Below are 72,089 nucleotides of genomic sequence, written 5' to 3' on the forward strand. Positions count from 1 at the left end.
TGTTGTGATGTGTTGCAAAGTAGAGGAGAGCTGATTGTGTTAGTTACTCACATGATCCATCTTAGCATGGATGCAAAAGGAATTCAAAGAACTAGAGATTTTAAACAAAGGTGTGTGTGGAGAGAGAGAGAGAGAGAGAGAGAGAGAGAGAGAGAGAGAGAGAGAGAGAGAGAGAGAGAGAGAGAGAGAGAGAGAGAGAGAGAGAGAGAGAGAGTGAGTGAGTGAGTGAGTGAGTGAATCAACATCCACTCACACATGGTCTCATTGGTTGCGGATATTATAAATATTCTAGCCTCATGCTTTCATAATTAATAATAAGTGGATGTTGGTAAGCACTAATTTTACTATTTGAGATAGTACATTTTTCCATTTACAAGCAATTAGAACTAATCAACACATAAGATAGCCCTTAATTAGCAACTTTATGTGAAAATCTATAAGCAAGTTAATTAATGGCATCTTAATCAAAGTGCCACTCTCATGTCCACCCACATACAAAACCAATGATCATTCACTCTCTTGTCCACTAACATACTAAACCAATGATCACTAACCGACATTTACTTTTTTCCACCTTAATACTTTGAAGCTACTATTGAAATTTGCAATTCATGACATAAAAATGTATATTTCCAAAAACTCTTATGTTGAATAATCGTTGATGTAAAGTTGAATGGACGTTTAGAACCATGAGGCACACTAAGAATGTCTCCAAAGTTCTAGCTACTTATTGAAGTTTGCATCATAAACCATGCGATTGAAAATGTTGTGTTCCAAATACTCTCATTTCGATCGAATATTGAAATTGAAATCGAAGGGTCTCCATAGACATATGCACAACAAGGATTCTCCTCCATATTTCCAACTACTAGAGAAAGACACATTCATAAACTCATGATACAAAAACCTATGTTTCCAAAAGCTCTCATTTTGACTGAGTATGGGAGAAAAAGCTCTCATTTTGACTGAGTATGGGAGAATGAATTGAGGATACATGACAAGCCATTAGGAACCACAAAGGCACGATGAGAATTTCACTGTTATTCAGTTGGTCTCTATAACCTTCAATTTGATCGAGGAGTGGAGTTGAAATTGAGGAGACATTAGAAGCCATTAGGAATGACAAGGCACAATGAGAATTTCTCTATTATTCCATCTCTCTCCATGTTCTTTCAGTAGTAATGTATGGTAACTCCAAGGTGCACATATGAGCTAATAATAAGATTCTGATGATTATACCAAACTTAATCCAATTAACAGAGGAGTAAAAGTTAAAAGCAGGGGTAAAGCGGCAGGCAAAGGCTTATGGAGGTAGAGAGAGAGAGAGCACGAAGGAATCGACAGCATTCCCTTGGACGCATACAGGGTCTCCCCTTGTCTTACCTGCCTGCAGATCTGCCTCTGGGCTTCTCCTTAAGCTTCCATGGCAGTAGTGGAAAGCGCCAATTTTCCCCTCGATGGAGATAACAAGGACTCCCAGCTGCAGCATCAGGACCATCACTACCTCCACCATCACCATCAACATCACCATCACCACCATCATCAGCAGAGCAAGAACCTCCTCCTCCAGCATCTGTTCCAACAGCAGCAGCAGCCGACGCCGCCCCCCGACCACGCCTCCCCTGCTGCACCCTCCCTCCCCTCCTCCCGGGACGAGCAGAAGAAGCAATTCAGCCGCGACATGCGAGAATTGGAGGACCTCCTCTCCAAGCTCAACCCCCTCGCGCAGGAATTCGTGCCCCCGTCGCTCAAGGATTCCGCAGACATAGCAACCGCTGTAGCCGCCGCTGCCAAAAATGGGGATCGCAAGGTTAGAGTCCCTTCCTTTGTCCACAGATCGGAACCCCTACTCCTCTGATCTCGCATTCAGCATTTATAGTTGTCTCCGTAATGCTTTGGCAGAAGAAAAATGGCCATAATGCTGCCAAGCGGCGTACAAACACCAGGACAAGTAGAGGTTTGCGTGAGGACAGCGTTCGCAGGACTGTCTATGTTTCTGACATTGATCAGCAGGTCAGGTTGATGGTGCTCACTCCGAAAACACATGGCCATTGCTCTGATCAATTTCAATATCAAGTTTCATTTTGCTCATTCTCTCATGTCTCAATCAACCCCATCACATGTAAGCTCACACGACTTTCTTACCTCGAACCATAGGTCACAGAGGAGCAACTTGCAGCTCTTTTTATAAGCTGTGGTCAGGTACTGCAGTGGTCTATACACAAATTACCCAGGCTGTATTAAAAAAAAAAAAAAAAACTTCATTTTGGGGTGCGAAAAAGTTGGCCAGAATTGCAACCTGTTCCTTTGATTTATTGTCAGGTGGTGGATTGTCGCGTGTGTGGAGATCCAAACTCTGTTCTTAGGTTTGCCTTTGTGGAGTTTACTGATGAAGGTGAGTTACGAAATTGTTTTGGATACCTGGGTCCTGTAAAGTATACCCTTTTGCATTGGTTTGCGTGTTAAATGTTCTTATGTACCCAATGTGCTTGGACAGAGGGAGCACGAGCAGCATTAAGCCTTGCAGGAACCATGCTGGGCTATTACCCTGTTAGAGTGTTGCCATCAAAAACTGCAATTGTTCCTGTTAATCCTACTTTTCTTCCTCAGGCAAGGGACATCGAATAATTGTGTTGAAATTATGAAGTCCATTTGTGCAAAGGTTGAACTGGGCAATAATGTCATGTCCGTTACAATAATTGTGTTGAAACTATTGCATTCATTTATGCAAAGATTGAACAGGGCAATAATGTCATGTCCCTTACACTGGCAGTCAGAGGATGAACGTGAAATGTGTGCACGGACGGTATACTGCACAAACATTGACAAAAAGGTGAAAGTAATAACTTGTGTTACTCAGTAACAGCTGAATAGGTCCATGGAGTCATGATCGATTATCACCACAATTTGACAACTCTTTCTGCATGCAGGTGTCTCAGGCTGATGTCAAGCTATTCTTTGAGTCGCTATGTGGTGAGGTACAATGATTATGGGGATGCATATACTGGCATATCAATGTACTGATAATTGGCTGTTAAAAGGATGGGCAGCTAACACTATATGTAATGGATGGAAGGTAGCACGCTTGCGTTTGCTTGGGGATTATCATCATGCTACTCGGATTGCATTTGTGGAGTTTGTCATGGTGAGTTACATTCTGTCCATAACTAGAAGATGATATATCTTTTGTTGCTGGTTTACAATGGGAAATATAAGGTTTTTTTGAACCGCAATGTGCTACTCTGTTTGGAACAAGAAGACAACGCTCATTTTGGGCTGTCTCCATTTACCATTGTTATCAAATTTTTTTTTTTTGGGGGGGGGGGGGGGGTGCATTGGGTAAGATTGACCTCTCTTGTCACAAATACATGAGGGCAATACAAAACATAAACAGCCTGAAAAATGCACATATATATATATATATGGTTAGTCCATCCAACATGCAAGCTTGTGTGAGTGACATTGTTAACCCTTAAGGCGAGCCTAGTGTCCAGATCTAGTATCCATGATTACCAAAACCATGGTTGAAGCTTGTGTTTTTCATCACTAAGGTACTCCTAGAGAAAAGCTACTAGAGCAGTTGTCGTTGAATCCTTGTCACATGTGAGGATAATCTACGTATCTTTTGTCATTGATTATGATTGAAAATAGTTACTTGGGAGCACATTTGGGCCATTTGAGTGTTTTTTGAAATGAAATATGCTACTCTTTCTTGGATGTTTCAGTAGCTTTTGGAACATGGAGAAAACACTCATTTTGTTGGGCTGTTTTGATTTGCTATTCTATCAATATTGGGATGTGGAGTGGGGGTTGGGTTGTTCGGGTAAAAGATTGACCATTGTTTTCTCACAAATGCTCAAGTGTAACACAAAAACAACCTGCAATGTGTATGTATGCTCTTCCATAGCTTGTCAAGGTCGAGGTCTCCCCTTGAGTAATATTTGATGTATTTGAAAAAGAGTGAAGCATACATAAGGCTGTTCATCCAACATGGAAGTCCTATGTAAATCTTGAGCTTGCCAATGTAAGATACAATCCTCATTGTGTCACCATCGTCGGCATCTAAAGCTTGGTAACCTTCTGCTGGAGTCTCCTTGTCTTCATTATTTAAGCCAGGCTCTTTAGCTAGCTGCAAGGAAATAAAGTTTTCAAATTGCCCTTGGGTCTATTAGGAATGGTGCTTGCTTACCTTGTAATTGATCCCAATTTGTGAATAGTTTATGCATCTTTGGAGTGTGATGTGTGTTTGCCACCACATCATCGATGACATTGATTGTTAGTGGTCATTGGTGACTTGAACTTGAATGTCAGAGACCTTGCTTCGCTCTTTCTTTAGACAAAGCTTTGCTTTGTAGCCTTTTTTGTCCACATTTAAAACACTTGCATCCATATTGGGGTCCCTAAATTTTAGGAGCCTTGGATTGGCCTAAAAATGCTAATGACTATTGACTATTTTCAACCAAAAAGGAAAGCCATAAAGAAGAGATAAGTGTTGGGACTATTGAGATACGATGGGGTTTGCAAAAGGAAATATAGTGTATGACCATGACTAAAACATAGTGAACTTAATCACTAATGCAAAAACCCAAAATGAAGATAATTGAATAATGAATGAATGTGTATAGAATGCTCCAGTGTAGAGCTGTCAAATAGTCAATGACTTTTGTTGGAGTGGAATAAGGGAGATGGTGATGTGTGTCATCCATTGAAAACAGATCTTGAGCATAGTAACCACCAGTTGTAGTAGAGGCTGATAAAGAAAAGTGTTGAAAGTGCAAGAGCGACTTGCTATAAATGATGGTGATGGCTGTAAGCTATAGCAAAACGTAGCCTATAGGAGTCACCCGGTTAAAGGGTGATAGTTGGAGATGACCGTAGTAGTAGGTTGAATGGAGAGGACAATAATTGGTACAGAACACAGCATGAAGTTGCGAGGATGAAAACGACATTTGTGGATGGCCACTGCAAGAGTTGGAGGTGATGGTAGCAATAAACTAGGATGAAATGCAGGTTGGAGGAGTTGCCAACCTAATGGGCATTGGCTAAGGAGGATTACTACGGCAGCAGATGGAGGAGTTAGGTACGGAGGTACCTGATGGATGGAGGTTGGGATGAACTGGGGTAAATTGCATAGCAAGGGATGCAAGTGACTAGCACATCCTCTATTCAGAGATGATGAATCAACCAAAAAGTGGGAAGTTTACTTATGGGATAGTGAAACATATTGATTGTATCTAAGTTTTGCGGTTGTTTAATGAGCTAATGAAGGTTTAATGTGTAATGCACATTTTTAAACCTTATTAGGGACATTTGTCATGCAAGCTTCCAAGTGTTCCACGACTTGTCTCAGTTCATGACATATGGATAGGCATTTGTATTTTGCTACTTTACTTTCTCTCTTTGAAAAGTCTACCTTTCTTCTATAAAAAGAGTTTATTTCCTCTCATTCTACATTGATTTCCTTGTAGTAAACTCATGTATGGTAGTTGAAGATAGCCCCAAAGTTGATCATGATGAGAGATTGAGGCAAGTCAAAGTGTTTGTGGCTTGATCAAGGTGAAGACTATTGGAGGCATATCGAGATGAAGCTAGATAAGATGTTCAAGTGACTTCGTGGATTTTTGAAGTGCTAGTTCATACTTGGGCTCTTAAAGTCGATGCATGTATAAATCTCTATTTAACTACTTTAATTTAGATTTGAGGATCTCTTTCAGCTTTCTTGGGTTCTTCTGTCTTCTGTTGAGTTGTGCATTAGGACTGTGAGTCTTACAAGAAATCAATTGTATTATTGCATCATAAGTATATGCATATGTGCATGTGCACATCAGTTGTATGATACTTGAAAGAGTAAGAAATAGTTCTCCTCACTTTCAGGTTGATTGTAATTATGCTTATCCCTAAGGGTTGAGTAGAAATACATTTCTTTTAGCTTTCTTGGGTTCTTTGGTCCTTTGTTGAGTTGTGCATTAGGATTGTGAGTCTTACAAGAAGTGCATCATAAGTATATGCATATCTGCATATGTACATCAGTTGCATGATACTTGTGAGAGTAAGAAATAGTTCTTCTCACTCTCTGGTTGATTGTAATTGAGCTCATCCCTAAGGGTTGAGCAGAAATATATTTATTTTGGGGGTGTAGTTTGCCTATCTTCCACCTTCATCTTTTCTCAATCATTTTTATATATCCATGGTTGTAACTTTTTGCATAATTGTCATATTCAGCTTCAAGTATTCGTTCTTTCCATTTTCTTAAAATGTTAAGCAAGTGAATATTACAATTGTTAAGCATACTAGGGTGTTTACATAACTATGGCAATAGCATTTTTTCTCTTCCATGAGTAGATGACCTCATACGAGGACCAATTGGGGACAAGTTAGGGTATGGTTGTCCCATCCAATGGTGTTTGATTAGTACTCGCCCTACTAATTAGACTATAATAAATCTTGGGTGCATGTCCGATGCTTTGTTCGATCCAAAAAAGTTATACATATAATTTAAGGTCTTTACCCAATTTCTGGACTTAAGACACAATGTTCTTCAACAACATTTAGAGACTTTACTTCAAACATAAGTGCAAAAGAGAGTTGAAACGAGAGTTAAGTACAAAACCAATTACACTATATTATGAGGCAAACAGTGATCTCATACAAAAAGGCGTACAAAAGTTGATAGAGATAAAAGTTGATGCGACCATGGGACCCATCTCATCAATTGTGATGCCCAACTTGATTGCCAATTCTAGAGAAATGAAGTTGGCACAAGCACTTGCATCAAAGAAAACTAAAGCATGCTGATCTTCACTTTGGCCCATGCACAACATAGCTTTGAAGCATCTCTATTTGATTGCTTACCAACAAGATTAGATTACCAATCCAGCTATAGTATTATACTTCTTGCCTTTCCCATCCTTGTGTTACTTGCATGATTTTTAGACTTATGTCGTGGGTATTCACATGCTACATGCCCCTCTTGTTCACAAACAGAGCATTTGTTTGTATCATACAATGCCTTCCTTTTAGTAGCTTTCTTGGCACTTGCAAATGACCTTTTGCCTTGTCTACCTTTTTGAAAGAATGACTTAGACGGATTTTGAGCCTGTTGACTCTTCTTTGAGGATTTAAACTTGCCACCCAAAAATTTAATCTTTCTGCCCTAATTTTCAGCACTATTTTTTGAAGCATCTTTGCTGCCCTTAAATTCAGTGACATGGCCTTTCATTAATGCATAATATGTGTTTGCATTTTTAGTCAATTGTGCCATGCTGGTCACTTTTGTTGTGCAAAAGTCACGAAATCTGTAGGGGTAGAACACAACAATATGTCTCTATTTGCTCGGCCATTGTGACCTCATGAAAAGATCTAACTGACAACAGAGCTGCCTGGAATTTGTTTGTATAATCTTCCAAATTAGAGCAATGAATTGCATCCAATTTGTGCCAAGCTATTTTCATATCCACTTCAAAAGTGTTTGTGAGCCATTGGGAATAGGAAACTTATCCAAAATGCACCCGAGTTGCTTGTGCCTTGTCTTGCATCAAAAGGGTTGTCCACCATTGAAGTGCATTTCCTTTTAGGAAAATGGCTGCCTTGTGCAGTCCGAATGAAAGGAAAAATTGCCCCCATTGTAGGTTTTATCAAATTGTTGGAATGAAGGTCAATGCCTTTAATCATCTTGCAGGCCATTAAAGGTTTCGAATTTGATTGTTGCCCCACCTGCTTTTTTGGTGGTTGCAAAAATGGTGGCCTTGGTGATGCCATTGCTGCGTTTGCATTTGACATATGCCCAAGGGGTCCTCCCAATTGACTTAACATTCTAGTTTGCATTCTTAACTACATGCCAATATTATTATAGTGTGCATTTGAGGTTGCAATGCCCCATGATAATTCCCATGAACACCTAGCATAGGTGGTTGAAACCTAGCCATCTTGACCTCACTAAAAGATCTAACTGACAACAATTACCAAGAATTTGTTTGGATACTTTTTCAAATCAGCACAGTGAATTGCATTCAATTTGTGCCAATCTATTGTCACATCCACTTCAAAAGTGTTTGCGAGCCATTGGGAATAGAAAACATATCCAAAAGGCAGCCAAGTTGCTTGTGCCTTGTCTTACATCAAAAGAGTTGTCCACCATTGAGGTCAAAGCCTTCAATCCATCTTGCAAACCATTAAAGGTTTCAAACTTAATTGTTGCCTCACCTGCTTCGTTGGTGGATGCAAAAATGGTGGCCTTGGTGATGCCATTGCTGTCATGAGGACATGTATTTTTGAAATCTCACTTAACATGTGGATTAATTTTTAATCACATGATTAAGTAAATGTTGCATATGTGAGGTGCAACTAGGGTTAGAGTAAATTTACAAGTCCGGGACCCGAGAAAATCACGGGATGTCAAAGGCAAAAGTTGCTATTATCTATGTTATACAACTACTTGGTGGTATCTGGTGTCAATTGTTGGCCTAGGTCATTCATTTGACCATAAGTGTCAGTTGGTGACACTAGAGAAGTGATGCACCTAACACCAATCTGATGATGGTCAAAGATAGCACAGAGACACTCGGGAATGGAAGTTGCCTAGCCAATTTAATTATTGGCTAGTTAGATTATTTTCAGGGTACCGAAATTATTAGATTAATTTTCAGTATTTAAAGATTGAAGATTAATATATAATTATTAATAATATTGGAAAAACCATTTGGAAAGGCTGTCACTTGTCAAAATTGCCCATGCAAGACTGAAAAACGTTTTTAGAGTTTGGAGGACCTTCTGAGGCAGCTAGGGGCGGGAGAAGACCAATCAATAGCGAAAGGGGCACCAATTTTGGAGCCAACAGGGTGTCCAATGTCCAAGATTATATGGTAAAGTGTACTTTTCAGTTTCGTGAATTTGTTAATTGCTGTAAATAGTGCTTAATCAGGTTATTTACCACCCTATCCGAGGAGGAAGGCTGGTTACAATTGCTGCGTTTGCATTGGACATATACCTAACAATGCTTGACCAAACATTCTAGTTTTGCATTCTTGGCTACATGCCAATGTTATCATACATGCGAGTGTGTATTTCGGATTACAATGCCCCATGATAATTTCCATGAGTACCCAACATAGTGTTGAGCTAAAAATTTATTAGCTTTTATTAAATAGCCCCAAAAGTCAAATTAATTAAGGTATTTAACATTTTCTTTAAAAGAAACGCAGTCCTAGAGAGTTTTAGTGTCTCACATACAAACCTTAATTTGGGAGGCCCTAAACTTTCTATAAATAGACAAGTTACCCTCCCACTTAGTTAATCTCGTTTTCACAAATTGCAAGTGCTAGAGCTTTGTTGCCCATGCCTTGTTCACGGAGGACATCTTAGCCAAAATTAGCTCACGTTGTTTGCCACCATTTGGCGTTTGTTTCCAGCAATTTGTGTGCAGTTTGCTCTTTATCTAGCTGCTGCATGCTGTCCATCCTCGTCGAGACCTTGCGTTTATTGCCTAGCAATCCATAAAAAGGCTGTGTTTGCTGTCCAAGAGCCATTGCCCATTGTTGATGTCATCATCCAAGCTGCGTTTTGTTAGTGCAATTGCCACCTATTATCTCGTCATCACCTGGAGTTTGTGTTTTGCCCTTGGCTACTATTGCCTTGATTGCTTGATACCTTCTATGGCTGTGTTTTCTGATTTTCTCTCTTCTTGGCTTGTCAACTACCTACTATTGTGTTTGCTACTACCAGACACTGATGGAGGTTGCCTTGTTGTGATTTGGGATCCATCAAAGTACGACATACTGTCTAGCTCTCGTACTCTTTGTCCCAATCTTCAATACACGGGAGTTTCGAGGGTTAGTATTACTTAACTGCATAGTATGTTTGTTGTATGAGCATTGTATTTATTGAGATTCATTCAGTTTCTTATTCACTGTGTTCATTGTCTCTAAGTTACCCTAACCCTAACCGTGCTATTCTATTAGTTTGTGCTATTGTCATACGATTGTGTTTGAGTTTTTGTGTTAGGATATTTTTCCACATGGTATTAGAGCTAGGTTCTCTTTGAAGAAACCTAGACCTTGATTTGAAAGCTCTTCTTAGAAGCTAGGAGCCACAATAGGTTAGATGACTTCAAACACGTCTATAGCGACTGAGTCCCCAAAAGAGCCTATGTCGAGAACTGAGTTAGAGTGGTATCCACTCCCCACTCTGGAAGGTTCTGACATGGTCAGAGATCCTTTTGACTATATTGGTGACATCATCGATGAGGAGCTGCAATTGATCTTGGCTCATAGAGCTAGTAAAGTTGAAGAGTTATGTTGATGAGCCTTCAAACAAAAGCTCCATGAAGAAGGTATATTTGGTTCTTTCTCATTAGATGTAGTGCATAAGTTTGATGGTCTTGTAGGGCTGTCGAGACCTCCACTAGGGATAGGGCCCTCTCTTGGAGAGTGAGATTTGGAGTATATTTTATATGTTCAACCTATTTTTCCTACTTTAATTCAAGGTACATAAGTTTCTACTTTTGTTCCTTTGTCTATTGCTCTTTCTTCACCGCCTTTGCAACATGTTGGTAAAGATCAAATTGAAGGCAGAGTACTAAATGCAGAACATGGTACATTCTCCATGGATGATCCATTCATGTATGTGAATACAAGAAGGGGTGATTCTAAGAAAAAGTCTTATAACTTTATGTCTTGCCTTCCTTCTTTTCATTACGGTTCTAATAGTCAGAATGAGTTTGGTGCATCATCTTCTTTGTATTCATAATCTTCACCTTCATTTCAATTTCATTCACCTAATCAAAGTCATCACAATTTACAAACCCACCCATCCCACCCACTTCTTCTGTTGCATCACCATTACAATTCATAACTTTCACCTTTGCATATCAAACACGACAAGTTTTTGCACATACCACGTGAGGGGGTTCATCACACAAGCATAGCCTTTAGGACCTCTTCATCTCTAGTTCCAGGTGGTACTCTTGCACCTTTGGGGAAGGCTCAACCTTCATCTTTCTCATCTTTAAGTTACACCTAGCATAGGACTTCTCCCTTTGCTTATCCAAGTATAGATCAATTGGTGTCATAGTTTGCCTCCATGGCTTTACCTAGTGGACCTATTGGTCACTTTGTTGTGTCCCAGTTGACATTTGGACAAGGGTTCAGTGCTCTAATGCCTCCACCTCCATTGGCACCTTATGGAAGCATTCATGTTCTAGTGTCTCCACCATCGACACCATATTGTCAAGGAGAGGATTGGAGAGAGAAAGAGGAGAGAGAAGACTGCAGGAGAGAAGAGATGTAGAAAATAGAGAGTGACGAGGAGAGAGAAAGACTAGGAAAGGGGGAGAGAGACAAAAAGAGAGAGAAGGTAGCCATGAAAGCTGAGAGAGAGAAGATGAAGGAGACTTGTATTATGATAATGATGATCCCAAAAATCAAGTCCCTTGCACCTTTTACACCGGCCAGTGTAGTTGGTATTTTATCCCCATTATTTTATCTCCCCTCTTTTATATTCTATCCCCACCCAAAGGTTTTTGCCCTAGAAAACAAGTTGGGCACTTGTTACAAAAACACAGGGTAGGAGCAGACTAGAGTACTACTCTACTGCAGACATTACAAGGGTTATCCGATGGAATGAGGGGTAATTGTTGATGTATAAAGTATCATTCATCAAGTATGATATATGGTATGATTGGGAAATGATAAAATTTAAATCTTGACCCATATTCTCTAAGAAAATGAAGGCCATAGGCAGTGGACAGCATGCTGTCTACCACAGGGCCTTGCTGTAGTAAATCTGAGATATCTTTCTGTAGAGAACTCCGATTAAGGTGTTTGATACATAGAAGTGGAGTTCTTAACGAGTACTCTCAGTCCATGTATGGCACTCAATGCTGTCCATAATTCAGAATAAAATCTGGTTCAAAATAAAAGGCTGCCTGCAAGCTGTTTGGACTGGAAGAGGTTACAATAGCTAAACTTTAGCCAAGTTAGCTTCCAAAAGATGGGGGAACTCTTCCATTACTGAAGCTGGCCTCCAAGAAGCTTCCTCAAGTGGTAAGCCTTACCACTTTATCAAATATTCAATGATGGACTGAGAACGAAACTTCTTCTCTCTTTAGCCAACGACCACCTCTGGAATGTATTGAATGATGCCTTTTTCATCCATGGGAGGAAGCTCCTCTATGTAATCCACTGATGATCCAATAAAGGGCTTGAGCTCACTCACATGAAAAGCATTGTGAATCCTAGTAGGAGGCAATTCTAATTAGTATGCTAACTCATCCACTCTCCTCATGATCTTGCAAGGCCCATAGAATCTGAGCTAGTTTGTTGTTAGAACCGTCTTTAAGAGTGGCATACCTAGACTTAGGTACTTTCAATAATATTCCCTGTAGATGAATGAGCTGTCTAGCACTAACAAACTCCATGTACAGCAATGAGAAATCAATGGTAATTGTGCCCAAAGTTTCAGCTTGTCACAACCCAAGACTACATCTATAGGCCCCATCTCTAATGCAATTAAATCCATTTGCTGTCCAAAATTTTCAGCCAGCTGTATATGCACGGCAGGGCACATTTGAGTGCTTATTTCCTCATCTTCGTTTGGCAACTTGCACCTTAAGAGGTCACTATAATTCTATGGGGAAACACTTCAGCTATCCATGATTGCTCTATTGATGAAGCTATGTGAATTGCCATTGTCTATCAATATAAACACATCCTTGCCATGAACTTTGCCTTGAATACACAGTGTAGTAGGACTTCTTAATCTTGTCCAAGTATCCAACGAGATAGAACAAATAGTGGCAACATGTAAGTCACTCTTTCCCAAGGAGAGAGAGAGAGAGAGAGAGAGAGAGAGAGAGAGAGAAGAGATGCAAAAGAGAGAAAGAGGAGAGAGAAGATTGCAGAAGAGAGAGAAGAGATATAAAAGAGAAAGAGAGTGACGAGGAGAGAGAAAGACTAGAAAAGGAGAGAAGGTAGTCATGAAAGTTGAGAGAGAGAGAGAGAGAAGTTGGAGACTTGTATTATGATAATGATGATCCCAAAAATCAAGTTCCTTACACCTGTTATACCGGCCAGTGTAGTTGGTATTTTGTGGTGTTGCTGGTGCTGCGGCTGCTCAATCCCTACACCTGCAACCACTTCTGACTCCGATTTCAGCATTGCACGGCCAAAGTTGGCCAATCGAGCAAAGAACTCCTAATCTAGAAGGACATTGCTCAGCTTGACGTCTCCATGGATGTTCAGAGGATTTGATTTGTGGAGAAACGCCAACGCTTTTGTAGTGTGGACAATAATGTTGAACCTCTTTTCCCAGTCTAAGCTAATAGTGTACTCATCGTCGAATAAAGCTTCCTGTAGGTTGTGGTTGTGCATGTACTCGTAGACAAGGAACTTCTTTTTACCATTAGCACAGAAGTCGAGGAGGCCAACAATGTGAGGTGAGGAAATGTTGCCGATGATGGAGAGCTTGTTTTGGAGCTCCCTCTCTCCTTGCAGAGAAGTGGTATCTAGCCTTCTGACAGCAATTTCTTGGCTGTCCGGAAGAATACCCTTGAAGATAGCTCCAAAGCCTCCTTGTTTGAGCTTGCAATCATTGCTTAAGGAGTGCACTGCAACGTTGAGCCTCCGGTGGTGGAACTTGCGAATCTAAACTCCATAGTTGCTCCCAAGGCCAGGCCCATAATTTTTTGGCGCATTTTGCGCTAATCACATCCGGGAAAACCAGCACCTTCAACAGCTCAGACTCATCCTCAATGGCCTACTTCATCATCTCACAGTAGTTTCCAGCAAGATTCAGGGTCTCTTTCATCTTCTTTGGCATTTTCTTGAGTTCTTGAAACCCTAACAGGTGTAGTTGAGGATAGCCATGGATTCTTGCTCAAAGTTTCTCAAAACTTGAGGGCTTTTGCCTCTTTTGGTCCCAAGATCACTTGTCTACAAGTACATTTGAAGTTTGAGGCATCAAGGAGTATGGACTGGAAGATTGAAGCAAGATTGAGAGCATTCCATTTGGGGCAGCCATATCCATATTATGGAAGCTGCATGATTCTGCAAGGTCTACTCAAGCTTTGGTCCCGTGATTTCAAATTGGTGGTCTATACCAATATTAGAGCTTCTTTACAAGACTTGGGAGGCATTGGATACTCGGAAGGCATTATGGAATGCCATTTTGGAGGATTCTATTTCCAAGCTCTCTTATGCAAGATGTGAGCTATCTTGGAGCTCCATTACTTCCTTCCATTTGAAGAATCCTTCATTTTCAAGCTCAAAGGGACCATTCTTTGCTGAGCATTACAATCGTGGAGTATGGTGGAGCAATCTTGGAGGCTATGGTTACTGATTGGCAGCCCATCTTCATCAAGCATTAAGAGGTATTTAGTTCTTGATCTCTCTCTTTCATTTCATCCTATTGATGAGCCTAAACCACTTGTTGGAGAGATGCAAGAGCTAAATAATGCATTAGATGAAGGTTTCATTGCTTGAATGCTGCCCATTCTACTTTGATCTTGTCATTATGCCTTCTTACATTGGAAAGAGTTGGTTCATGCTGAAAATTCATTGGTGATTAATACTCTTTCTGACTTTAACCACTTGGACTGTTGTCGATTGATTAAGCATAAAAGAACTATTAAAAATCCATTGTAACAAGGGTAAGCTAGTAGTGAGTCATTGCGTGGCAAGCCCATTCCCTATTCCCTTTAATTGATTCCATTTTCAAATCTCAACATCTCATGAAAAGCCAAAATCTCAATTCCTCAATGCATCTCATGCTAGTTGTTTAAATAGAAATGTCTACCATATAATATGTTGATGACTGATGTAATCAAGGTTGATGCCAAGCGAGATGGCAAGTCAACAGTGGGGTGACCCCCCCTTGCCATTAAAGACCTTGAAGGGGCGCACAACTCGGCCCGAGGGGGACTTTGTTCATCTCTCAGTGATCTGGAGCTCGAAACTTGTTTGCAGGTGCAGGTATCCCTTTGGACAGTAAGAAAGTGGTATGCCATTGATGTATTCACTTATGTATTCATGTATGGGATACACTCATATGTATGGGATGCACTTTCGGCTGAAGATGTATGAGATGTATTCATGAGAATGTATTTGCAGTCATTGGCAGTGGGATGCCTATGCTTGGTTTGCATATGAGATGCCTATCCTTGGTCATTTTGGGATTGAGATGCTTATGCTTATGCTTAGCAGAGGTACGTTGATGGAAATAGTGATTTTGGCTATGTTGGCAATGTATCATGCCCTTATGACAAAGGTTTTAGTCATATAGTAAAGGATTGATCACTTCCTAGCTTTCCCTTGACTCCTACTGTTGAGCTGGAGTGTTTACTAGAATGCGAGCTTGGAATGAGCAGAGATAGAGCAAAGAGCTGAGAGCATCCAGTAAGAGTGTACCAGTGTGTTGCATGGTGCACAAAGAATTAAAATGTATTTATATATTAGGGTACAAGTAAAGGGTGTGTTCATACCCATAAGTTTATAAATGTCAGATAAATGGGAGTTTACACCTGAAGGGGCTTTACATCCAATAACCTCCCACTTAAAGGCTTGAAGTGGTACCTGTAAGCTATCCAACTCCCACTAGTTGAATGCAATGCTCATGCTAAGCCTTTGAAAGATTTTAGTGAGAATATTTGCAGGGTTATCTTGGGTTTTGACCTTAGTCCGTGTGACAAGGCCATCATCCAAGGCGTATCGAATAAAATGATACCGAACATCTATGTGTTTGGTGCGGGTACGAAACATGGCATTTTTAGCTAGACATGCTGCACTCTGGCTATCACAACCAAGCACTGGAGTACAGGAAGAAAGACCAAAATCCTTGACCAAATGGCCAAGCCAAATAGCTTCCTTAGAAGCTTGTGTGGCTGAAATATATTCAGCGTCTGTAGTACTCAGTGCTACAATTTTCTGCAACCTTGAACACCAAGAAACAACTCCACCAGCCAAAGTAAAGATGTACCCACTGGTAGACTTTCTAGTGTCAAGATCTCTTGCCATGTCCGAATCACAAAACCCCTGTAGCTCTAGTGGACCCTTTCCATAGCATATACATTTGTCTTGTGCACCTTTTAAGTATCTAAAGATACATTTCACTGCTTCCCAATGTGGTTTGCCAGGGTTAGACATGAATTTACTAACAACTCCCACTGCATGGGCAATGTCTGGACGAGTTGCAACCATGTGGCATACATCAAAGAACCACAAGCTGATGCATAAGGTATGCCTTTCATCGCAGTAGCAGCTGCATCATCTTTTGGGCAATAAATTTTGCTAAGCTTTGTATATGGGGGTAAAGGCACACCAAGAGACTTAGCATTAGCCTTACTAAATCTGTCAAGTACTTTGTTGATATACTTGTCTTGTGAGAGAAACAAGTGCTGTTCTCTATCTCTTTTAATGCGCATGTCCAAAATGTGTTCAGTTGCTCCCAAATCTTTCATTGAGAAGGCTGAACTTAGCTGCCTTTTAAGAGTATGAAAAGTACTCTTATGCTTTCATGCAATCAGCATGTCATCCACATATAAAACCAACACAATAAGGCTTCCATCATCAGCCTTCTTAGTGTATAAGCAGTGATTTGCATGGCTCTGTTTGAATCCATGGCTGAGCATAAAGGTATGAAATTTTTTATACTACTGGCTAGGGGCCTGTTTCAGCCCATATAAGTTGCGTTTCAGCTTACAAACTAAATGCTCTTTCTTTGGAATAGCAAAACCTTCGGGTTGTTTCATGTCCAGCTCTTCATCTAGGTCACCATGAAGAAAAGGAGTCTTCACATCCATTTGATCCAACTCTAAATCCAAGGATGCAATACATGGAGCGCAGCCATCTTCACTACTGGTGAAAAAACCTCCTGGAAGTCTATGCCTTCCTTCTATGTATAGCCCTTAGCAACCAAACATGCCTTGTATTTGGGCTTCCCATCAATACATTGCACCTTATAAACCCATTTGTTAGGAATAGCCTTCCTATCCTTGGCCAAAGGTACAAGCTCCCATGTGTTGTTCTCATATAGAGATTTTATCTCTTCCTGCATAGCAAGGTCCCATGTTTTCACATGACTGTGCCTCTTTAAATATCAAAGACTCACCTTCATTAGTCAGTAAAATGCAATCCAAAGATGACTGAAACCTTTGTGGTTGCCTTTTGATCCGTGTAGACCTTCTTACCCAATGATCTGTATTGATAGGCAATGGGCCTACATCTTTAGGTATGTGCACACCATCACTTGGTGGCTGATTTTCAGCATTTTCTTGCTGTTGTAACCTGGTTTCAGCATGTTTTTCTTGCTGTCCTATTCCATTATGTGCATTAATTTGTTGTCCATTATCTTCTGGCTGTAGCACAATAGACTACTGCTCATTTTCAGCATCAAAAGGGACAAAATCTTCAGCTAATGGTTGTTGACTGGCTGGCTGTTCATTCTGAAACTTGACCTTCTTATCAAGGTCACCATGTGTAGTATTTTTCAGTAACTTTGCCTCATTAAATACTACGTCTCGGTTTACTATCTTCCTATCTTGAGGAAGCCAAGCTCTATATCCCATCTCTATTTCATCTCCATATCCCATGAAGATACCCTTGATGGACTTCATGTCTAGTTTAGTCCTCTGATATACAGGAATATGCACAAAAGTATCACAACCAAAGACACGCAAATGGTCATATAAAGTAGGTTTGCCAGACCAAACTTCTTCAAGAATACCATTTTCCAATGCACGATTGGGAGAGCGATTGCACACATGAATTGCAGTTTTAAGAGCCTCTCCCCAAAACTACTGCGGGAGATTAGTTGTGGACAGCATTCATCTGACTCTCTTACAAAGTGTGTAATTATATATTTCAGCTATGCCATTTGATGCAAGGCTGTAAGGGGTTGTCAACTCCCTCTTAATGCCATGCATCTGACTAAATCTTTTAAACTCATTAGTGATATACTCACCCCCATTATCCGTTCTTATAGCTTTTAACTTAAATCCTTTTTGTGTGGTAACAAAGGTATGAAACCTTTTAAAAGCATCAAATGCTTCCTTTTTGCTCTTTAATACATACACCCATGACTTTCTACTGAAATCATCAATAAAAGTGGCAAAGTACCGTATATCCCCATGTGAATTAAAAGGCATAGTGCACACATCTGAATGTACTAAGTCAAGAGCATTGGACTTCTTAATAACACCAGAGTAATAAGGAGGCTTCACATGTTTTCTATATATGTAATCATTACAAAAGTCAAGACCAGAGTCTTTTACATCAAATCTCCCCGAAGAGGAGAGAACCTAAAGGCCTTTCTGGCTCATATGACCAAGTCATTTGTGCCAAAGTTCCATCTGTGAATGAACTTTAGCCACAGCCAAAAACTTGCCAAGTAATGCTTTACAATGCAAATAATACAAAGTCCTCTTTTTGCTGCCTTTAACAATCAGCATAGAGCTCTTATGCACCTTCCAAGATCCACCACCAAAGGTAGTAAAATACCCTTTTACATCAAGCTGCCCAACTGATAGTAGACTTTTCTTTATGCCAAGTACATATCTGACATCATACAAAATCAGCTCTTGACCATTTTCAAGGGCCAAGTGAATGGTACCTACACCCTCTATTTCACATGCATAATTGTTGCCCACTTGCCTAGGTAACCTGAAGTGTATTCAGAAAATGATTCCAAAGAGGGAGTGACATGAAAAGAGGCACCACTGTCCACTGTCCATGTTTGAGACAGCCCATCATGAGCTGAAAGTAAGGCATCAATCACCTCCTTTTTAGTGATGTGCATATCACTTGCTGTTGCCATAATATCTGCATCATTACATGAGGCTGCAACAAGTATATCTCTAGTGTCAGAGAGCTCAATAACCACACTAGATGCAACATTTGCTTTTGCAACTTCTTTTGAAGGAGAGCTGTCATCATCTTTCTTGTCATCTTTCTTTTTCTTTCCTTGCTGTTTCTTTCTTTCTTACTCTTTCTTGTAGTAGCGACAATCAGGCTTTTTTTGCCCTTTACGTCCACATTGGTAGCAAGTGACATCCTGTTATTTGCCCTTGCTTTTACTCCTGCTTTTGCCTTTATTTCTTGCATTATCCCTCTTTTTTGACCTGCCTCTAAGATGATAAGCTGAACCACTGCTTTCTCCACTGGACTTTCTTCTAATCTCCTCATTTAGAATAGAGCCCCTAACACCATCGAAGGTTAAAGCAAGGTTGTTGCTCAATGAAACAACCAAAGACTCCCAGCTATCAGGCAAAGTCATCACCAGAAAATGACCATTAATTTATCATTGAAGGGTTGCAAACCAGAGTCTTGTAATAACTGGCTCAAAATCCTTGTGAAAGCACTCAATGCTCCAATGCTGGCTTAGACCCATCCATGTTAACAAGCTTGCGCATAAGATGAACTTGATTTATTAGAGTTGTATTTTCAGAAATATCCATCAACTTTTTCCATATGGCATAAGCTGTATCAAGACGCTTAATGTCTATAACTACATCATCAGATACAATCATTTTAATGTATGCAATGGCCTTCTTGTTGAGTCTAGCCCAATCCTCATTTGTCATAGCTGCAAGCTTGACTTCCAAGAGAGCATCATCACAATCCTTTAGAAAAAAAATGCCTTGTATCCTATCCTTTCACAAGTCAAAACAGTGCTATCAAATCTCTTGATTTCAAGAAGGGATTTAGTGTCATTGCTGCTTGAAGCATTTGCAGCCATTGTTCAGCAATGTACCCAAAAAAATACTGCAATTTATAATAGCAAACAATGAGCTGAATGTTTAGTTAATATCAGCCCAAATTTTCAGTCAACGAGAGCAAGGTTTAATTCAAGTACATGTACAGCAGTAGAACTGATGACTTTCAGCAGTATAACTGAAATTTCAGCACATACTCAAAGCATACATCACTTCCAGGTGACTCCCACTTCAGTAGTATCACCAAAAGTACATCTGCAATAATCCCAGAACTGCAAATGATCACTAAGACTGCTGCAAAATGATTGTTCAGCAATACATCAACTCAATGGAAGCTGCCCAACATATGTACTGCATACACATGTAACCAAGTACTTCTGATACATAGAAGAAACCAGGATTCTTTGCAATTTCTTCAATATTTCACAAGTGGGAATGAATCTCATTGCTTACAACACCAAGATTGCATCAGCAATGTTTCCAATGTACATTTTAGACATCATTTTTGCCAAAATTCTCAAATTTCAGCAAAACCCCCAAAATTTTACTGACAAATCTGAATCAATTGCATCATTACATAAACCCGAGACCATAGGGCAAAATTGGCAAAGTTTGCCAAGATTTTGCAAAAGCCTAAAAAATTCTCAGGTCAATTGTGCATCAATGTCAACAAATTTGACTCTGCTAAGCAAAGTTTCATTGATATGAGAAAAGCCCCAAAATTTTTCGAACCAATGTGTATAATTCTGCAATTTTTTGGTCAAATTGTCCTGTTATGTATAACTAACATTAGATTTGGGAAAGCCCCCAAATTTTCGGGCATAAAAATGCACTGGTTTGAAGACCGTGCTTGCAACGCGAACCAAGGCTTAGAATAATCCGCTTCACAATCAACCTTTTTTTTTTGGTTGAGTTTGGGCTAGTGGCACCACGTCGATCTCTATGGCATGTTTGCTTGGTTGCCGCATTGGTCTCGTTTGACGCCATCAGATTTGGTCGCCTGCTAGTTGGTACCTGTTGGTCCCGCTAGTCTTCTGTTCGATTGATCGCTGGCGCCGTTGGTCTTCTGCTCGTTGGACGCTAGTCTCGCTGGTCAACTGCTCCTTGGTCGCTTTCCAACTCCGTTTGATGCAGCTGGTGTCCGGTGGTACGCTTGATGCCCGTTGGTTGCCTTTTTCTTCAGCTCGACTTGTGTGACTTGTGTTGGTTGCTTCTTCCTCCGCTCTTTCCTTTAGCTCAACCTCCTCCTGCACACGTCAAGTGTTGTCTGTTGATTGGATCCTTTCCCGTGACCTGTGACACTCTTGGGAAGTGCAAATGCTGTAACCAACTGCTTTGATACCAGTTTGTTGAGCTGGAGTGCTTACTAGAATGCGAGCTTGGAATGAGCAGAGAGCTGAGAGCATCGAGTAAGAGTGTACCAATGTGTTTCATGGTACACAAAGAATAAAAATGTATTTATATGTTAGGGTACAAGTAAAGGGTGTGTTCACACCCGTAAGTTTAAACACGTGGGATAAATGGGAGTTTACACCCGAAGGGGCTTTACACCCAACACCTATAGGGTGCTGCGAGCTTTCTGCTCGCAATTACGGAGGTGTGCTTGATCCCAAGAGTAAAAGTGAAGGTCTCACAAGGTGCTTACAGGTCTTACCAAGACACTTGCTCAGTTTGGAAGTTTCATTTGGAATCCACAGGGTATTTACAGGCCTAAACAAGCCTCTTACAGCTGCAAACAGAGCGCTGGATTGCACAGTTCAGCCACACATTTCTTATTACAGAATTTTCTGTATAAGACCTGTTATTGCATGCTTATGCTCATTGCGTAGAGGGGATCGAGATCTTCAATTTGAGTCTGAAAGTTTTGCAATCGGAGTTGTCTAGCTCAAGATATTACCGTTTTTGTGACAGGGGGTTAGTTGGACTGCACTTTTGCAATGGCAGGGAATAAGGGAAAAGCAAAGGCAAATGAGGTTGTACACCAACAAATCAGGGATACTAGGGACTTAGAATCCGGAAAAAGAATCCTGGAGTCGATTATGAAGAGTATTTGCAAGACATGGGAAGACTTAGCGCTCTAAATCGCACCTTATGTTTGCACAAAACAAGGCATGTTGAAAGATATGAAGCCATGATGGAAAAACATGAAGATTGATGGCGCGTATAGCAATAAGCATAGTCAACCATGCAGAAATGATGAATGAAATGCACCAAATGCGAGCCACCATGGATATACTTGTTGGCCAATTCACTAAGTGGATGGAATTTCAGATGAAAGGAAAAGATCAAGAGGATAGATCACATGTACATTGTAGGAACCGGTTAGGCACAGAGATCGAGAGAGACTGTTGCTGCGCGCAGTGAGAGACAGAGAGAGTGAGAGAGAGCAGAGTAGAGAGTGAGCTTGTTTATGGTACAATGACGAGTGTGTACCTTTAGGTTTTTTAGATAGATATAGATGTGTAAGTACAAGTGCTAAGGGTGTGTTCACACCTGAGCATATTTAAAAGGCACGAGGCCTTTATTCGCAACAACCTCCCACACCTAAAGGCAATGTGCCTTAAGAGGAGAAAAGAATCAACTAAGTCTAGGTATATACAAAGTTGAAATACATATATCTATCTAACTCCCATCATCTATCGGCAATGAGCAAACCGCTCTGCTGGAAGACCCTTCGTGAGAAGGTTTGCAAGGTTATCATTTGTATGCACTTTGACAAGCTTAATGCTCTTGCTGTCAAGTACATCTCTAATGAAGTGGTACTTCACCTGTACGTGCTGTCTTTGCATGAAAGACATGATTCTGTGCTAGCATGATAGCATTCTGACTATCACAATGGAGAACGGGTAACTCTGTGATGCCAAGCTCTCCCACTAGACGGGAAAGCCATAAAGCCTCCTTGCATGCCTCAGTGGCAGTCACATACTCTGCCTCTGTAGTAGACAATGCAACACACTTTTGTAGCTTGGAGATCCAAGAGACTGCTCCTCATGTGAATGTAAACACATATTCAGAAGTGGACTTTTTGCAATCCGCATGACCAGCATAGTCTGCATCTGTAAAGCCAACAATAGATGCTTTCTGCTTTCCAAAGCAGATGCACAACTCCTTTGTGCCTTTGAGGTATCTCATAATACCTTTCACTGTATCCCAATGCTTCTTGCCAGGGGTTGTCATGTATCTGCTATCCACTCCCACTGCAAAGGCAATATTAGGACGTGTAGCAACCATAGCATACATCAAACTGCCAATAGCTGAAGCATATGGTATCTTGGCCATTTCAGCCTTCTCATCATCAGATGTAGGGCTGTCATCTGCACTAAGTTTCACATATGGGGGCAATGGAACCCCAATTGTTTTCCCCCCCTCCATATTGAAACACTGCAAAAATTTGGAGATATACTCTTGCTGAGATAGATAGAGTAAGCCTTTTGATCTATCTCTGAGTATTTACATGCCAAGAATGTGATTTGCATCACCAAGATCCTTCATGTTAAAGCTGCCATGAAGACTTTACTTCAATGAATCCAAGGCATGAGTATCCCTGCCAACAATCAACATGTTATCAACATACAAAACCAAGATAATCAGGCTGCCATTTGCTGCCTTCTTGGTGTACAAGTAGTGATCCACTTGACTTCTATGAAAGCCTTGGGATTGCATGAATGTATCAAACTTATGATACCATTCTCTTGGTACTTCTTTCAGCCCATACAAACTCCTTTTGAGTTTACATACCATTTTTTCCTTCCCTTGTTCAACAAACCCTTCAGGTTGTTGCATATATATGTCTTTATGCAAATCACCATGTAAAAACACAGTCTTTACATCCATCTGTATGAGCTCCATATCCTTAATTGCAACCAAGCCCAAAATGGTTCTCAATGTAGTCATCTTGACTATAGGAGAGAAAATCTCATCAAAGTCAATTCCATGCTTCTGCTTGTATCCCTTTGCAACCAATCTTGCTTTGTACTTTGGTGAGGAACTAGAAGTGACCTTCATCTTGTAAACCCATTTGCATGGAAGGGTTTTCTGCCCTTTAGGCAACTGCACCAAGTCCCAAGTGCCATTTTTTTCAAGAGATTCCATCTCTAACAACATGGCTTTATACCATTTCTTGCTATCCTGTCTGTCCATTGCTTCCTTGAAGCAAGATGGTTCACCATAGTCTTTCAACGTGACATAATCAGCCACATTAATTGCACCAGGAACAAACTTGTCAGGTTGTCTAGTAGCCCTAGACGATCTCCTAACCCGATGGTCATTGTTTGCTGACTGTTCCTGCAAATTTCCATTTTCAGCATGCTGTCCTGGCATTTCAGCCTGCAAATCAGCATTAACAGCTTGCTGTCCTGGCTGTTCTTGCATATGTAATGGCTCATTTTCATGGGCAATAGCTGGCTGATCATTTCCAGCATCATTTCTTGTATTTACAGGTTTATTTATAGTAGGTATTTGCTGCTGTACAACGGGCACATTTTGTTGTCCAAAAGGTATTTTTTCCCGGAATACAACCCTACGGATCTCCTCAGTCTTTTCGGGCCGTTTTGCACACGATCTTCCCGGAAGATAACGTCATTGTTGCGTACTACTTTCCTTTTCTCGGGATCCCACAATCTATATCCCATTTCACTCTCGTTACCATATCCTAGGAAAATGCATTTACAAGACTTTGGCTCAAGTTTGCTATGTTTTTCTTTACGAATGTGCACAAAAGCCTCACAGCCAAACACTTTCAGATGAGCATATGAAGGTGGCTTGCTCGACCATGCTTCTTGGGGAACTCCCCTCTCCAAAGACCTGTTTGGTGACCGATTAATTAAGTGAACGGCTATCATAACAGCCTTTGCCCAAAAGCCATGGGGTAATGCAACATGAGACAGCATTGTACGGACCTTATCCTGTATGGTCCGATTCATACACTTTGCAACTCCATTTTGGGGCGGATTATGAGGGGCAATGAGCTTCCTCTTTATCCCTTTGCTGTCACAAAATGCCTGAAAGGCCTTGGACACATATTCCCCACCATTGTCAGAGCGAAGACACTTAAGTGGCTTATTTGTGTGATTTTCAGCCAATGCCAAGAATTTTTTAAACTTGTCAAGCACTTCATCCTTGCTACGAATAGGGTAAACCCATACTTTCCGTGTAGCATCATCAACAAAGGTGACAATATTTATTTTCCCCAAAAGATAATCCTGGCATTTGACATATATCCGAATGTACTAACTCTAGAGGAGAAGATTTCAAAGAAAGAGACTTTTTGTGAGATGTCTGTGCATGTTTGCCATAAATACAATGATCACAATGCTCAAAATCAGCATAATGAAGACAAGGCAAGTAACCCAAATGAGAAAGCACTTTCATTCCTATTTGACTTATGTGTCCCAACCGGCCATGCCACAAAGAAACGCTTGGTTGCTCGGTCACGGCAACAACATGGTCACGCATACTAGATACATGAAGTGGATACAAAGTATCACTCTTGCAACCTCTGGCAATAACCCTAGATCCCTTACAGATTTTCCATTTTCCATCACCAAAGGTGATATGAAAACCATCATCATCTAGTTGCCCTGTGCTAATCAAGCTCTTCTTGAGCTGAGGTACATGCCGTACATGCTGAAGTGTAAAGACAAAGCCATGCTGAAACTGTAACTGCACACTGTCAATACCTACAATCTCACATGCATAGTTGTCCCCAAGATGGACAACACCATATCGACCCCCTGTATAGGCGGAGAACCACTCACCATGAGGGGTGACATGAAAGGAAGCACCTGAATCGACAATCCAGGTATGCATGTTATTATCTATATCTGCAAGTAAAGCATGTGCACCAAAGTGTGAAGAGACAAAGAGTACATCACTCCCACTGTCACTGTCATGAGTGACTACATTCACCTCTTCAATTTTTACACTGCTCTTCTTAGGTTGACTGTCCTTCTTCTCTTTCTTGCTATCATCTGTCTTCTTGCCTTTTCCTTTCTCTTTCTTCCATTTGTAGTAGTCACATTTAAAGTGACCCTTCTTGCCACAATGATGGCATTCAACATCTTTGCCATGTGATTTACCACGTCCCTTGCCATCATATTTGCCCTTTTGTTGTGATCTGCCCCTAGTATGCAAAGCATTGGAAGACTTATTGGATGCATTGTTCTGCCGATTCATCTCTTCCATAAGTAGAGCACTCTCTACATCAGCATACAAAAGGATTACATTAGAATTGCTCATAGCAGTCCTGAATGTATCCCAACTCTCTGATAGAGTGCAAAGTAAGAAAGTAGCCTTAAATTCCTCATCAATCATGAAATTCAAGAACCAACTGGCTGAAAATGGAGTTAAACTCACTCAAGTGAGTAGACATTGCTATACCCTCTTTCATACGCAAATCCATAAGCTTTTTCAGCCAATACACTTTGCTTGCAGCACTCTTTTGTGCATACAGTTCTTTTAGTCTAGTCCATATAGCATATGCAAAATCCAAACCTTCAATGTTGAAGAGCAAGGCATCAGAAATCGATAGCTCTATGGTTGAGCGTGCAAGCTCATTTAACTCATCCCAATGGTTTTGTTCCGTGTCCGCGGGCTTTGCCCCTTTGGTTTTGATCGGCTTTGCCTGCTTCTTTTGTAACAGGATATTGTAGCACTGCTTTTGCCAAACTGCAAAGCTATTTGCGCCTTCAAGCTTCTTTATGTGCATCAGATTACTGTTGTCATTGCTGCCAGCCATGATTTTCAGCCCAAATATGACAAAAAAACCAGCAAATGCAGGCCCAAACTGTCACCCAAGTGACCAAGGTACAAAGAAGTACCAATCAGCAATAAATGACCATGCAGAAGCACAGATTTCAGATCTGTAATTAAATTTTCAGAATCACCAAACCGTGTGCTACAGCATTATCCAACAGATTATAGCTGTTCCAATGGCATATGCATCACATTACATGAGGAATCCCAAAATTTCAGCTGCAATTTTTGTTGTACATGTACCCACGGGCATAAAATTTGAGACGAACGGTCAAAAGCCCCAAAATTTTGTGCTCAAAGCATCAAACACAAATCTGCATTTTCTCTGTCATGCATAGAATAGGCCAATTTTGCCAAAATAGGAAATTTCAGCAAAACCCCCAAATTTTACCAAGTGTTGATGTCCAAATTGCGTGGAATTCAACCTGCATGTACATATAATGACCAAATGCTGCACAGATTTTACCCAAATTGTAAAAGCCCCAAATTGCACGGGGTCCAATGCGCCTCAATGTCGAGAAATTGGGTTAATTTCAGCCCAATTTGTGCATGTACATGAAAAGCCCCAAATCTCAGGGACAAAATGTCACAAATTCCTGCAATTTTCGAGACAGATTTGCTTGCCCTGCATTAAATTCCCCAAATCTAGGAAAAGCCCCAAATTTTTGGGCCAAGATTGCATGAAAATTGGAAGTTGTGCCTCCACGCGTGAACGCCCGTCAGTGGGTAAAAGAAATTTAAAAAAAAATTGATTTTTATAGAAGATTTTGACGGGTTTGTTGACCTGCTAGGCGTCACGTGATCTGCTCCCTCTTCAGCTGCTATCCGTCGCGCACCTGGTCCACGTCAACTGTAGTCGCTTGCTCCAGTCGACTGCTACTCCCGCTACCCACATGCCACATCTGTTGGAGTCGCCCATCAGACGGTCGCCAGTCTGCCATGCTGCGATACTGCAGGCTTGCACTTGTCGATTGTACTGTCTCTCTAGCACACGAGTCTACTTGTGACTCTCCTGCTCGCCTTTGAGCTGTCTCATCACCATGCTGGTCTTCTGCCTCAGCCTGACAATTGTCTGCAGCACCTTACGCTCTGATACTAGTTTGTAGGGACCGGTTAGGCACGGAGATCGAGAGAGACTGTTGCTTATTCCTTGCCATTGCAAAGTGCAGTCCAACCCGACCTCCCGTCACAAAAATGGTAATATCTTGAGCTAGACAACTTCGATTGTAGAACTTTCTAACTCAAATCGAAGGTCTCGATCCCCTCTACGCAATGAGCATAAGCATGCAATAACAAGTCTTATACAGAAAATTCTGTAATAAGAAATATGTGGCTGAACTATGCAGTCCAGCACTCTGTTTGCAACTTCTAAATTGAGCAAGAGTCTTGCTAAGACATGTAAGCACCTTGTGAGACTTGCACTTTCTCTTGGGACCAAGTACACTTCTGTAATTGCAAGCAGAAAGCTCACAGCATCTTGTAGGAGTCAAGGCAAGGCTAGGAAGTGATCAGTCCTCTACTGTATGACTGAAACTTTTGTCAAAAGGGCATGATACATTGCCAACATAGCCAAAATCACTGTTTGCATCAGCATACCTCTGCTAACCATAAAAATAAGCATCTCAATGCCAAAACGACCAAGTATAGGCATCTCATGAGTATATCTCATACATCTTAAGCCAAGAGTGCATCCCATACATATGAGTGTATCCCATACACGAATACCATCTTCTTCTTCTCTTCTTGGTCATCTTGTATGTGGATGACCTCATTATCATAGGGAGTGACACATAGGAGGTTGATCAGACATAGACAATATTGGGCCAAGAGTTTGACATGACGGATCTTGGGATCCTATACTTCTTCCTTGGGTTGGAGATCTATTAGATGGCACATGGCTTTTTTATTTCCTAGCACAAGTACATTTTTGAGCTTCTTTTGGATTTTGGTATGGCCGACTGTCGGCCTATTTCTTACCCCATAGATCCAGAGTCCTGGTTATTGGCAGCAGGTGATTCCCTTCTCGATGCTACTTGCTACAGGTGCCTTGTTGGCTCTTTGATTCGATTGATCCACTCTCTGCCAGACATCTCTTTTGTGGTGGCTTTTTGTCTTCTTTCATGAAGATTCCTACATAGGCTCATTGGAGAGCTGCTTTGCACGTTTGCGCTATCTACAAGGGACATGATTCTATGGGATCATGTATGGAGAGGAGGCCACTCTTTTTGGATGGAGTGACTTTGATTGGGCAGGTGATGCGGATTCAAGATGGTGCACTAGCTATTTTAGTCATGTTAGTCTGTCATCTCCTAGTTATGGGCTCCTGTCAGAGTTTGACGAAGATGTGGGAGCTTTGGCAGGTTTTTTTAATGTGCATTTCTGGTTCATTTTCTGCATTTTCCAGCTTGTCATCATCTACCTGACATTATCCAGTCAGTTGGCATATTTCCCAACATTTTCTGCTATGTCAGCAGCCTGCGACTGCATTAAATGCAGTCAGCTGGCCAATTTTGGCCACGTGGACAGGTCAGCCAGTTTCGGTATATTTCTGCTATTTATAGCAGTCATTGGTTGAGGCGGCATTCACTCATCTTTTGTAGGTTGTGCACTCTTTGACCTTAACACTCTTCGTCTTTGGTGCCGCCATCTTCATCTGCTTGATCTGGTGCCCTCTGATTTGGTGCCCTCATTGATGCTGTGGGTTGTGTGCAGGGACCGATCAGTCCTCCTTTGTATTCAGCATTCATTCTCAATCAGTGCAGATTTTCTTCCTTCTTCTTCTTCTTCTTGCTCTCTCTCTCTTCCCTTCCCATTGTGTTCGTGTTCCTCCTTCTGTTTTGCACTCTCACAGATATGCTATATCCGTCGAGGGGAGAGCAATGGAAATGATGAAGAATAGGTAGCTAGACTGTGTGGCCTCAAAATGCAGCATTGTGGAGTGTCTAGAGCTGTTACCAATGTGATGAAGACCTTTAGGATGAAATCGCTTACTAGTATTGCATCACGATCAGCTGGACAACACCATGAACTAAGATATCTGCTAGGGTAGGGTTTTGGACAGCAGTGGTAGAGGGCTGAGGTTGAAGGTGTGATGCGGGAATGATGAAGAATGAATGAGAGAGTAAGTGTGGAGTAATAAATGCCCATGCCCTATTTATAGGCACAAGTCATTGAACTGTCTAGGGTGATACAAATAAAGCCTTTTTAGGGCTGTAAATGGAAACCAAAATAGGAATTAATAAGGCAATGCACTTAATGCTTTTGGTTGCTCAACGTTACATGCTTGGGTCTCATAGGCTATCTCGGCCTTTTGCAAACATCAATCTGTGTGTGTGTGTGTGTGTGTGTGTGTGTGTGTGTGTGTGTGTGTGTGTGTGATACTTGGCATGGATTGTTGTATATTGATTTGTCTCTTAGGATGATTTGGCCTCTAGTAGATGTTAATACACATCTCTCTCTCTCTCTCTCTCTTTCTCTTGTGCGCGCGCACTCAACATATAAAACACTAAGAACACGAGCACATCAAATGCACATAGATGCATAGGACACGTGAACACACATACATGCACACAAAATTCAGATGTACTGTTAATACATGTTTTTTGTGACACCAATATAACACTTTCATTATGTCTCTATATGCATATGTGATTGTTGCTTGTTTGATTTTGTGCAGGCTGAAAGTGCTTTGGCAGCTTTGAATTGCAGTGGTGCAATCTTGGGTTCACTTCCTATCAGGTTAAGTATTTGAAGCAGATAGATGCTAAACATGAGTATATGAAAATGGGTAACCTGCAGCAGAGTTGTAATATGTATACTGAATTCTGCATGGATTATTCTGTCAATGTTCTTCAAACGATCCTGTGTTATTGGTGTCATTGTACAGTTTCACCAACTCCACCTAAGAAACATTGATCTGCTAATGCATATTCTTTTTCTACATTGTCACATACAACCCCACAAAAAGAAATGCCAATCTCTTTATATCACGGAACTAAGAACATAAATGGAAAGTCCTTAAGCTAGAGTATACAGCTTATCTAGGAGGGCATAATACTAAGGTCTATACTCAAAAAGCACTGTAACATTGTATATGCCTATCAGCAGGACTTGTTTCTCATATCAGAAAAGAATGCTGGCATTCTGAGTGAAACAAAAGGATTTCAGTTCATCCTGTTGCTTCTACTTAGCGAGTGGTGCTTTCAAGCCCATGGCATTGTCATACAAGCTTGGTGGTGTGCTCTGCTCTTACTGTGTTCTATTCTGGGTTAGGCTGGGTAACTTGTGGTGACCTAGTGAGGTGCTTTTTGGCAAGGTATTCTTTTAATCTAGACTGAGCTGTGTTTCTCCTGTAGCAGCACTGTTTTCTGAAGGGCAGTGGTTGTGGCTGTTCTATAACTTGGCAGAGTAGTAGTTTCCCTGAGGGAAGTTGCAGCATTAACCTGCCCACCTTCTTGATGAAGTTTTTAAAGACATGCTTTTCCTCCCCACCTCAATTTCTCTGTATTCCTTTTGTTCCGGAAGTTTTCTAGAATCTATTGGTTGGATGTACAGAGAGAGCGCTGCATCCTGTTGAGAAACCCTTCACCCATTACCCGCACTTTGCGTTTTTTGCGTTTAGGGTTTGCAGCCCCAAAAAGGGGCGCCACCCTAGATTGACTGTGCCTATTTATAGGCCACTCTCTCATTCATTCCTTACGGCTGATTCTTCAGTCCGTCACTCCCATTCTCTCTTCGTCAGTCTTTTGACACACTCTCTCTTCCATCATCTCTCTCTTTCCTCTCTTGCCACCATCTCCACACACTCTTGGTGCCAGCCTTCATCTCGAGTTGGTTGCATTTATGGTGGCAGTGTGCTCCTCTTCAGCTGGCGTCCATCCTCCATTGTTGCCAATAGCATCTTCAGTGCTCTTACATCTTGCGTTTGGAGTCCACACTCTTTGGTGTCATCCTCCACCCTTTTGGCAGCTCCACCTTCTTGTGTTTGGCTGCCAAGGAGGTTTCTCACCATCTGGCGTCTCTCTCCAGCAAGTGTCACCTTCATCAGAGGCAGTTGCACCTTGTGTTTGGTTCTTGACTGCTTTCCACCCTTCTGACGTCACTCCAACAGTTGGCGTCACCTCATTAGGCTTGCATTTGCAGACGGAGGCTTGATCCGTTGTCTCCTTGCTCATAGGTACCACTCTTCATCCCGCGTTTATAGATTTAGAGGCTTTTCACCCTTTGATGACAATCTCCCTGCTCCAGGTGACACCTCATCATCCTGCATTTGGAAGCTCAGAGGCTTCTTCGGCAGTCTTCTTGCACTCTAGGGCTTCCTTTGTGCTACGGCACCCTTGTATGGGATTTATTTCATCAACATGATTCATCTTTCATCATCTTCCGTGTTTCTTTTCTCTCTCAGTGTTTGCCGTATACATTGTGTTTTCCCTCGCAAACCCTATTGTCTCTCTGGTCACTTAGTCATTTTGATATGATATCAGAGCCGGAGGTGCTCAGAGAGCCACAAAGATCCTCTTCATCAAAGAAGTCAAAGACCGGTGGTGGGTTTGGTATCAACATTCATTTCTCTATCATTTCCGCTGCACATTGGGAGAGATTCTTTTTCTCCCTTCCTCCGTCCCTTCTCTAGTTTGCCATACCGGTACCATGGCGTCTCCATTGATAGATTGCCCTTCTATTGGGTGCTACTACTGTGGCACGAACGTTCATCCCACCGAAGACAGTCGACTTCGATCTTTGCTCCCCCCCTTGGAGTATATGCGTTTTCCACCAGGCACTCCTTGTGCCACCTCTCCTTTCTAGGCCATAGAGATTGTTCTGTATCGGCTATTAGAGTATTATACTCAATAAGCCGCAACCAACGCACACTAAGTCCTTTTGAGCACATAGAGGCTCAAAGACCTTACGAGGCGATAAGCCCTCCGAGAGACCATCCCACTGCACGGAGGTTTCCCCCACCCACTTCTGGGTACAGTGGCTTCCACGGTCCACATCTCTTCCACAGTCCACTCTCCTGAGAGCCCGCGACTGTTCCCCACCCTTGGCTCATCGTGAGCCTCCTTCTTCTCCACCCTCTTCCACTCAGGTTCGAGAGGCCACTTCTGGGTGCTTTCTGGCTTCTTCCGAGCCCCAGATACCTTCTTTAGCATGACCGGCGGCACTTCCTTCGTCATCAGATGCTTCGCAGTCCGCGAGCCATGAGTGGTTGCATTCTCTTTCTCTCTCTTAGACTAGGATTCAGAGGGGGATTTTCTTACTTTATCCTCAGAGGGGGACTCCTACTTCCACTCCTTTCGATTCAAAGAGAGATCCTATGTGCCATGAAGTTCTTCACATACCACTACCTTTCACTTTTGAGGAGTGGCTCTCCTTTGAGCAGTCATTTCCTCTACTCATATCTAGGATCGAGAGGATCTACTTAGATTGGGACCCTTGGATCTTCAACAGAGAAACTTGGTGGCTTGGCCTTCGTATTCCTTCCAACATGGAGTCACGGAGCTAGTGGCTTCTCTCTCGAGGTTGAGTTTCGGGTTCTACAACTCATCTAGTCTCCTGACTTTCTTTAAAGGTCTCCTTTCAAGTGGTATTCTCAGATTATAGGGTGGATCTTCTTCGTCCCTTGGTCAACATGGAGCCAACTCCCAAGATTGAGTATATGCATATCCTTATGCTTCTCAGCACCACACAAAGTGCGACATTCCTTCTATGCATTGCATGATTTCATCGTCTTTGTACTGGGGTGCTTGAGCAAGTGAACAATTTTCTCACAAGGGACACTGTCCGAGTGGCACTTGCTGCATGAGCATTCTTCAGCATGTAACATTCCATCTCCACCTCACTCTTCTCTTGTTACCCTTTTTGGGCTTGAGAGGGGGTGTTGAGAAACCCTTCACCCATCACCCACAGTTCCTTTTTTTATGTTTCTGCGTTTAGGGTTTGTAGCCCCAAAAAGGGGCGCCACCCTAGACTGATTGTGCCTATTAATAGACCACTCTCTCATTAATTCCTTACGGCTGATTCTTCAGTCCATCACTCCCATTCTCTCTTCATCAATCTTCTGACACTCTCTCTCTCCTCTCCTACCACCATCTCCACACTCTCTTGTTGCCAACCTTCATCTCCAGTTGGCTGCGTTTATGGTGGCAGTGTGCTCCTCTTCAGCTGGTGTCCATCCTCCATTGTTGGCAACATCATCTTTAGTGCTCCTACACCTTGCGTTTGGAGTTCACACTCTTTGGCATTATCCTCCACCCTTTTGGCGGCTCCACCTTCTTGTGTTTGGATGCTAGGGAGGTTCCTCACCATCTGGCGCCTCTCTCCAACAGGCGTCACCTTCATCAGAGGCAGTTGCACCTTGTGTTTGGTTCTTGGCTGCTTTCCACCCTTTTGATGTCACTCCAGCAACTGGTGTCACCTCATCAAGCTTGCGTTTGCAGACGGAGGCTTCATCGGCTGTCTCCCTGCTTGTAGGTATCACTCTTCATCCCTGTGTTTGCAGATTCAGAGGCTCCTCACCCTTTGACAGTAGTGTCCTTGCTCGAGGCGACACCTCCTCATCCTGGGTTTGTAGGCTCAAAGGCTTCTTCGGCAGTCTTCTTGCACTGCAGGGCTTCCTTGTGCTACGGCATCCTTGTATCAGATTCACTTCATCAGCATGATTCATCTTTCATCATCTTTTGTGTTTCTTTTCTCTCTCAGTGTTTGCCATATACACACTGTGTTTTCCCTTGCAAACCCTACCGTCTCTCTGATCAGTTAGTCATTTTGACACATCCTGCATATTCGAAGCTGCGCCAACTTGAATTTTTCTGCATTTCATAGCCATAAAGACATGCATTGTGGTTGTCCTTTAACAAACAACCATGGTATTGATCCTTTTCTGGAATCATAGTTGCTTTGATACCAATTTGTTTTTTCCATTCAGACCCATGGAATAACGTATTAAATATATGTAGAGGAAAGCGAGTTTTTCTTTTTATATTGTGTAGCTTGTGAGATGTTCTCTTGCATATGGTAAGGCTTATTGTATTTGATCCTGGATGACATGCAATTACAGAACATGATTTTCAATGGTCTCTATTATGGGTCTTTAGTCATTTTCGGTTCAACTGTACTTGTATGTTTCTTAAATTGACTAACTTGTATGGATGGGGAGTATTGTGTGACAAGCTACTTTACCTTGAAATTTTGAAATGTCCCTGAAACTTTAAATTAGGTGTGTACAATTCAGGCCTGGGGCCTGAAACTCTTCTTTGAGGAAGAGCTGATTCTTCCTCAACAGATTTAATTATGGTAAAAATGTCTTGAAGGACAGCAATGACAAATTTACATAGGAATTTGAAAAGATCCTTATCTGAAGAAAGTTGCCAATGCATAACTTGAAGCTAAAGGGTAACAAGAGAATTAGGAACAGCCCTGAAATGCTGCTGGTTCACATGCTATGCAGAGATTTTGGTTTGGTGGTAGCAGGAGTTGAAATCCAACTTATTGAAAATGGTCACAACAATTGACTAGTTCAACAGCTTTTCAAGCTGGGGGGAAAAATTGCTTAGCTTGTTGAGATTCTTGATGTCCAGATTTCTGAACACCCAGCATGGGTGCATGCTGTCATCCACCTTTTTTTTCTGGGAACAGGAAGAGAGAGGAGGTCACCTGAATTATCCCCTTCCTCTTAACTATTATCCAGGAGAAGGGAGCTGGTGCATACTTGAAAATCCAGCTTACAGAAAACAGTCACTGCCGCCAACTGTCTCAACAACTCGTCAATCTGGATAGAGGATTTGGTTCGTAATTGTTGGCTTGTTGATCCCTTGATAATCAACACATAGATACAAGTTTCCGCCCTAGCACACTAGAGGTGGGGAAAATCTAACTTTTCTTTGAAAAAGTAAAAAAGGAGATGATTCGAATCATCCTCTTTGTCAGCAACTTCTCAATCTGTGGCTGGAGCTCATGAGTCTCTTTCTTGCTTACTCTGTATGGAGCTCGAGGATGTGGCTCCACTTCGGAATCAGCTAAGTGTGTGAGTCCTCTAATTTCGATGGAGCAAGCTTGTTAGTTTTTGATTTAGGGTTTATACTTCCAGTTTGACTCCTTTTTCTCTCCGCCTTACATGTACTAGTGTTTGCTTGTGCTCTTGGCTGTTCCAACGGTGGTATTAGAACAAACTTCTTACCTATTTCCGTTGTCAATACTGGCAGTGTTGGTACCACACCTTGTGTTCTATGCTATTATTTAGAGTCTTGAAGCCCTGCATTGGGACTTCTGCAGCTGCACAAACTCCAGGTTTCACCTTGCGAGATGTGCCCTTATTTTATAATCTTTGTTCTTAATTCCTCTTCATTCATGATGTTGTGTTGGTGGATTTAAATTCTTGCAAATTTCCTTGGGCTGCATGCAATTGCTGTGACTCCATTACTGGCTCTCTTTGCAGCCATCATGGCAATCAAAGTGCTGTCATCATTCTGCGTAACTAGCCTTTTTGTCATTTTTCCATACACTTCTCAACAAGTAGTTCATGCCTTTGTTGCCAAAATTGTCATGTGTGGTGCATGGTTCATGAATGTATAGTTGCCGAGAGTTTCAGAAATGGGAGGTATGAAACATGTTTCCAAAGTTTCATATGAGTTTCCTAAAATATAAGAAATGGGTTTCTTTCTTATTGAAAATTTATATACATATAATTATACTTCCAAGTTTCATCGGCCACAACATAATTTATATTGAACATAATTTAACATTATACAAAATGTAAGTGAACAATCAATAGACCAACAATTTATATAATGCATATACGGTACATTGTATTTCACAATTCATTATCCAGATTCTAGATTTCATGAATATAAAAGAAGCATAATGCCATAGATCTACCCAAACATGCAAACTATGATCAATGTTAAAATAGCAATAATAATCTGTGTCTATAGAACATCAAAATGGGTTCATGGACTATGTGACATATGCATCATAAAAGCTTTCTAATAAACATGTGCAAACCTCAAATGATAATGAAATCAGAAATCCCAAACTAAATATCCTAGGTTTGAAGTCCTAGATGAAATAGGTCATAATGAATGACTAGATTTGACTAAAAAAGTCATTAATGGATCCAACAAAAAAATGAGCTAATTGGGAATACATGAGCATAAAGATCAATTTGGGTGTTTCTTACATTTTTGAAACGCCTATTTGTTTCCTATGCATAGAAAACACGTTTCTTGGCAACTATGTACGCATGCACACTGAGTTTGTCAAAATTTCTAAAGTTTAAAAAGCTGTCATTACCTTGTATAATGTAGTATGCTCGGAGTTATAATATTTACTTATTTTGAGACTTAATAGTTGGACAAAATAGAATAAATGAATAACTAAAGCTAAATATGACAAGTATTTAGAAACTTATAGCCATGCATATCTAAAAGAAATAGATACAAGTTGAGGTGAAACACTTGGAAGCTTGTGTGACAAGTGTCTTAACACTCGGTCTCTTCTGTATGGCCTTTCTGTTTGGGCTGAGAACTGTCTATAATAGAGACAACTAAATTTAGTAAGCATTGTCTAACCATAAATTTACAATGTTTAGAAAGTCATTCCTTATTTTTAGGATTAGCATTTTTTAGGTGCATGATGTTATGAGAGTGAGAAATACTTTTTCTCACTCTCAGGTTGATTGTAGCCGAGCGTACCCCTGCAAGACTTGGGTTGAAACTTGAGGAGAAACATGTTTCTTTAAGGAAAGGGATTATATATCTTCAATTCTAAACTTGTTTTCATTTCTTTTATATATCCATGGTTGTAATATTTTAAATAATTTATAAAAATGTGGCTTCACATATTCTTTATTTTTATTTTCTTGAATTATTAAGTCTTGGAAATAAGCTAAGATTATAATTGTGAGCATATTTAGTGTGAATGAATGGAGAAGGAATCCGTTTATCTTGTATTATCTCATTTGGAGCTTTCCCTATGGATGAGAGCGTTGTACTATTGTAAGAAAACTTCAATAATTGAATATATTTCATCCATTGTAACTTACATTTACTAACCTAAGCTTTTAATATATCCAAAAGGATAAAAAGGTTAGGAGAACTTTAAAATAGTTTTCAAGTTCTCAAATAAATCACACCAAAAGGTACTTGTGAATTTGGAATCTCTATTTGAGATGATTTTAAAAGACATTTTATACAGTCTGAAGAGGTATTGAATTAAGAGTCTTGTAGCTTGTGAGGATTTGAATATTCTATGATATGGAATAAAATGATAAGTTTGTACAATGTGCATATTTAGGCTTAAAGTTTAGAATACACATATCTTTGCATAGAAACTCCATATAACATTTCCAACACTGCTTTCGTAATGTGCTTGGAAGGAGCTTTTACGTGATACGTTTGGCGGAGGGGATTCCTAAATTTTCGAAGGTCCCTAATTTTAGGAGCCTTGAATCGGACTAAAAATATTGATCCTACAAATAGGATGACATTCTAGAAAAGTAGTAAGGTTGTGTTCTAACAATGTTTACTAATTTGGTTGTGTCTATTATTGATATTTCTTAGCCAAAAAAGACATACCATAAAGAAGAGACAAGTGTTAACACATTGGTCACACAATCTTTTAAGTGTCCCACCACTTGTCTTCAAGGCATTAATAATATTTGTGTGTGAGTTTGACTGTGCTATGCTTATGTTTGGGTTAGAGGTGTCCAATTGGGTCATAAAGGTGGAAGTGTGTACTTTCTTCCTTTTAACCACTGCGTGGGTTCACCATCATCTACTGTCGGTTGTGACCACTTATCAATGGTAAAATCTAATGCACTTTTTTAGATATCTATTAAATTTATTAGGTAGTCAATTATGCAAATTAATTAGAAAGGATATAAATTCTTTGTATCCAGTGAGGAAATCTTGGTTGTTTATAGTAATTATTTGAGTTAGAGGGCTAGACCTTTTGTTTGACATGCTTGGCCTTGTCAGAGCGCAATGAATGCAGAAGCGTATGACCATATTAAAATAAAGAAGTGAACTCAGAGAGAAGAGAGAGAGAGAGAAAAAGAGAATAGATGCTGAAGGCTGCAAAGTATGAATGCTGAAAACGGAAGAAGAATACGTACAACATGTAGAAAATCTGAAGTCTGAATGTGTGTGTGACCTTAGGCAGACTGGTTATAAATAGCCAACAATAAAATAATCAAATACAACAGGTCGGCCAGGTTGAAAACTAAACGATTGTATTCAAATGAATAAATAATAAGAAAAATCTGAAAACTTGCAGCAATTGCTGCTAGGCTGCCACATGGTACCTATCCGCCTTGCCCGGTTTGCTTGAGATAACACAATAAATGTTGGAGACTGTTTCAAGCTGCTCCAAGCTGCTCCAAGCTAGGTAATTCTGCCCTAGACTATCTTGACATGGCTTGTGATCGTCCTAGGGATGACCAAATCTCTAATACCACCTCTCATATCTCGGATGGAGCATAAGGATTAGGGATTTGAAATACTGACAAAGAACGTTCTGAAGAAGTGCTTTGATAAACAAATCTATGACACTATTCTCTATCTTGTGATGCTCTATATCAATGGTCCTATTGAAGAGCTTTGCAATAATGTAGTGATACTGTATCTCTATGTGTTTCGTCCTAGCATGGAAAACAAGATTCCTTGCCAAGGCTATGTAACTCTCATTGTTGCATAAAAGTTGTGGTCTACAGTTGTAGAGCATCAACGTATTGATGCTACTAAGAAGACAAGTAAGTCTCTCTTTGGCCAACTTTGAGACACGAAATGGATGTTTCTGTAAGGAATTTGCATTGTCTCAATGAAGCTATTGGGTTTGTTGCAACCTTTTGTCTTAGTAAAGAGCAAGCTTTAAGACACTATGATTAGTGTGGCAAATACTTTTGTTCCTATAGCTTTTCTTCATTATTAACTAGTGCAATGGAGTATCACTTTGATAGCATGCATAAGATGTGATTTGTTGTTTACTAGCATAGTGAATGTTGAGCTAAAAATTCATTACATATTGATTCGCTCTTTAAAATAGTCCAAAAATAGTAAATTACCAAAATTTTTGTTAAATGGCGAGCGGTTCCAGAAACAGCCATCATCAGCCTTCCACTCAATGGTTGTCTAGTCTTCGCAATTATTGTTGCCTTTTCATCAGCCCTCCCAGCACTTGGCGACTACCCTCCAGTAATTGCCTTGCTGCTTGGCGACTTCTCTTTGCTGTGTTTAGTGTCCTCTCGCTATGGCTAGCTCCTCCAGCACCTGTTTTTGCTTGCATTTTCCGCCCTAGCATTTGGCGTCATGTTTCTCTCTCCAGCGACTCCCTCCACAGCTGCTTTTGCAGTCTAGGTTGCTACCTACATCATCTTCCATCACCTCTACTGTCGCCTAGTGTTGCTCCACAGCCTCTGGTGATTAGTGTTTTTATCTTGTGTACACTCTGACAGCTATGACTGGTGGTTACAATACTTGGGATTTGTCTTTGGTGGATGTCACGCTTCGACATTGCTCTGTCCTTGAGTATTCTATATACTCTTACATTCATTTATTGCATTGATTCATTCACTTCAGAGATCTCTTCTTTCTCTATTTGTGTTTGTGCTTTTGTGTTTTGAGTTTTGCATTTTGCTTACTTGGAAACATATAGGGGCAACTGTACATTGAGAATACTTGCAATAATGGCAGTATGCTTAGTTGTTGGAAACATGTATTGATCATTTGGTATGACATGCATTTAAACTATGTGCAATCGGGTTTGCTTGCAAAGTTTCAAGAGGGAAATATGTCACCAGAATGAGCAATGGGCTTAGTGATCTAATTAAAATGAGCTCTAAGTCTTGTATCCCGAGCTCTTGGCATAGTTGCCATTGCATCAAGAATGAAGATTTGACACTGGGGCATATAGTGGATAAGTGTATAGGCTATGTGGTACAAAGATAGGGCAAAAGAAACAAGGTGCAACGTGAAACTTTCATTAATTGAAAGTTTGCACCTTAGGTTTAATGATCATTTGAAAGTTTCAAGCAGCTCAAGTTATAAAGTAGGCCTTGAGCCTAAGTTTGGTCAGGTGAGTGTCTCACTTATGATTGATGAGCAAGTCATTAACTAGTCCTTGATAAAAAGCTAGATTGAATTGAGGAGCAATTGATTATTCATTTAGAAACTTGATCTTGGCTATCCGGGGTTTCTCTCTCTCATTTGAGAAGCACAAGTTTGGAGATCGCAATTCTTCTATTCTTTGTTGTAGACATTGCAGTTTTCAGCCTTGGAGCATGAACTAACAGTGTGTATGGAATTAGGACAGTAGTCAATCTTCTCCTCTCGATATGGGGAATCCGTTAGGCAACTCTGCAATTTCATTTACAGCAGGATATGTTGTTTTTTATCTAATTTTTTTGAAAACAGGTAATTACAATAGTATAGGCGATGCCTTTCTTTTTCTTCAAGATCTCAAGCCTTATGCACTTTTTGGATAACTTTGCTACAAAGAAAGTGATATTATCATAGTTTCAATGTATGAAATTCCTCTGTTTGTGAGAGAAACTATGTGGGATTCCATTGGGGCTTTGGAGGTAGTTGAATTGATTTATAAAAAGGGACGAGGCTTTAGCTTCATAGGATAGATTAGATCAATTTGGAATTGATATTTGGATGTTTTATACATTGTTTGCAGTGCGCAACAATATGAGACCAACTTTGCACCTTGAATGTCACTTTCACAGGTCATTGGTGCATTCTTATGTGTTACACTTGTTAGAGTGTGAATGGATAGATTTGTTGCACATTTGATCGAGGTTGGTGAGAGCAATTGAGGATAATGTGTTGGAGACAAGTTGGGGGTGATTCAACAAGTCATACGAGAATCATTGGCATTAAGAGAATATTGGTTTGTGATAATAGGTCACTTGTGATTTGTGTAAAGCTTTGAATAATGATAAAGAAATACCGAAAGGGATGCCAAGACCTTTGGAGCCTATCATGTATTGTCTACCATGTATGAGCATTCTAGCTCTCTCGTTCAATGAGTCTTTAGTTTATTTACTAAATTATTTCATGTGTGCAAGTTAGTTTATGATCACTGTCTTGTAGATTATTTTTAAAGGCTGGTTTCAACAAGCATTGCCATTGATACCAAGTGGATTTTAAAAAGAAAAAAAAAGACGGTTCTATTAAGAGGTACAAAACATGGTTAGTTGCAAAGGACTATGCTCAACAGCAAGGCATTGATTCTAAGGAGACTTTTGCTCCTTTCATTGGCAAGCATATTGGCTGGACATTGAGATGGCATTTCTTCATGGCTACTTAATTGAAGAGGTTTATGTCTCTCAATTTCTAGGTTTTGAAGTCAGGCTCCGAAGGTAAAACATGTTGCTTGAAGAAATCCCTCTCATTGGGCTGGTATGGCTGCATGTATTCTCACTACTACATCTTGGCTTTCATAATATCCCTACAAGGGCTAGACTTCAGATTTGACATGAGGATTTGGATCTTCTAATTCTTATCCTTTATATTGATGATATGCTTGTGAGTGAAACCAATGTTAGTGAACTTATAGCCTTCAAGAATGATTTACAGGAGACATTGCCATCACAAATATTTGTTATTATTATTATTTAGGTATTCAATTTGCAACCATTAAGGGGGGGTGTCATTATGGTAGAATCCAGGTATGTTGGACAGCTCCTTCTGCTCTTTCCATTTGAAAATTGTAAGCCTGTGTCTATTTCTTGGAGCTCGGATTCAAATTCTCTTTCAATGATGGTAGTGGAGTGTTTGATATTAGTCTTTATCAGCAAGTGGTTGGATGTTTGATTTATGTATGCCATATCATACTAGATTTTCAATATGCAATCTTCCTATTAAACAGGTTATTGTACAACCTTTTTGTTCTTCATTGGCAAGCAATGAAGTATGGCATCCTATATCTTAAAAGGTATCTAGGATTTAGGTCCTTTTTATTATGCTGATTTTTCACTTACCATGCATGGATATATAGATAGAGAGTGGTTATTCAGAAACTCATGTCTCCCACAGTGGCAATTGTTTCTTTTGGGTACATCTCTTATTTCTTGGTTCAGTAACAAGCAGATTAAAGTTGTTACATCTAGTCTTAACGGGCACTACGACAGGCTCCTACATGAACAGATGCGACTCATCCCTGACAAGGAGGCTGACGAACTACGCTTAACCGTCACGTTCAATGAAGTGCTCTGCCGATCGAATCTCGTAGACATAGAGCTACTAAAGCGACTGTTAGCAGGCCAGAGTCAATTTGAGCAGCGTTGGTGCGAAAGCCGCGTTGTAATGGCCGAACTAGGGGCTCAGATCATGACGGTCTCAGAAGAGCGATTGGCCAAATGGCGGTCTCAAAGAGACCTAACCTACGTGGCACCAACTTCCCTTCGAGTGCTCACTAACATTCGGGGTGCGGATTTGGCTGGGACTAGGCTACAGGGCCCTTTGATTGATAAGGTTCTCACTGAGGAGGAGTTACATATTGCCAGTAGACTTGGTCAAGGTTCCATGCTACTCGACGTGGCAAAGTATCTATCAGTATTAAGTCAGCTGCCACAAATACTAGATGCGTGTGCCACGCTCGGGTACAACCCCGAGTTCTACACTTGGTTCTTATCCTCGTGAAGTGACATGGATTCATAGATATGTATGTAAATAAACACGGATTTTTGTGTCACCGTGTATAAACAATATCAACACACACAAGCAATGATAGTCAAGCTGAAGTTGAGTATTGAGCAGCAATCACAACCATTGTGGAGTGTGTTTGGCTCCACAAGTTACTTGCAAAACTCTAATGTGTACACTAGACAACTCTGACACTTCTCTACACTAATAGTTGAGAGTGCTTTTGCCATTGCCAGAATCTTGTTTTCCATGCCTGGACATAGCATATTGAGGCTCAATATCATTATGTTCGTGAGCACATGTAAGTGGAAGATATGCAATTTCTTGTTTACCCATTGAGGACAATCGGGTAGATGTATTCAGGAAGGCTCTTCCCCAGCCAAAGTTCTTGGCTTTTCAGCAAGCCTTGAACTTGATACCTTTTGTCACATGATTTGTCATACCTTGTTCTATCATAGGTTGCTGTATCCCTTTGGATGAACTTGTTCAACCATGACCTCGTATATATGTGTGTGTGTGTGTGTTCTAAGATTTATTATGTTTTCCTAGATCAGTGAGTCCATACCATGGAGGGGCCCTGTTTACCATCTCATGAAGGTTCACATTTGATGCCCTTTGCTCCCTGGTTTGGATCTTCTAGCTAGTCTAAACTGTCACTTAGGATAGTTAGGATACTTAGGATGCCTAGTTGTTTTAGGGCTAGGGTTTCTTATGATGGTTAAGACATATGGTATACCTTCTTCAATGGTGATCTTCATTAGAAGGTTTATGTGGAGCAACCACTTGGGTTCCATGCCCTAGGATTAGAGGATCAAGGCCTATATGGCCTGAAGTAGACACCTTGGTATCAACATATTGACTGGTTTTTTCTTGAGTCTTGACCATGGCTTTTACTGGCCAGATTACGACCTCAGCCTCAGTTTCAGATTGCCAGATGGGTTGTTAACCTTTACATGGATGACTTGATCATTACAAGGAGTCATGTTGCACTTTGCTCGTACTAGGGAGATGATAGATCTTGGTTTCCTTCACTCTTTCCTTGCACTAGAGGTGTTTTAGATGTCCATAGGCATTTTCATCTCACAATAGATATATGTGACCCAGGGTCCAAAGTATCCCAGCACACGTCTTATGTGGTGACAAATGTGTCATTGATCTGGCTCATTCACACTCGACTAGATGTTTCTCGGTCAGTTGCCCTCTTGAGTTCTTCCATATAGGGACCTCTTCAGCGTCATTGATAGGCAATTTTGTAGGTTTTGTAGTACTTGTGGGGCACCCCGACACACAGGATTCTCTATGGAGAGGTGGTCTCATTGACATGTTGGATAGATTCAGATTGGGCAATTGATATAGACTCTTAGAAGTTCACTACATGTTTTTGTTTTACATTGGGTTCAGATGCCACTGCTTGGAGTAGCAAGAGAGATCACACTGTCCAGGTAGATGTTGATTGAGATTGGTTTTCTACAGCCACAGCCTACAATTATTTGTGGTGAAAGTCAGAGCTACCTGACTATAGTCAGGATCCTGTGTTCCATGCAGGCATGAAGCACATTTTTAGTATCATTATGTTTCAGAGTGGATCAAGGAGGAGAGCTTTTGTTGATGTATTATCCTATGGAGGATAACGTGGTGGACATATTGTCTTCGCTTCTTCCTAATTTGTGCTCCTTGGGAATTCAGGCACACCCATGATCTGAGAGGGTGTGTTAGGGGTCATTGTCATCTCTTGGTTGTGAGTCATACACTGAGTCAGTGAGGGACATTAGGAGCTCTGTTTTACTGCTTATTTATAGGCTGCCCTGTCAATTGGTCAGCTTGCATTCAGTCATCTGACTTCTTCATTCTCCCGTTTCATCCTCCCAGTGCCCTCATTGCTGCCATACGTTTTCGTGTAGGGGCTGTTCTTGTATCAGCCTTCTTTTCCATCAGCCTCAGTTCATTGCCTTCATCTTGCTCTTCAGTGTTCTTGCCATCTGTTTGCACTTTCCTCTTCTGCTGCCATTTGGACAGGAAGAAGTCTGTTCAAGGCGACAGCAGCAATTGGAGCTTCCATAAAGGTCATCAGCAATGAGAGAGTTAGCACCATGGTATGTCATGAATGTTTGCATAACAGAGTTTATGTTTGATAGGCAACAATGGAGTTTATGATTGACAGGCATCACATCAGCATTGGGTGGTGATATCCAGTTCCCATAGTGAGTGCAAGCACAATAAAACTTAGATGTTGTTGAACAACTAAGCTTAGTAGGATGTGATATTACATCCGTATCTGTCTAGGTTCCTTCTAGAATCAATCATGGCTACAAAGCTGTGCAGTAGTCAGCTCAGTCAATCTATCCACTAGTTGCACACGGTCGCTTTATGCAAAAGTGTAGTCTAAGCATGCTGCGGATCTGTTAAGTCTAAACAAGGGAAAGTCACAGAAAATGTAAGTTTTTGCACAAAGCCACAATTCTGAAAGGTGGTCTCACAACTTAAGAGTAGGTGGCCTATTCAAGGCATTGGCACATGAGAAGATTGTGCTGCAATGTTGAACAAGGGTAACATTAAGGTTCATTGAGAGAAATCAGTATGTGCCAGTTTATTAAAGCTCACATTTGTAATGATTTGTGCTTTCAGGGTCAGTCCATCAAAAACTCCTGTAAGGCCACGGTCACCACGCCTTTTTATGCAGTAATTGCATGGTAGATCCCTTATCAGGTGAGGATCTCTATGCATTCATGTTTATCTTTCTCCTTCAAGTTGCCTCACTATTGAGGGATATAAAATTTGGATGTTTGTTGTTTAAAATGCTCGAGAATATGTTTTCTGTAGTCCTTTTTGGGGGGGGGGGGGGGGGGGGCTGTTTAATGGCCCTTTAGATCTACATGAGTTATGAGAAGCGATTCCTTTTATAAATAATTGTTTGCATATCCTTTCAGCATGTTGAGATCTAAGGAAGAGTGCTTGATGCTTTTGTTGTTTCAGAAATCAGCCTCCCAAAGAAAGTTTTGGGTGGCAATACCTTCCAAAAAGGATGGTGGACAACGGGGCGGGTACCACATAATTTCAAATTGCCAATGCAATCTGAGTTGGTACCCTTACAACAGGCTATTTTTCAAAGTTTGAATAAGATATATTCATACACCCTCATGGGCATGTACTTTAAATAAACACAAAAGTGCTCTTTGTCAATATTTCAGGAATAATGGAGGTGTGTTTGATGGTATTATGTAAGTGCAAAACATGCCAGCTGTTTGTTTTGCAAAAAAATGTTTGAGAATGCTCTGTTTCTGTGTGTCTTTGTCTCAAAGCTGCTTGTGCTCTTATAGTTCTTGTTTTATCCTGCACTTTAGAAGTATGCTACATTTCATTCCATTATATATTATTTTGTGGGAACAAAATATAGTAGTTTCTGAGTGATTCTCAATTCCAGTTTGGTTAAAAAGTGGTATAACTGGAGCTAATGGGCTAAAGTGCATGTTGAAATATTCGACCTCACACAAAGCTCACAAGATTGAGTGCTAGGCACAATAATATTCTTTATACGACACTTTTCAATAATAGGTGAAGTGATGGAAAGTTCAGTTAGCACCTTCATCTCTCTCTCTCTCTCTCTCTCGTTGCAGTCCCATTACAGAATGCTATCAGTGCTCTTCCCCCATCAGTTCTGTCACAGTCTCACACACACACACACACACACACTCTCTCTCTCTCTCTCTCTCTCTGTGGTGTCAGACAGACAGCTGTCCCAAGTTTCTCTCTCCAGACTCTGCTGTCAGCCTCTCATTACAGATACATGCTCCAGCTTGACACATCCAGTTGATCCTAGGTTTTACTGCAGCTCGAGCCCCCTGTTCCCGCTTGACCCACACCCAAGTTCACATACATTAAGAAGCCTTCTCTTTCAATCTTTTCCATCACCTCCCCCTATGGTGCAAGGGTATCACCTATGGGAGGGTTAGATTTGAGTTTCTATCCCTGTTGCAAGATATACTTAGAGTGTTCCCTTTGTGCATTAATAAATTAACTTTGTGTGTTTGACTACATACAAGAGAAAAATGGAAGCATTAAAGCAATCAAAATGTTTCAAGGGATCCAGAATGTGGAACACACAATGAGCTCACACTAGTACAACTCGAAGCATAACTAAGTAAGATTGCTAAGATGAGAGAAGCTAGGATAGAGGGAAAGTGGGCAATTCATTGAGGTGGCATAGCCATCATAGAAGAGTTTGAAAAGCCTAAGCATTAGGCTCTTCAAGGTTATTGATGTATGTAGCAACTCCAAGGTAAGCAAAGTTTTATGGAGGGAAAATGGGCAATTCATTGAAGTGGCATAGCTATCATAGAAGAGTTTGAAAAGCCTAAGCATTCGGCTCTTCAAGGTTATTGATGCATGTAGCAACTCCAAAGTAGAAGAGTTTGAAAAGCCTAAGCATTAGGCTCTTCAAGGTTATTGATGTATGTAGCAGCTCCAAGGTAAATAAAGTTTTATGGAGGGAAAATGGGCAATTCATTGAGGGTATAGCCATCATAGAAGAGTTTGAAAAGCCCAAGCATTAAGCTCTTCAAGGTTATTGATGTATGTAGCAACTCCAAAGTAAGCAAAGTTTTATGTTTGTTGTTTTGTCTAGTTTCTTTCAAGTTGTCTTGGAGGATGTTAATATAACGTTCTTTTTCCTAGAGGATTGTTAACATAGTGTGTAGGTGGAACTACATAGTTGTGAAATGCTTTTTCTACTTCTTGTTCTCTCGATGTATCATATTTAAAGACAAGCCCCTCGACATTGCTACTCTTTGCTTTTGTTTAGAATTGGTTTGTGCTTTGTCTTAGTGCATACATTGTATAACGTTGAATCATAACCATAAGTTGGTTTAAATTGAGTGACATTGGATTACACTCATGTTGGAGTTGATTTTATGTTTTTCTTTGTTCTTATGCATGTGTCTTTTATGTTGGGATCTAGCATTCTACAATACGAAGCTTTGAATCTAGCTTCAAATAGATTGAAGCAATGGTAGGGGGTAATTTCTTCACAACTAATCATCGCGACCTTGATCTATGTCTCAAATATTTGTACTCATTAAGTAGGAGCTAATGATGGCCAAGTTTTGCAGGGATCTCTAGATGCATATATTTTGGCAACAATTTCTTAAAAGTGAGCATAGTTGCATTGTGGTAACCAAACTCCGATATTAAGATGTGAATCTAGCGTCAGCGAGATTGATGTAAAGGTGGAGGTGTGATTTCTTCATTGTCAATTGCGATCCATGTCTTAGATATTTGTAGTGTCATCAAGCACAAGCTAACAACGACCAAGGTGTGCATTGATCTTAGATGCATGTACGTCGGCATTGATTTTCTTTAGAGAGGATAGTTGCATTATGACAACAAACCTTAACCTAGTGTTCCCTAGCATCTGCAACTTAACATTTCCTAGTTCAAATGTTGCTCTCATTGGGTTTTCTTGGTAGATAGATGTATGTTATGAAGGTGTTGTCTTCAACATTTTGGTGCATGGTTATGAGTGTGTATATGTTTTGTGCACCTAGATGGCCGTTCGATGTTGCTAGTAGATGATCATAATCCTTGAGCTCATTTGTAACTGAGCATTCCCTAGTCCAAATGCTATTCTCTTATAGTTTTCTTAGTAGCTAGTAGATGGATGATAATGGTTATGAACATTTACATGTTTTGTTTACCTAGATGGTTGTTTGATGTTGCTAGCACATGATCATAATCCTTGAGTTCTAGATTGTTGTAAACATGGTATGGGGGATGATTTCTATAATTGCCAAGTTGGAGAAGTGTAGGCGATTTACATCAGGTAGAGCATTGTCACTTAATCTTTCATAAGCTTTGATTGCAGAAGTATAGGATGATCTACATGCTTGTAGAGCACCTCTACTTTCCTGATCTCTAAAGTGTAGCCTATGTATAGAGTCCTACTTCAATGATGGCTTTAGTTGATTCACTTTTGCTCACAGTTAGAGGACTTACATTATGATTTTGATAGCCAACTCTTGTTATCATCTTTATACTAGTTACTTGGTACATCCAATTTTCTTGTTTATTCTTTATATAAAATGTATATACAATGGTAGTGCTAAAGAGTAAATTGTACATATAATGGCAGTGATAAACACTTTCTACTCGCATTATTTCCAATATGGTTTCGAGGCATTAGCTTTGAGTCCAACATTGGAAACTTGGAGTGGAGGAAGTGTGATTACTTTCTTCACTTGACCTATTTTTAAGACATTTATATTCTCAACTTGATCAAGCTTGGTACATTGTGTGAACCTTGCAATTTCAATTCACAAGGTCTTGTGGAGCTCTTTTTCTACTTTCTCAACCTTTTTTGCATAGACTATGTCACACATGACTTAGCACTCTCACAACTTACTTGATCTCTTTCATATTTAACACATCTACAAGTATACACTTAACATGATAAAAATTTATTCTCGTTTATGCATTGCATTTTCTTGTATATCATGGGTATGTTGGTGTGGCCGTGTTGAGTGCTAGAAGTGAATGTATATGCTTAAACCTGAGTGTGAAAACTTTGAGAGTTGCTTTGGCTTCTTGGTTCTTGCTATCTTGCTTAGAGAGAGAGAGAGAGAGAGAGAGAGAGAGAGAGAGAGAGAGAGAGAGAGAGGTTAACATCCTCTAATAACAATATATTCCATAATACCGTGCAATGCTTGCTTCATGGCATAATACCCTAGGCCTCTTGCTTCATAGCTCAACCCTCCCTTCTAGCCGATTTGATGCAACTCGGTTCCCCTCCGCGTTAGCATATGAGGGCCAGCTACCATCATCCATGCCAGCCCACGAGGGCCAACCACCACAACAGTCTACAAACCAAACTGCCATGTCAGCCACAAACCTATTTGCCACGTCAGTACAATACAATCAAAATAAGACCACACAACATTGTTTGCTTCAATGTCCCAAAGTACCAGTTGTCTCACTTAATCTTCCAAACTCTTGCCAAAAGCACCAAGCCTCTTTTGAATACCTCATAAGCAAGGTTGGAAATAGTCCAATGCTACATGCTAGGACTAGCATTGCAAGTAGAAGGACTTATGAACGATTTAAGGTAGACCTATCGAAACAAACCCAAGGGAACCACATAGAGTCTTGTGACAAGAGGGTACTTGTTATCGTCCCCTTGAGAGATTGAGTACACTCATCATTGGGACATAACAAGTATTATTGAATTTAGGAAGTATTGAGCCTAGATTTGTGCATGCTAATTAATTGAACTTACAGACCTTAAGCTTATCCACTTGCTAGAGAACCCTCTAAGTAGTAGTGGTAGACACTCACTAAGCATTTGTGTGGAGTCCCTTTCTCCAAGATGTTAAAACTCTTCATCTTAAGGTGTTGAAGAGACTGTCACCAAATCAAAGAACATCCTGCCTAAAACAAGAAGGAACGGGCCATAGTGCATTGTTTGAAAGAGTTTCTGTGCACACCACACATGATTGGAGAGTGAAAAGCTTGATCGAGCATGATATGCACATAATGGCATATTTGTCACATTGAAACACATGGTTTTCAAAAAGAGAGAAAGTCCGATTGTGCACAATACACTTGCAACAACTACATAACTTAGTGGTTAAGGAGAACCGTTTGAATATGAAGTAACAATGTTTCTCATGTAAAAAATAGACAATCAAACGTTGGCGAAGTAAATCTTGAATTGAAACAAGAACAAACTTGAAACAAACCAGAGAGAACAAGACCTCATCCAAACACATTACATTGTATAAAGGTTGAAGTGAAAATGGAGGGAAAACTTGCAAAATAAAGCTAACATATATCATAAAGTAGAACTAAACATCACCGTTTGAGAAGCATACATGAACCTACGATAATCAACTCTTCGCGAGAGGAACATGCTAAAAGGGACTAAACACTCAGTTAAAAAAGTTAGAATACAACCATAAGGGCAATCCAATACATATGAAACAATAGCGACCATGGAACTGAAAGTGCCTTTCTAGAGTTGACAAGGGGAGCTAGGCACAACAACCTTCTAGCAATTAGTGTGCTAACCAACGAAAACAATTTCTCCACTCCATAAGCCTTAAATAAGCCTTTATTAAATAAGAAGGGACCCCAAACAATGTCAAACTCAAGCTCAAACATAAAAAACCTAGGATTTAAACCCACCGATTTTCTATTGGAGATCCAACAATTACTTACATGATTGAGAGACCCACTTAAAGGGCAATTCAAATAGTTCTCATTAATGGGATAAGGAAAAAGGAATTGCACAAAGCAATAGTGGAGTAACTTGAGTTTAAGGCATGATGTATTGGGGGTTGACATGTATGAAGAGACCATAAAACTTGATGACTTGTTGAAAGAAAGGATTAACAAAGCTCAATAACTAGTAGGTAGAATCACAATCTAGAGTAACAGAGCGACCATATGTAGTGATCGGACTATCTTTGAAGATCAAGACAAAGGAAAGGAAACAAATCTCTCTCATGAGCTGTCCAATCTCAAGCTAGATCTTGTGAAGCTTTAGGGGGCTTTCAAATGGCATCCTATGAGACCCAACATTTAATGCATACATTGCAGAGGCAACCATCTACTAGGTTGGAATGTCTTGAGCCTAAATTGTGGGAGATTCGAGCATGACTCAGCCAACTGTCAATTTCCATAGAGATAATCTTAGCCTCAACCTTATACTCAAAATCCCTATCCAATAAATAGATAGTTTCACTATGGGCAAGGAGCTCCCTTAGCTATCTCTGCACCTAACAAGCTACACTTAGGGTTGACATCAATCTCATGAAAATATGTAGACCACCTATACCAATCATAATGCTTCCACAGAGTGATGCTTTGGTTCACTCCATGGAGGAGCCACTAGATGAAGAACCATACCTAAATCTATACATCTCATATGACCGAGGGAAACCTAATCAATATGGATTATTGACCAGTTCTAGTGATGACCTTTGGTAGAGAAAGGGATCGAGGGGGTTGAAGGCTTGGCGGCATACAACATTAAGACCCGGTGACATGTTGGAGTTGTAGCTACCATAGGCACATCTTGTCTCACTATCTTGAGAAAGAGCAAGAAAATAGAGATGAGGTGGAACAAAGATGTCCTAAATGAGGTATTGCACACCTATATATTGACTGCCAAAACAAATAGCTTCCACTAGTAGGGTGATCGTTCAATCTGTATCTTTGGGTCTCTTTGAGTCAAAAGATTAGATGGAGAAGCAATCCTAATCCCACTTAATGCAATGAGGTAAGGGAATCAAGAGGGACTATTGATACCTACATTAATTTGGACACTTCTTCAACAGAAAAGAAGAAAAGGAAGAAGAGAGTCGAGATGAAACTCAACTTGAAAAGTGATACCATGCTTGATAGTGCTACCATCCTCATAACAAGTAGACACATGGATGCTAAAGTGGCAACCTCAACATCCAAAATGGGAAAGAAAGGGAGCACTAAAATTGGAGAGTACCTTGACTCCAATCAATAGATGCAAATCACAAATAAGGTGCAAGGCTATGTAGAAGATGCCCAAGCACACTTTAAGAACACAGAACCGGTGCTAGTTAGCTCACAATGCTCAAGATCTCTCTAGCATAGAGCCACCATTGCCCCAACATAAATTAGATCTATTAGGAATATAGCTTTCATTGGGAAAGAAGAAGAACCAACCATGTCCTTCCAAGAACAAGGCTTTAAAACTCAGAGTCTAGAAGACATATGTTGAAGTTGATGCCATCTTACTAGCTACCCTAGCCTCCATGCAAGTGTCAATGCCCTTCAGTCTATTGATGATGCCAGGAGGCATATTTCACGGTGGATTCCGTGAGGTTTTATGGTGGATTCTGTAAACTTTGTTGGCCGGGGCTCATACACAAAGTGGATTCTTTGTGCGAGAAGTTGATGGGGATGCCTATCCTTTTCGGGCGTTTCGTTAATTTAGTGTGTACATGGGTGATTCCATAGCGGGTGATTTCGCAAAATACATATTAAATTAATAAATATTTATGAGTTTAGAGTGCGCACTCGTGATAAATTAAGGTTAGGATTGATTTCTAACCAGTTGATTTATTTATGTAGTTGAAGACTGCTAGGTATTCACTTTTGTCGGTTTAATTGTATTATTTTACTAACGATTGTGAATGCTTCAGTTGATGTGTAGAGATAGCACCAGTGGCGGAGGAAAGCATTGGAGGATAGCGTGTATTCGAGTTATCACTTATATTTTGATGGGCGCATACCTTAGGCATGGCGCTTATATTTTGTCTTGCCTATTTATTAAGGCGTTGGATATTTATTTATTATTTTGTATGCGTATGGACGCACGATTATGATATTTGTATTTGGACATTGTATTGGGTATGCCTGACTCTTTGGGCACCTGCCCATTAGCTTTATTTCTATTTGGCACTAAAGCAAACTCAAAAGCCAAAAGCGTGCTATTTTGTAATTTGGGCTATTATTTGAGCTTGAAGATGATTAATACATAAAGTACATGCTTTGTGGAGTGCTCACATAAGGCATGGGGGGAGATTGCACCCAATTGGTCTCTTGTTCATGTCGTGCATGCTTTCTACCTTGAGTTTTGTGCAAAAAGTAGAGTTCTTTTGTTCTTGGGGACGTTCCGACGCTCACTATGCGAGCATATAGCATTCGATCTGTGCAGCAGTGGTATCAGAGCGAAGCTAAGATCGAGAGCTTCTAATCTCTACCCATCTTGTGTGAAGGCGGAGCTCCTGGAACGATCGAGCTCTACAGTCAGTTTCATTGCGAACAATCGATATGGGTGGATTCCTGGCGGTCAAGAACCTCTGTCTACAGCCTCTGATTTGAAGGGCCGGCCTGAGGAAGCGGAGGACCACGTTAATATCTCCCTATTCAAGTCGTTTTTTTCTCAGAAAAAACAGAGATAAAATTCATCTTTAATCTTCAAAGTTTAAGCTAAATCTTAAACCTAAGCTTTTAAAAAGCTTAGTGATTCAAATTGTTTAATCGACGGCAACAGCGGCATCATCTCGTGATTTTTGGCGGAAAAATCGGCCCCCCTCCCCCTAAAATTCATCGTTAAGTTGCAGACTAGTAAAAGCTTAAGTCCCATAAGCTTTACAAAGGCTCAATCACTTAAATCCTGCAAGTTTTATCACTCTATAAGTCACGAAGTTCAATCAAGTTTCCAGAAGTCAAAACTGACTTATTCCAAAAACTCCCATAAGGACTGTTCCTGCGCAGAAGCACAGAACTACAAAGTTGTTCCCTGGAAGACTCTGTTCGCATACGCAGACTTGCTGAACTAGTTTCAGCACACGCAAAAGGTCATATGTAGATTTTACGAAGACTTCAAATCCCGCAACCGCAAAAGTCGAAGACCATGAAAGCCAAACAAAAATTTATAAGCCTTGTATACCCGACTTTGAGCTACGCTCATCCCGCTAATTGGATTTTGAGAGTGTGAGGTCTTTTGGATTTTCACAAGATGACAGAACAAAATATGGACGATTTAATGGCTGAAGGCGATCTTCCTGAACCTACGATGGAACAAAAATTGGATTTAATTATGATGCAACTTGATGAAGAACGAAGAGCCCGACAAGCTTTACAAGTTCAATTGGCCAATTTACAACGATCGACTACTGACAAAGATGGATCACAACTCGAAAATCTTATACGACGAACCATCGATGCGACTCTCGAAGCTCAATCCATCCGGAAAGAAACAAAGATAAGTAAAAGAAATTTCAAATTCCGTACTTTCAATGGAACTCGAGATGGAAAGACTGTTCTTGCATTCATTAGTCAATTTGATGATTACTTTCATGAAGAGACATACGCTGAAAAAGATAAAATTAAATGTGTCACTAATCACTTAGTCGATCGAGCATCTCTTTGGTGGACCGTGGTTCGTAAGAGCATAGACTGTCCCACTACCTGGGAGAGTTTCAAAAAGAAGTTTATGCAGAATTTCCTTCCTCCACAATTCCATGAAAAAGGCATAAAGCAATGGGACCTTCTTCAGCAAAGAGATCGTGAGCCTATTTCCCAGTACATCGAACGCTTTTGGAATGCCTTACTACAACTACGCATGCTTGAAGATGTACTTGAAGCGACTCACAAGCGCAAGTTTATGTTTGGATTACTTGGGCATTACTACATTGAAGTCAATATATTCAAGCCTGCAACCCTTGAAGATGCAATTTCTTTAGCTCATAACACTAAAGACAAGATTCGAGGAAGAGACAAGCGTCCACAACAATTTCAAGCAAATGGTAACTATGGTTCTAAGCAATTCAATTCAAAGTTTAGAAGATTCAATCAAAGTCGATTTCCTTCATTATCTTTCTGAAAGTCTTGGACAAAACCACCTACTTTGCCATCAAATACCAATCAAAACCCTAAGCCATCCTCACAACCCAATCCTAATATTCCTAGACTTCCTGCCATTGCCAACAATGTATCTAAAGCCAAACCTATAGTGTGTTAGCCAATTGCCAATCGAAGAAGCCACCTGTCCATATCAACTATCTTGGAGCAATGGAAGATGAAGAACATGAGGAAATGCCTGACTTTATGGAAGATGATGACGACATTGCTATTCCTTCGGATACTTTACCAAGTATGCCAACTCCACATTCTTTGTTGACAATGAAATGTTTAGTGCATGGAAAAGAAAAGATTATTTTGCATGATGATGGTAGTACACATGATTTTATTTTTGCAAAGTTAGTGAAAGAATTGAAATTACAAACTGTTCCTACGCATTATCGCATTAAAGTAGCATTCTTAAGCACAAGGTATAATGGAACACAAGAGGTGCATGATTTAGAAATTCAAATGGGGGTATGATGCCAGGAGGCATATTTCACGGTGGATTCCGTAAACTTTGTTGGCCGGGGCTCATACACAAAGTGGATTCTTTGTGCGAGAAGTCGATGGGGACGCCTATCCTTTTCGGGCGTTTCGTTAATTTAGTGTGTACATGGGTGATTCCATAGCGGGTGATTTCACAAAATACATATTAAATTAATAAACGTTTATGAGTTTAGAGTGCGCACTCGTGATAAATTAAGGTTAGGATTGATTTCTAACTAGTTGATTTATTTATGTAGCTGAAGACTGCTAGGTATTCACTTTTGTCGGTTTAATTGTATTATTTTACTAACGATTGTGAATGCTTTAGTTAATGTGTAGAGATAGCAGCAGTGGCGGAGGAAAGCATTGGAGGATAACGTGTATTCGAGTTATCACTTATATTTTGATGGGCGCATACCTTAGGCATGGTGCTTATATTTTTTCATGCCTATTTATTAAGGCGTTGTATATTTATTTATTATTTTGTATGCACATGGGCGCACGATTATGATATTTGTATTTGGACATTGTATTGGGTATGCCTGACTCTTTGGGCACCCGCCCATTAGCTTTATTTCTATTTGGCACTAAAGCAAACTCAAAATCCAAAAGCGTGCTATTTTGTAATTTGGGCTATTATTTGAGCTTGAAGATGATTAATACATAAAATACATGCTTTGTGGAGTGCTCACATAAGGCATGGGGAGAGATTGCACCCAATTGGTCTCTTTTCATGTCATGCATGCTTTCTACCTTGAGTTTTGTGCAAAAAGTAGAGCTCTTTTGTTCTTGGGGACCTTCCGGCGCTCACTACGTGAGCATACAGCATTCGATCTGTGCACCAATTGATGAAGTAGAATCCAATATTGTGGTAAGATTTTAAAGCCTTTTCAATCAATTGATGAAGCAGAATTGAATATTGTGGCAATATTTTAAAGCTTGGATTGATGATATTGCAGAGCCAGTGAGAAAGATGTCGACTTGCAGGAATCCAACCTTGAAATGCACATACGTAGCTTAATGCCTACCCTAGAACCTGGAACCTTGCAAGGATGCCTTATGAATAAGCTTATCAGCTTACCTCTATGTTGTAGTCAAGACTCAAAAGCGTGCTAGTAGCTCCAAAATCCAAGTGTGACTCTTTCAACCGCATCTTCACTGGATAGTCTCCATGTCAATTTAGACAAGCTCCATGGATAGAGAATGGAGAAGAAGAAGAAGAATGTGAGATGGACATGGGCTTCTTCTCAAGATCCTACACTTTCACACACACACACACACACACACACACACACACACACACACACACTCTCTCTCTCTCTCTCTCTCTCTCTCTCTCTCTCTCTCTCTCTCTCTCTCTCTCTCTCTGTGTCTCTGTCTCTGTCTGTGTTTCTGTCTCTGTCTCCACAATTAGGATAGCAAAAGAGGTTCTCTCAAAGTATGCACACACAAGAATGAGCTCATTCATTCACTTTCGAACTTTTATACAAGGGGTTGGGTTGGCCACCCTATCCTTAGTTTTAGCCTTTGATTAGCCCTTCTTAATTTAAGCATACACATTGAATTACTTGGGCCTATTCTATGAAAACTGAATTGAAGCTTAGTGCTCCCAACCTTGTCAAGATGGAAGTCTTCTTGTTTGAGTTTGGGAGATGCTACAAATTGTACAAAAAAGTGAACCCAAATCTCAAATAATATTTTAAAACGATACTACAACCACAAAAGTAAGTGGAATACATTGCGGGCATCCATTAAAAATGGCCAAGCTTAAAAAATAATACAGTCTAAAAGATAATCTTTTTTCAAAATGATTTCCAACACATTGTGCCTTGATTTCCATCACATTGCACCCTGATTTTTGACACATTGCACATTTTCTTGACTTGATCCTTCTTTGCCACTTTGATTGCTACCATTTTTAGTTAATACTTTATGCCCCCTCTAGATGTGTGCTAGTCCCTTGGCACTCAGCATCAAAGATAGCAGGCTTCCACTTGCACCGTAGACATATAATGTGGGGGAAGCCACATAGGAGTACTGAAAAAGAGAAATGGTTGTCAATGATCATGTTGGCAATGTGGTAGGTGGACATTAGAGTTGTTAGGCTACTAGGAGATTGGTAATGTCTAGTGGAATGTCTCTCTAATGGATGAGTCTTCCACATGCTATTGTTGACTCATCTTGGAGTTAAAGTTGCAATTCTTCACCTGCTCTTGAAATCTGCAAAGTAAAGCAACCCATGCATTCTCTTCCTACGGGGGTGCTAGTCTGCTTTTGTGTGCAGATGACATTTTTTTTGATTGGGAGATGGATCAAAATCCAAGCAAGCCGGGTTGTCCCATAGTTGAGGACCCAATCTATATATAGGTTTTGCATGCATATGACATTTTGCAGGATTGGGAGATGGGTCAAACACAAAGCAAGCCAGAGTTTTGTCCCACACTTAAGGACCCAATTTGTAAATAGGTTATGATGCAACTACTCTATGAGTGTGTGTGCTTACATGGGCTATTACTTAGTTAGAAGACGACTCCATGATTTCTTCTTGTCAACATTTTGATGAAGTAAGGTGCATGTTGGTGGATGAAGATAGAAAGCATTGTCATAGTTGAAGAGAAGTTTTTGGAGAGGACAATGAAAAGAATGGTAAGATGTGATGGGCTGATCAGCCTCGTAGATTGGAGAGACAAGATTCTCGACGAAGCAACAACTAGTAGAAGCTTCAGTTCTTAGTGACTCTTTGTTGATATGCCTAGTTGACGTTGTATACACAATGGTGCATTGGCGTTGGTGAACTGGAAGGGGAAGGAGGTGATTTAGGGAGACATGTCTAGCCATAGGTGTATTGGCATTGGTGAAGTGGAAGGGAAGGAGAGACAAGTGTAACCATAGAGAGGGGAAGGAGAGACAAGTCTAACCATAGGCGAGTTGAGACTCCCTAAGTGTGTCGTGCTTTTGATGGGTAGCCTTGAGAAAATGTGGGGGAGTATGGAGAGGGGCTACGGGTTTCCGGTCAACTAGGGTCACCAAGCATACCTCATTTGAGGATCCCTATGTGTGGTGTGGTGCTCATCGATGCATCTTCATTTTTTTAATCTCTTTATTTTCTTTATTTAAATGAAAGTAATTACAATTCTATACATTATACTTTTAGCCTCATATGGAGTGATAAATATATGAGTTTAGGAGGAAAATTGAATAGATAATGCTAGCCAACGTAGTTATATAATTATGTGCGACTAATGTATGAATAGTACTCTCTTGCAAGGGGTTTGATACTTTAGTAGCTTACCTAGTTTGCCACCATAATCTCTCTCTCCACCTTTCTCAACTTAAACTTTGTTACCCTGATTCATCATAGTAGTGGGGGAAAAGAGAATCAAATGGACTGAAAATATCCTATTCAAGAGTATACTCTCGCGTCTTCTTGAACTTCTTACTTACTACTGTCTTCTTGAGTCTTGTCATGAAAGAAATGACAAAAAGGGAAAGAAGATGATACACAACATGAAGTTAGTGAAACATTGTTCTTAAAGTTTGAGCCAATTGCTAAAAATCAACACAAAATGTAGGAATTATTACATAAGATGCATTAAACATGATGAAATCAACAGAAACTTGAAGAAACATCTAAGAAACTTAATTCAATGCATGAACTATTAGTAAATAATAAGATAGGAAAGAGGATAAATTCTAGATGACAATAGAAGGATACAAGTTAGCTATTTGATTCAATGTATGAACTATTAGTAGAAAATTCCATAGTATCAAATACCAATTTATTCATGCTATGAAGTTCAAGCTAAGAACTTTCATTTAAGCTAGCAACTCCATGCACTATATATAAAGTTCAAAAAGAAATGATACAAATTCTACTCAAAATATATACACACTTGATGCAATGCTTCAATTGGATGATAAAAGTATCAAAAATTTCCACAGAGCTTGATGCACTCTATGCAATCAACATAACATTTGTAACAACTTGATGCATTATATCAAATAAAGAATAAAATGATAGAAAAATAAAATGGAACGTGATGCAATACATAAAGCTAATAAATATTTACTTAAAATTCAAAATCAATATGATAAAATGTTGTAATTAAAGAATAAAAATATTACTAAATACAAAAGAATTGATATGTCATGCCAAGTAGGTATAAAAAACATACTAAAAAGTCTAACAAATTGCAGTGAGTCAATGAAAAAGGTTGCATTTTCAGTTGTGATGGACTTGGTATTAGCTTACTTGCAAATTGTAGGTCTTTGCAACATTTTCAAATGCTTGGAATTACATTGAAGGAGATGTGGCAATAGCACTTAAAGTTCCTACACAAAATGCTACTACAAAACAATTAAAGGCTAAGAAAGTTTAGAAGTAGACACAGAATAAAGTCATGTCTTGGCTATCTATTAGTGTCACCACAGATAGCATAATGGGCTATTTGCAAGAATCTAAAACCCCCGCTATTGCATGGAAGAATTTCGCACTTGGTTGATCTACATTGAGAAGGAGAGAGAGTTTTTTCATAGTTAGCCTGATAAAGAGCTAAAGAATAGTGAAGAGATAGAGAGATAGAGAGGAATTGCACTCAATATACTGATGACTTTATGCTTGTAGACTGAGAAGAGAGAGGACACAATGAGCCAATGTCACCAAATATAAAATAATGAGATACTCACGTTATGTCAAAGCCACAATGTTGAATTAGAAAGCTAGTCGTTGAGACTGCACAATCATTGTCATGCTTGACATCACGAGCAAAACTAGAGTGCTTAGTTCATAACATGTAGAGTGAATTCTCTCATCATCACTCTTGGGGTTGTAGCCACACGTGTGGCTAGAACCCTTATAGTGGTAGTAATTCACTCTTGGGGTTGTAGCCACACATGTGGCTAGAACCCTTATAGTGGTAGTAATTCTCTATTACTACGAGAGAGAGAGAGAGAGAGAGAGAGAGAGAGAGAGAGAGAGAGAGAGAGAGAGAGAGCGCCTCTACTTGTAGAGGATGGTTGATGATAATGATGTTGTGGATACATTCTTAGATAGACTTAGAGATGAATACAAGAGCTTTAGGTCGTCTATGAATATGAGAGATAATATCCATAATTTTGTAACTTGATATCTATGTTGATACTTGAGGAGAAGAACCTTTGCTTGGATTCCTCTTCTTCTCAAAGCAAGAACAAGTCTAAATAGGTATTTTACTCTATTAGGAGAGGTAGAGGTCATGGCAGAAGCCAAGGTGGTGGTCATGGTCAAGGTTATGCACAAAATAATAGAGAAGGAGAATTTGAAAAGAAGGCTTATACAAGAATAGCCCCTACATGAAAACGTATGGCAGCAATGAGGGCACTGGGAGGATGAAATGGGAGAATGAAGAAGTCGGATGACTGAATGCAAGTTGATCAATTGACAGGGCAGCCTATAAATAGGCAGCAAAATAGAGCTCCTAATGTCCCTGTAACGTGTCCACCTGTCCACTTGTAGAATTCGTCTTAGCAACCCATCGGGAAGAGAGTCCAAAAAGCACCGCCCGGCACTCCCACGGAATGTCACGGGGTTTGCAATCTAGGTCTTCCCGAGTCTACCACGAAGTGGAAGCATTTCGGCCGTTCCCACTGAGGACCGACCTGAATCAGGGTTTCCCTAATGGTCAAGTCCTAGGAGATAACTAGCATAGAGCCCTAGACGAACTACTTTACGCAGAAACATCAGGGTCGAAGAGGATTTATACTGCACTTGGTTCAAGAAGAATGGAAAACGAGAGGGATGCGAAGCTTGACCTCTCTGCCCGTAAAGCATAGTCCCATTCCGTTCCCCTAAAACAGTATAAATCGAGACTCTAGCTTTCTAGATTCTAGGTCATCGTTACCTTACTGTCAATTCCTTTGAGAAAAGTTCCAGGCCAACCAGGACCACCCTTCCGTAGGACAGACCCATGGTCACATCCACCGCACTTTCCTCAGGTTGTTTTAGTTATCTAAATACCTACCACATTTAGTTTGACAAGCAAAAACAGCTTCCTTAATTAGCCAATTAATCACTGGTTTCTTTACGTAACTTAAGCACTGACATAGAAAAACAATGTCAAGCAAGTTCCTTTTCAACATTTGATCTTTATTTATCAGTCTTTGGAATATATCATATAATCCAACCCGAAGGCTATTCCATAATCCGCCCGAAGGAAATTCCATAATCCGCCCGAAGGCAATTCCAACAATCCTCAAGGATCGATATTCCAAGTTCCATCCATTGACTAGTATGCGGGCCTCGAGATCTCATCTTGAGTCATGTCAGCCTCTTGTGCAGGATCTGGAGGCAAGGGATTTATGGCCAGAGCCCCCCTGGCACCCAAGCGTCCTCCTGCTCCAAGTAGCACCCACGGAGAGACCTCTCACGGCAGGTTCGGTCCACGTACCAGGCGCAGCTAACAACCCCCTTGGATAGGGTCAGCAGACAGTTGGGGGTAACTGATACTGCCTCTCCCTCCAGGCTTCAACCTGAAGCATTAGTTATTTTTCCAACTTTAATTCCTTGAGCAAAGAAGTACAAACATTGCTCCTAAGTGTACAATCACAAGCATTTCAGTGGTTGTTTGTACGGCCAACTGCTAAGGTGTGAATCCTTCTTTTTAAATACATCTAGCATTCGATTAGGGATCAATCGATTGATTTCTTGGAAAATTCGTAACTCCCCTAACTTGGCAAATCAGCCCCAAGGAAGGGTGATGTAGCAGGATGACTGCTCATCCTTTAGAAAATTAGACTTATACTTAGAACCATTAGGGAAACCCTGATTTAGGTCGGTCCTAAGTGGGAACGGCCGAAATGCTTCCGCTTCGTGGCAGACTCGGGAAGACCTAGATCGCAAACCCTGTGACATTCCTTGGGAGTGTCGGGCGGTGCTTTCTGGACTCTCTTCCCGATGTGCTGCTAAGATGTGTCCCACAAGCGGATAGGAGGACACGCTATAGTTGATACCAGTGCAGTGGATGTGACCATGGGTCCGTCCTACGGAAGGGTGGTCCCGATTTGCCGGGAACTTTTCTCAAAGGAATTGACAGTAAGGTAACGATGACCTAGAATCTAGAAAGCTAGAGTCCTGATTTATACTGTTTTAGGGGAACATAATGGGACTATGCCTTACGAGCAGAGAGGTAGAGCTTCGCATCCCTCTCGTTTTTCATTCTCCTTGAACCAAGTGCAGTATAAATCCGCTTCGACCCTGATGTTTCTGCGTAAAGTAGTTCGTCTGGGGCTCGACGCTAGTTACCTCCTAGGGACTTGACCATTAGGGAAACCTTGATTCAGGTCGGTCCTCAGTGGGAACGGCCGGAATGCTTCTGAGACTCGGGAAGACCTAGATCGCAAACCCCCTGTCATTCCGTGGGAGTGCCGGGCGGTGCTTTTTGGATGTGCCAATCAACTTGCTCTACCTTCCCAAAAATAAATGTACTCGAAAGGGCTATGCCCATATGAATGAAATAGACTTTTTATCACTGTCTGTCATGGCTATAAGTGTTGATAAAGGAGTTAAGTGATTAGGTCACTTGGCTAAAAGCTGAATTGGGCATGTAATGTAATGTGAAAAATGCTTAGCAAGTTTTAACGTGAAGAATCTTATTGTCTAGGCACAACCTCAAGTGCAGATTCCTAGACCCCTACACCAAGTACGGCTGTAATTCAAGAGAAGAAGTTTCTTCTCAAACAAATCAAGCCACTAGAATTCGATGGTAAGGGAAGGACCGTCCAAACTGATGCCGAGATCTAGATCGAATCCATGGAGGATTATTTTGAAGTAGAAGGTACTGCACTCGCTAACCATGCTATGCTCGCCAAATTGAAGCTTACCGGTGAAGCAAGACTTTGGTGGAAACAATGGTGCAGAGACCAAGGGATCTCGAAAGGGTCAGTTACTTATGAAAAGCTTAAAAGAGCTGTGCGAGGGAGATATCTGCCACCTGCCTACCGCACACAGAAGATGAACAAATTCTATGAACTAAAGTAGCTTGGACAATTCCTTGATGCGTATTATTCAAAGTTCTTCTCTCTTTTGAAGTACGCGCCACAAATGGATATAACACAACAGGTGTCAAAATTTTATGCCGGATTAAACCCACCCATAAACACCCACCTGGAATCAATGCGCCCAACAGATCTATAAGATGCACTCACTCAAGCTGCACCCATAATACAGGAGGTGTAGACCAAGCCAAGAAATAATAGGACTTGGTCTTACAAGGACCAGAACAAGGGAGTGTATAGGTCTCAGGCTAAGAGAGCACAGGGCCAAAAACCAGGAACAAAGGAAGAAAGCTAGGGCGAACACTGCTAACAACTTTGTTCCTGCACAAGGTAATGGCCGCAATCTCCATTGCTTCCATTGCAACGAGCCTGGTCACTTTAAAAGGCAGTGTCCCAAGCTTAGAAAAGGACAATGTCAAGGGCCATTTCAAGGAGCCGCCCATGGACAAGGAGCCACCGTCAGGGCTAGAGGGAGAACCTCCAGTGTCTCCAGCAAGGAGTTGTGTGATGAAGAAGATCCAACCATCGAAGCTGACATTGAGAGGGCAATAGTTCACGCCGCTTTTCACAAGAAAGGCCCGAATCACCAATTCTCGGTGATTCAAACCCCTTCGAATTACCAAGGTAAAAGCTTCAAAACCTTGATTGATTGTGGCAGTACACATTCCTTCATTTCACTAGTCTGTGCAAGAAGATTAGGAATAACCACAAATGATGCACCTACCTTACTTATGGAATTAGCAAATGGTCGTGAGGTCATTATACCAGGCAAACTGCTAAGGTGAAATTCCTACTGGGTGGAAAGTCGACTTCGGTCAGATTCAAGATAATGAACCTAGGTGTCCATGAGTGTTTGCTCGGAATGGATTGGCTTAAACCTAATGATGCCCACATTCACTATGGAAAGGGCCAAGTCTCCTTTCGAAATTCTGAAGGGGAATTGGTCACAACTCAAGGAGAGGCTGGGAAGCCAAAAATTCAACTGGCCAAAGCAACACAGATAATAAAAGGAGCTAGAAAGGGGCTACCTGTCTATTTGATTAAGCTAAATAAGCTAGATCAGAATCAAGAATCTAGGGAAGCACCGTCATGGTTAAAGGAATATGTAGACGTATTTCCTGAAGAGCTGACAGAGCTTCCTCCTCAAAGGGAAGTCGATCACGAAATCAAGCTAGCGCTAGGAGCTGCACCAATCGCAAAGAGACCATATAGTATGTCCATCCCGGAAGCGGTTGAGCTGAAAGAGAAACTCAAGCAACTGTTAGATCAAGGCTACATCTGTCCTAGCAGTTTGCCATGGGGAGCTCCAATGCTGTTCCATAAGAAGAAAGATGGAACGCTTCGGCTTTGCATTGACTACAGAGGGCTGAATCAATCGACCATTAAAAAAAAATACCCCATTCCAAGAATAGATGAACTTCCTGACCATCTTCAAGGTGCAAAGATCTTCTCTAAGATTGATCTCAGGTCTGGATATTATCAGATAAGGATCAAGGAAGAAGATATCCCAAAGACGACATTCAGTACAAGGTATGGACACTTTGAATTCCTAGTCATGTCATACAGGTTGACAAATGCTCCTGCTACCTTCAACAGGTTAATGTAGGATATCTTTAGGCCCTATCTTGATGACTTCATACTTGTCTTCTTTGACGATACCCTAGTCTACTCCAAACATGAAGAAGATCATGAATCCTAGCTTCGTATTGTTCTTGAAACTATGAGGGCACACAAGCTTTATGCCAAGAATAAGAAGTGTGCATTTTTCAAACGACAGATCGAATAGCTAGGATTCATTGTATCAGCGGAAGGAATTTCAGTAGATCCGGCCAAGGTCAGAGATGTTCTGGAGTGGCCAACACCAACAACTGTCAAAGAAATACGTAGTTTTCTTGGATTGACAGGATGGTACAGGGTCTTTATAAAAAACTATGCTTTGATTGCAGCACCTCTGACTGATCTACTAAAGAAGCAAGTATCAATTGAATGGTCACTTGCTGAACAGTCCAGCTTTGACAAACTAAAGCAAAGCTTGGTATCATCACCCATCCTGAGACTTATGGACCTTAGTAAGGAGTTTGAAGTAATAACTGATGCTAGCACACTTGCCTTGGGATGTGTGCTTATGCAAGAAGGTCATCCTATAGCATACACTTCAAGGAAACTGAAGATCCATGAAAGGAACTATGATACCCACGATCTGGAGCTGTTAGCTGTCATCCATGCCCTCAAACTTTGGAGACATTACTTGCTGCGTAACAAGTTTACCCTAGTGACGGACCACAAAAGTCTTAAATGGATTTTTACCCAGAATGAGCTCAATATGAGGCAATGTCGATGGATTGAAGTGCTAGAAGAATATGATTTTGAAATCAAATACCGGCCTAGAAAGGAGAATGTAGTTGCCGATGCACTCAGTCCCTCGCAAGGCATTTCTGAATTCTCTGATTTTGTAAGATCCATCAATAGAAAGATCTCTAGCCACAAAGGTATCCATGCCAAACAACCCAATTCTTGAGCTAGCTAAAGAAGAGGCATGCCATGACCCAACCTATCAGAAATTGCTAAGGGAGATCCCCATCAAGGATCAAGACTAATGTCATTAGGTGCAGGGAGGGCCAATGGAACTCCCCTTCCGAAAAATGGCTGTGGCCTGTTCACTAGGTAAGGCTGGCCATATGGTTGTGAGTGTGGAAGTCTCCTTGGCTATCTACAATGCTCGACGTCATGACCGAACCTACCGCAGTTAGCGCAAGGTCATGACCTAGGTTCTTGACACTCGGCTGGCAAGTAGTTTTTGCTACAGTACACGCATTGGATGTGTGGGCACGTTGGTCGTCTCAACATAACTTGCAACTTGGCTAGTTCCATTCTAACGTCAACCAAGTCTTAATTCATTTTGGTGGTTTTCCCCTTATCCTAGGATGATGGAGCTGATCGCTCACTCGAGGCTGACGCTCTCTCTGAGCTTCGCGAGTTGGTCTCCTCTAGGTTCACGCTTCTGGAGCTCCGCTCCTTCAGCTGATCATCAACTCGGATGGCCTCCTCAAAGACCCTGGCTAGCGCATCTCGCTGCAAGCTCGAGTTGCCTACCAAAGCCTTGTATAGTTCCTTGTTCTGAATCTCGCTGATGAATACAATTGACACTGCTCTTTCAGTCAGTCGCTCTCCAGTAGGGATTCTCTTGAAGAGACTCTGCACATGGGTCACGTAATCACGAATGTCCTCCTTCTCTTTTTGCTTGGCGTTCATCAAGCGTACTAGTAGATTATTGGAGTACCCGGGCTCGGCAAATCTCTTAATGAAGAGATCCTTGAGGCCATCGAAGTTGGCTCGCTCTGCATTATCTAAGCTCGTATACCACGTCCTACCCTTGTCGCCTCGCAGACGGTAGAATGTTGGTCGTCTCAACACGCATTCTAACGTCATTGAGGCCGTTCGCCTCGCAGACTTGCTCGAACTGCTCAACAAAGTTGTATGGATCGTCATGGCATTGATACTTATCGAGTTGCTTGGCAACAATAGGGATTTTAGCCTGGCTCTTTGAGCCCTGGTTTGCTCCTAATCCTGCGGAGCAGCGATGTTGCTAGAGCCATGGCACATGCTCTGCAGCCGTGTTATCAAGCAATCGCTTCATGAGAAGTTCACTCAGCGTTAAGTCTCATTCTAGTGCCCTCTCATGGTCCATTCGATTCCTGCCAGCCAAGTTCAGTACCCGCTGCACCTCTCTCAACTCCATGCCTTGCCTTTGGTTCCTAGGTTGCTGATCCCTATTGTACTCAACCATGCTTTGCAATGCTTTGCGGGCCAGCTTTCTCTCCTCTTTTAGATTTGCGATGATAGCGTCTGCTGTCCTACCACAGTGCTCGTACCGAGCATGAGCATCGTAACTGCTGACCACGCTGAACAGCATCTCGAAAGTCTTCTAAGTCAAATTCCTTGCTAGATCTACGGTCTGAACTTTCTTTTGCCATTGTCGGGTTGTCGTGCTCCACCAAGCTATCGATCAGGTTCAGTAGACTCGTTAGATCCACTTCGTCGGCGTCCCTTGCTTGGTCCTACTTCTGCGCATTGATGGTTTTTCTATGTATTGGGTTCTCTCCTACTGGTGGGTTCCTTGAGTGGTTTATCTGGGTGAGTTCCTTCAGTTATTTAATACAGTCCTCAATTTACGGCCACTCAACGTGTCTTTCCTCGTGCACTTGTGCTCAATCAGGCTTTCAGTTTCCTTAAGTGTAGTTCAAGTGCGAAAATTTAGGGTGAGTGCATCAACCAATTCCTAGACGTCTTACGCACTCTTGCGCTGTTTTGGGCCGAATAGGCTTGTTGGTTAATTCTCTGGCCGTCTTGTCAAGGTTTAGGGTTTCTCTAAGGCATTGCCTCGTTCGTTTTTGGTCCAATCAGGCCTTACAACTCAGCGGTTCATGTCCAAGCCTCCGGGTCTCGCAACTGCCCACTTCTAGCTGCTAAGCACCTACGTCCTATAATTTTGCCTATTCTGCGTACCAGAATCAAGTTCTGAGCACCCTACGGGCTTTCGACAGTTTGAGCTACTGAGTTCTAGCCAGGTCCAGTCAAATTCCTGAAAATTTGGAAAAAATCTATACTCGGCCCAACTAGTCCGAATTGCAGGGTCCGAGTGGGTTACTTGGACGGGCCAGGCGCATGGGCCGAGGGCCGAATTTGGGACTTGGACAAGGTGGACTTGGACGGAATCACTCGGATGGATTGTCTCGGACGGGCCGAGTGGTTGATTCGGACAAGGTTGCTCGGACGGGCCGAGGTGCATGGGCCTAGGGACGAATTTGACACGTGGCCGAGGGGCTGAATTTGTCCACGGTCCGAATGATAAACTTGGACGGGCCGATTAGGGTTTTGGTCAGATGGGCCGAATGGCGAGGGGTCGAGGGCCAATTCTGGGACTCGGCCCAGAAGTGGCTATTCAGACGGGCCGAGCGCGGTGCACGTAAATAGTGCAAACTTGATTTCGATCGTTTCTCATGTTTCACTCAATCATACCAGGCATAACCCTCCAGATCCTACCTAAGGGAGTAAGAGAAGGGATTCATATACCTGGATGGAGTGGCAGGCTCGTCGTTGGTGCGATCGAATTGAATTGGCCGGTAGCTCTCTCTCTCTCTCTCTCTCTCTCTCTCTCTTTCACACTGAAATGTTGCAAATGAGTGCTTCCTTGGCCTCTTGGCTCTTATACCCCTTCCTAGGTATGGTGTTGATGCCCCCAATCACTCACTTACCAATCTTAAGCATGGAAAGCGAGCTTTTTGCCATTTTTGCACAATTTTTTGCCCTGTTTTGCCATGTTCTGCAACAGTAAACCCTATCCTTCTCCGGTGCGATTTCCTAATCATATCCTACTCTAAATGCAACACGAATTGAAAGCAAAATACTGAATTGATTTCTCCATTTTTCCTAATCATCAAACAAACAAAATACTTACTTGTTTTGAAGATCAAAAACACCCAAACTTCCTACCTATCTCAAGCTCCGGTTCAGGGATGAATCCCTTACTTCGATGCTCGATATGAGGCGCGTAAGTGCTCAAGCTTGAATCCGTTGGTCCCGGCAACGGAACCAAAATGTGGGAGCTTTTGCTCAACCAGCAAGACCCACGGACTGCTTATTTTTTCAAGCGTTCCAAGCGAGCTCTAATGGCTCTCACCTAGCCGACGCGCCATCGATCCTACGAGTGTAGTGAGCCTACCTTAGTGCCGATATGAGTTGCCTCCTCTCTTCCACACACCGGTAGCTCCACGATCCTAGATGCTAGCTCAAGCATCCTCAAGCCTCCTCCACCTCCAAGCTCCATCCTCCATAGCCGCGCGCACAAGAAGAGAGAAGGGAAGAGAAGAAGAAGAAGAGGAGATGGTGAAGAGCTTCACCCTCTTGATCCTTCACTCTCACACACACTCACTCCCTCACACTCACACACTCCCTCTCTCAAGAGCACACACAAGCAAGAAGGTGAGAAGGAGAGAAGAAGAAGAAGACTCCTTTTGCCACACACCAAAGAATGATCTCTTATTCACTTTTTGAACTTTATATATACAAACCCTAAAATCCCATGGGCACCCATCCCTTTTTTACATGACCGGCCATTGTGAGAAAGTCCTTTTTTTCTTTTCCTCTTTTAGCCTTGTGCCTCTAGCCTACACCCATCTAATATTTTACAATTGGCACAGGAGGGAGCCTGGCGCTCTTTTACAAGAATTTTTCGAGTTTTTTGAGGCATCTTTTCTTTTAAGGTTGCACTTTTTGCCCTGGTTCATCTTTAGAGTCCGCCTGCGTGTCTTTGCTCTTTTTCCATGGTCCTTTTGATTTTTCCTCCTTTTTTCACCATCTTGACTTGGGGTCACCATCTTGACTTGGGGTTAAAAATGTCACTTTATTGGAGGCCATTTTTTAAGGTGATTAATTGGGGATAGATTGGGATATAATGAGATATAGTTTGGATCTTGCCTTGAAGGTAACATGTTGGAAGTATTCTTTCATGGGTTTCATGAAAATTAAGGTTGAATAAGGACTAAGGTTCCCTTAAGGTGATCATTAAATCAAATATAATTGAGACGAGTAAGATCATGTTTTGATATGCTAAAGGGGGTCATCCTGCTTGGATGGATGGCGATCTTGGGGACGCCCACACCCTCGTAGATGATAGCATCCAAAAGGATTCTACCCTTCACCTTTTGCTACATCTGAGAGAAGGGATAGCTTCCTAAACTGCAATAGATGCATTTGTCAATCGGGAAAGTGGAATTTCACATGTGTTGAAGCCTAGCTCATTCTTCTCATGTCAATAATCTAAGGGCAAGCACATGCATGTGTTGAAGAAAGAGAGCCAATTTTGAAGCCTTCAATGAGTGAATGGAAGAGGGACCCTCCATGTTCTTCATTTAGATAGAGAGGATTGCATAAAGTGACCATTGATGGATGCTATTTGCCATTTCCATTGGACTCTACCTCTTCATTCAGATAGAGAGCCTTGCATAAGGTGACTGTTGACGAATGTTGTTTGCCATTTCCGTGGGACTCTACCTCTTCTAGGATGCACACTATTAGAGGGGTTTTATTTGAAAGGTCATATCCACCAGGGATTAGAGAGAGAAGGAAGTAGAGAATAGGAGATAGAAGAGAAGAACAAGAATAGACAAGAGGTACACAAGATAAAGACAAAGGTCAATGAATCAAAGCACTATGTATTGATAGAACCTAAGAAGATAAACAAAATCCTTATCTGGGACTACTTGGAAGAAATCTCCAAGCATTAAATCTCCTAAATCTCCCTGCTAGACCAAAAATGCATATAAACATTAACTTATTCTTTGTTGCTTAGACTGCAAATCATCCTTCCACTCAATGATTGTCTAGCCTTGGCAATTTTTACTGCCTTTCCATCATCCCTCCGAGAACTTGGCGATTGCCCTCCAACAACTGCCCTACTGCTTGGCAACTTCTCTTTTCTCTATTTGGTGTCCTCTCGCTATGGCCAGCTCCTCTAGCACATGTCTCTACTTGCATTTGCTACCCCAGCATCTGGCATCATGTTTTTCTCTCTAGCGACTCCCTCCACAGCTACTTGTGCAGTCTAGGTTATTGCCTACATCACCTTCCATCACCTCTACTGTCACCTAGTGCTCCACAACCTCTCGTGATTAGTGTTTGTATCTTTTGCACACTCCGACAGCTATGACTGGTGGTTACAATACTTGGGATTTGTCTTTGATGGACGTCACGCTCTGACATTGCTATATCCTTGATTATTCTATATACTATTACATTCATTTATTGCATTGATTCATTCACTTGAGAGTTCTCTTCTTTCTCTATTTGTGTTTGCGTTTTTGTGTTTTGAGTTTTGAGTTTTGCGTTTTGCTTGGAAACATATATGGGAAAGTGTACATTGAGAATACTTGCAATAATGGTAGTATGCTTAGTTGTTGGAAAACATGTATTGATCATTTTGTATGCCATTCATTTAAACTATGTGCAATTGGGTTTGCTTGCAAAGTTTTAAGAGGGAAATATGTCGCCAAAATGAGCAATGGACTTAGTGATGTAATTAAAATGAACTCTAATTC

General features: G+C 41.0%; 1 protein-coding gene across 1 annotated transcript; it reads left to right on the plus strand.

The window, feature by feature from the left end:
• Positions 1 to 1,111: 1,111 nt before the first annotated feature.
• On the plus strand, positions 1,112 to 46,389 carry LOC148030374 (polyadenylate-binding protein-interacting protein 11-like). The gene is made up of 11 exons (XM_087686700.1): positions 1,112 to 1,810; positions 1,903 to 2,013; positions 2,158 to 2,202; positions 2,323 to 2,395; positions 2,498 to 2,610; positions 2,774 to 2,833; positions 2,931 to 2,978; positions 3,077 to 3,145; positions 30,129 to 30,190; positions 45,724 to 45,804; positions 46,072 to 46,389. Exons 1-10 carry the CDS (start codon positions 1,424 to 1,426, stop codon positions 45,779 to 45,781), a joined length of 1,026 nt encoding a protein of 341 aa, XP_087542826.1. The 5' UTR covers positions 1,112 to 1,423; the 3' UTR covers positions 45,782 to 45,804; positions 46,072 to 46,389.
• The last annotated feature ends 25,700 nt before the right edge of the window (positions 46,390 to 72,089 follow it).

This window comes from Lygodium microphyllum, chromosome 10 (genome assembly GCF_053477565.2).
Source record: "Lygodium microphyllum isolate KBCC chromosome 10, Lygodium_microphyllum_v1.1.10, whole genome shotgun sequence".
NCBI classification, from domain to species: Eukaryota; Viridiplantae; Streptophyta; class Polypodiopsida; order Schizaeales; family Lygodiaceae; genus Lygodium; species Lygodium microphyllum.

Excerpts from the sequence above, each read along its gene's own strand:
- LOC148030374 (XM_087686700.1), top strand. The coding sequence starts at position 1,424 with ATGGCAGTAGTGGAAAGCGCCAATTTTCCCCTCGATGGAGATAACAAG. Across the intron at positions 2,203-2,322 it reads TTTTTATAAGCTGTGGTCAG|GTGGTGGATTGTCGCGTGTG; the intron begins GTACTGCAGTGG and ends ATTTATTGTCAG. Across the intron at positions 30,191-45,723 it reads TTGGGTTCACTTCCTATCAG|GGTCAGTCCATCAAAAACTC; the intron begins GTTAAGTATTTG and ends TTGTGCTTTCAG.